Consider the following 71,573-nt stretch of genomic DNA (forward strand, 5'->3'; position numbering starts at 1 on the left):
GGGCAGCAGGCAGGTGGCTTTCGGCAGCGCACTTGTGGGAGGTCCGTCGGTCCCACGGCTTCGGCGGCTATTCGGCGGCGGGTACGCCAATGGCACGGCACTGCCAGAGCTCCTGCAGGCATGCCGCCAAATCCACGGGATCGGGTACCTCCCGCAGGCGCTCCGCCGAAAGCCGCCTGCCTGCCGTGCTTGGGGCGGAAAATCAGGAGGTGTTTCCAGGGAACTGTGCTAAATGACACTGTGATCTTTTTCCTGAGGTCTATTCTAGTTGGGATGTGCCTCCCGCCACATGTCTGGGCAAAGGTTTGCTTTTTGACTACACTCAGATTTTGAGCCACCGGGTGAATGCGGAATTCCCTACAACATGCACTTTCTAGTCTGGCTTTCATTGCATTAAGGAATAATAATGGATAACCAGGAGACATACTCATTTTTTCCTGCTGGTGCCTATTAATGTTTCCCACATCAGAACACATTATTGATACAAGGAGCAAAATAAAATATGGAATTGGCATTAGTGGGGTCATTTGTTCATAATTAATATCTCTGAATAATAACAATGTAATTTTTCAGTGTGTGAAAAGCGACCAATCTGCTTCACCCATGAGAACAGCCTCCAGTAGTGTCTCATATTAATATTGTCTCTCCATCCAGGCATTTGTACTGTGACCATCTCCCTTGACTCTGGGCACATACAGGAATTCAGTGAAACGTACGGTACATGCAGGAGGCACAGTTCAGCCTCAGAATTTTACACATTCTACTCTACTCCATGTCAGACTCCAACACAACCGACGTCACCAACCCCTCCACCTTCATCCTGATGGGCATTCCTGGCCTGGAGGCAGCCCATGCCTGGATCTCCATCCCCTTCTGTACCATGTACATCATAGCCATCTTGGGGAACTTCACCATCCTGTTCATCGTGAAGATGGAGCTGAGCCTCCATGGGCCCATGTACTATTTCCTCTGCATGCTGGCCATCACCGACCTGGTTATGTCTACATCCATCCTCCCCAAAATGCTGAGCATCTTCTGGTTCAATTCCAGGGAGATCAATTTCAATGCCTGCCTCACTCAGCTGTACTTCATTCACTGCTTCTCAGTGATAGAGTCTGGTATCTTAGTGGCCATGGCTTTGGATCGCTACGTGGCTATCTGTGATCCCCTGAGACATTCCACCATCCTGACAAACCCTGTGGTGGCTAAGATCGCCCTGGCCGTAGTGCTGCGTGGCAGCATGCTCGTATTGCCCTATCCCTTCCTGTTGAAGCAGTGGCCATATTGCAGAACAAACATCATCCCTCAGCCATACTGCACCCACATAGCTGTAGTGAAGCTGGCCTGTGCCGACATCCGTGTCAGTAGTTACTACGGACTCTTTGTGCAGTTCTGGGTGATGGGTCTGGATGTGATTTTTATTGTCATATCCTATACCCAGATCCTCAGGGCCATCTTCTGCCTCCCCACAAAGGACGCCCGGCTCAAGACTTTTGGGACTTGCATCTCCCACCTCTGTGCCATCTTAGTCGTTTACATCCCAGGTCTGTTCTTGTCTCTCACTTTCCGGTTTCACCAGAATGTGCCCCTGCATTTCCATGGTCTCATTGCCAACATGTACCTCTTGATGCCTCCCATGCTAAACCCCATCATCTACGGGGTGAGGACCAAACAGATCCGGGACAGGCTGCTTCGGCTCTTTACTCATAAAGAGGCCTAATTTTTTCTCCTGGTGCTCTGACTCTCTGAGCAAGTCCTTGAAGAGCTATCTGATGACATGGTGCTGGGCCTCTTCCCTGAAACACTGACTAGACAGTCAGAGAAACGCTAAACCCTTTCCTGACCTTACTGTGCATTGTCAGCTGGGGAGTCAGTCTGGGTACATCTCATTAGCTCATAGGGTTTTTCACCTTTCTTATATCTGGTAAGTGGATGCCTAAGGCTCCTGCTCCCTCTCTTGGCATTCCCTCAAGTCTCTGCCCCCTGCCTCCCCTTTTCCCCCAAGTCCCTTACCCCTGACCCACTGATTCCCCCAAGGTCCTGCTCACTTCTCTGATTCCCTTCCACCTACACTTTCTGGATCAGCTCTGCATCCATCCCTCACAACTAGGCTCCCACTGCTCCGGGGCTAGGACGGGATCTGCTACAGCCTGGCAAGGAGCTTGCAGTGAGTGCAGTGAGGACTCAGCTGTGGGGCCCACAGGCCACTCACGAGCATAGAGGGAAGCCCGGAAGCTACACAGAAGTAGCTGAGGCTTGGGAGCAGAATTGTGAGACAGGCAGGTAAGGCTGTGCATCATACAGCTCTTGAGTCCTAAAGCTCAACTACAAATTCCTGAGGGCAGAGACCTTTGTCTGGCTTCTTTCCTTAGTTTCAGCTCCCCAGTGTTTCTCACTGCTGGGGCCCTGTACCGGGCAGGATGCCTTCCATCGGTTTGGGCTGGGAGCTCCTTGCTATGCAAACTTTAGTGCACAGATGAGTCTGTAAAACCTATTGCTCTAAATAACCAAACCAGTGCATACTGCCTGATTCCATACCACGTGGTTAAGATGGTTTGGACAATAGCCCATTTCTCTCTGGACAGTCAATGAACTTATAATATAAAGAAACTTAACTGGACTAAGGCTGTACCGGAACCCACATGGATAACATGTCAACAACGCCAAACACAGGCCATAAAAGCCCAAGCCCTCCATGGAATGAATGCATTCCAACTAGCAACGAAACGGCCTGCAGATTGTACCTGGACTGATGTAGCCTGTGCCCTTCAAACAGGCCTAATAAACACTTCCTCGCTTCTCAGTCAGATTACCTATGCTGTAGGGGTATTATTTGTATTATTTGTATTATTAGTTGTATTCAAGGAATGTTTAAAGTTATGTGCTGCCCTAGCCTCTCCCCGTAAGCCATACTTGTAAATTCTGCAGCCTACCCATTCCAATGACCTGCCTTTCCTATCTCCCTGTAGCATGACTGGTGGACCAACGTATCGAGCTAACTGGAGCCAGAGCCTCCAGGCCGAGTGCCCCGCCAGCCAATGTGCGGGAAAGAGGTGTGCCTGGGCCCTTCTTTGAAGAGAGTGGGGGAGTGTTGGGGCATGGAAGGGTTAAGTAAAGACCTGGGTAACTGTTACTATGGTAATAGGGGAGTATGGCACAGGTGAGCAATATCCCTGGCTTGATGCATAAAGTTTGTTACCCACCCTTCCCGTTTTTACTTGTTCAGGATAGAGAAGTGTCCCAGCTACATAAATGTGTTCAGGGTCATGGCTCCTTCCCTCCCCCCGCCCCCGTAAATTGCTGATTAAAAGAAATTGTAGTTACAATTGTTGTAAAGAAACATGTGTTTAAGGTAAAAGCACCTGCACAACATGCTTAATGCTGTAAACAGTAAAGAGGGGAGGGTATAATTATATTTCTGATAAGGCTATTCATTATATGGGCGTTCATATTACTAAACAAGGGTTTGGAGTGTTGTAGCAAATGTGTGTATTTACATATTAACTTAGATAAAAGAGTGTGATGTGATTAATCTGATGCTCACTCGACAATTGGGTGGAGCGGAACAAGTACTGCAATAAAGGAGTCCATTGACTCAATCCGCCTCTGGGTCGTCCTGCTCCTTCTTTCCATCTCTAACATGATCATTGTGTGTGAAGTTATACAATGTTGCAATATATGTGTTACTGAAAGATGTTGTGAAGTGTCTGGGAAAATCTCAGCTTGATAAACAAAGGTTGTTGCATATCTTCCCCACATCGAGGTCGAGGTGGGGATGAGCAAACTGTATTAATGAACTTGTACAGTTCTGATTTCTGTGCCATACAAGGTTGTATAATTCTGGTTTTAGAGTAGCAGCCGTGTTAGTCTGTATCCGTAAAAAGAACAGGAGAATTTGTTAGTCTCTAAGGTGCCACAAGTTCTCCTATAATTCTGGGTTTCTACTGCAGCAGGGGTGCAAGACTAGGGGAGCTGGGAAATTGGCTGGTGCTCCAATGTAAATCGAAGCATTCCAGTAACTCACTATTAACACTCCCTGGAGAGGCTGGCTGTGTATCATCAGCCGAGCAGCATGAGAAAGGCCAACCCAGCTGGAGTGTTAGGGGGCACAGCAGTTCCAATGTCTCCCAGACTTAACCCCGGGTGACAACCAGTCACAACCGTTCCCATTTAGTAAAGGCCTATATGAAGCTCAGAATTTCCTTTCTTTCTAATATACTTAAAACTCTTCTTCTTTTCCTTAACCTGATAGCCATGGATTTGTCTCTGGTGTCTTTTGCTGCCTGTAGACATGCGCTTCGTCGCTCATGGTACAAATTAGCTGGAGACCACTCCTTGAAACACCAGTGCCCTTTTATTTCCCTGTCTTTTCCCACCACCACCTACATACAACTCTGTACAGTTCAGTATCAGTCAGGTAGCCCCTTGGGGAACAGCTTGCTCTTCCAGCTAGCTAGGAGCAACAGGCCCTCACTCCTCACTTTCCTGTTCCTCCCCTCCTACTTCCTTCCTGCTAGCTTTATAGGCCTTCCCCCACCAAGCTCACAGGTGTCTCTCTTTTAGGACTTTAATCAGCCCCAGCCTGTCAGCTCCAATCACTTCCCCTTACTGGGAGCTGAGCTAGCAGGCTGTGAGCTAACAGGGGCTGAGTCAGTGCCTTTTGGCCAGCACCCTGTTACCCTGCCCTGACCCATTTTCGATACTTCTATCCTCTCCCCCTGCTTTAGAGGCACCGATGTACCATCTCCTGTCAATGGATGGAGGGCAGACACCCATACTCAGCCTTCTGGATCTCTTTGCAGTATTTGAGCCTGTTGTCAATGAGATACTGCTGTCTCACTTAGGAGGCAGAAGCAGTCCAGAGGGATGTTCTAAATTGGTCTGATTCCTTCTTGGCAGGATGGACCAAGTAGCAGTTTCCAGAGCAGTAGCCGTGTTAGTCTGTATCAGCAAAAACAATGAGGAGTCCATGTGGCACCTTAGAGACTAACACATTTATTTGGATATAAATTTTCGTGGGCTAAAACCCACTTCATCAGATGCATGGGGTGGAAAATACAGGAGCAGGAAGAAATACATGAAAAGATGTGAATTGCCTTACCAAGTGTGAGATTAATCTAACAAGACAATTCAATTGACAGCAGGGTACCAAGGGAGGAAAAATTACTTTTGAAGTGGTAATGAGAGTGGCCCATTTCAGACAGTTGAAAAGAAGGTGAGAGTAACAGAAGGGGGAAATTAGTATCGGGGAAATTAGGTTTAGGTTATATAATGACCCAGCCATGATAGGAACCTGCACCTCCAGCACTAGACTCCTCCCTGGTGGAGTCCCACAGGGTCAATTCTCTCTCTAGGACTTTTCTACATCTCCATGCAGCCTGTGATAAATGCCGGGGGGGGGGAGCTTCCTTTTATGGACACCCAGCCAGCCAGTGAGCTATAAAGTCCCTCTTGGTGGCTGTTCTCTGCTTGCTTTGCCTGCAAAGGGTTAACAATGTTTCCCAGGTAAAGGAAGAGGAATGGGTACCTGACCAAAAGAGCCAATGGGAGGGCTAGAACTTTTTAAAATGGGGGAAAAAAACTTCCCTTTCTTTGTGTGTGCACCTCTCTGGAAAAGAGGGGAACAGAGGGCAGCAGGAATGCTGTGTAAGGCTTGAACCAGGTACAAAAATTCATCGTTAATACCTAGAAGAGGGAATGTTTAGTTAGACATGATCAATTTTATTTCTGTTTATTTTTTAAGGCTTGTGGATCTCCTCTGTGCTAAACCCAGATGCTTTTGTTTGGTTGTCACCTTTAAGCTGAACTCCCAAGAAAGCTATTTTGAGTGTTTAATGTTTGTAATTGTTTCTTTTAAGATCTAGCAAAAAAGCCTATGTTCAAGATGTATTTTTTTCCTTTTGGTTTTTAATAAAATTTACCATTTTTAAGAACAGGATTGGAGTTTTGGTGTCCTAAAAGTTTTGTGCATGTTGTTTGATTAGCTGATAGCCACCACTTATTTCCTTTGCTTTCTTTCTCAGCTCTTTCCTGGGGGGGGGGGGGGAAGGGATGAAAGGGCTTGAGGGTACCCCACAGGGAGGAATTCCCAAGTGCTCCTTCTTGGGTTCGAAGGGATTTTTAGCATTTGGGTATTGGCGGTGTTTACCAAGCCAAGGTCAGAGAGAAGCTGTAAACTTGGGAGCTTAATACAAGCCTGGAGTGGAAAGTATTAATTTTTTAAATCCTTGTGGCCCCCCACTTCCTGCACTCGAAACGTCAGAGTGGGGATTCAGCCTTAACATTGTGGCAGAATGGTGGGATAGTTTTGAACTAGAAACACAGACCTCAGGATTTTAAAAGGACACATTTTTCTTTTTGGCCACTTGAAAGCCAGGGAGGTTTTTTTTCCTCTCTCTTTCTTTTCTGCCTGAGGAGGAACAGGCCTGCAAAGGGATCGGCTGCAATGCCAGGGAGTCCAACAAGCCATTTATTTATTGTCTTTTCTATATTCATGGCAACATAATAGGTTGGCTAAAGTAGGGCAGTCCTGTGCATGAGGTTGAGGTCAGGCACCGAAACCAGTCTTCCCAAAGTGGCGCGTCACGGTGAAGACAGCCCCAGATGAAGCCCAGACAACCAGCTCCATGGTGGAAATACAGGGAGGGGATGGGGGACCATGGACTTCCCAGGAGGGAAGAGTCAGCCCTCCCCCACCCTAGATCCAGTGCCAGGACGGAGGGATGCCTTTAACTCAAGCCAAGTTCTAACTGAGGCAGAATGGAATTTCTACCCAGACATGAAGCGCTTGGAATCAGAGGACAAGCGCTTGGAAGCAGAGGTGAAGTGTGCAGAGGCAGAGGAGAGAAAAGAGGTGGAGCACATGGAGGCGGAAATGCAGGAGGGAAAAGGACTCAGGATTTAACAGAGCATGTTCGCTGGATATGACAGACTTCCCCAAGGTGCAACCTGAAACAGGGCTTCTGCTGACCCCTCTGGCATACCAACCTGGTCTCTCTCTCACATTGTGAGGCTGTGACAAACTGCAATCCTCTCCAGGTCATGCACTGACACAATCACACACAGCTGCAGTTACATGAATGTTTTCACTAGCCATGCATTAACCAACAATAGAAACGATCCTGCCACTTCCCCGCAGATCTCCCACTGAGAACCCCAGGGCTGTACCATCTTGCCCTGATCAGAAGCCTGACCTGTGTGGAGAGGAGAATGCACCAGCCCCTGTTCCTGAGAAGATTTCCCTTTTACATTTCTAACACCACACTCTTTTAGGTAAATAAATAGAAAGCAGATGTATTAAGTACAGAAGGATAGCTTTTAAGTGACTGTAAGTATTATTAGCTACACAAAGATGGATTGTAAGTGACTATAAGTAATAGCATACAGCTTAAAGTTTGTTACCTAAGAAATAAACAAAATTGCAATGGGAGTTCTATAAACTAGACTGGAATTGAATCAAGCCATGTCTGACCTTGATGGCAAAAGCAGTTCACCAATCATCCATACAACCCCTTCAGCCTGGGCCCACATCCCCAGTTCAGTCCTTGTTCCTAAGTATTTGCAGGAGTTGTGTTGTGGAGGGAGGGAGGCTAAATGATTATATCACTTCCACCTTTCGTATTCTCCAATGGGGAGGGAACTTCATTTTTCCAAACAAAAGTCCCCAGCACAGTTACTGGAAAAGTAAAGGCACAAGATGGAAGCCACTGTCCCATGAGCTGGTCACGTGCCCTTGCATGCTTTCATAACTTTAGGTACAGAAATGACACACACACACAAATAGGGAATCATATTCAGCAAATCATAACTTACCTTACATGGCATAGAGTGTATACATTACACAATAATCATATCACCATGGTAAATATGGGGGTGCCAGGGTGTTGCTTTGGGGTACAGGATGTCACACCTCCCCCCTTAGTTCACTGAAGGAGTAACTGATGCAGAAACAGTGTGTTCAAGGCTCTATTTAGTTTTTGACCATACAATTCCCAAGTGTTGCAAATAATGTAGTGCTATCCACAGGTGTTCTGGCAAAGTTCTGTGTACCTTTCAACACTTTGTAGATCAGCCTAGTGACATGAGAATCAATTTTTTGTCATAAAATTTACCATTAGCAACTAACTTTGCATTATGAGATTTAACAATAACAAAAAATCTTTTATCACTGGTGGGCATTTCCAAGTATTTTTTATTGTACCACGCCTTGTGTTTGGACAGTTTGGTTTGTTCAATACCCATTGTGTCTTTCACCTTCTTCCTGAACCTTAACATGTGTTTAACTACTGGTTTTCCTTTCCCCAAAGTGTCGCCGTCAGTAGGGATCTTAGTCTAAGATTGTCTTTGGGGTCTTGGTATGCCAGAGTCTGGTGAGATAAAGATGTAAGGGGACTTTCCTGGTTAGCTAGCCCCTATCGAGCTGCTTCCCAACGACAGGGTATGGCAATGCAAAAAATTCACCGCGTCTTCACCTTGGGCTTTCCCTGTGGTCCCCATTCCCAACACTGGGAGGTTCCCCACTCCCCTTTCTTAGGGATTTGTGATTGGTATTCTCTGGGCTAAGAGGTGTGTCTTCTGCAAGCAGCTCTTTCATAGTTTCTTACCAGTCCAACGTAACTCCTCCCCTCTCTGAGGTGGGTCATTAGCATTTTCACCGACAACCACTTCTTCAGCAGGGTCTATATCCTGTATTAAAGAGACAGAGATAGTTTTCACAAGGATTTTGGGATGGGTTGGGTCACAGAAACTCCCTTGGGACTGCCACCCTGTGTGCTGAGACTACCTCTGATCCCGTTTTCCCTGGCAGCTTGGGACTTCAGTACCCTGTCTTGTTGAGCCAGACACGCTAGCTTGTTGCAAACACAGACCCCGGTCTGAACCACATCCCCCAGAAGCTGCAGGCTTAACTGAAAACAGCTTAAGAAGTGCTCCTGTCTCCAGCACCCAGATACCCAGTTCCCAAAGGGATCCAAATCCCGAATAAATCTGCTTTAAACTGTATAAAGCTTATACAGGGTAAACTCATAAATTGTCCGCCCTCTATAACACTGATAGAGAGATATGCACAGCTGTTTGCTCCCCCAGGTATTAATACTTGCTCTGGGTTAATGAATAAGCAAAAAGTGATTTTATTAAATATAAAAAAGTAGGATGTAAGTGGTTCCAAGTAATAACAGACAGATTGTTCCATTTTCTTTCAGGCATCTCTTTGAGGTGGAGAATCTCTCTTTTGAGCCAGCTGAAGACAAAATGGAGGGGTTTCCAGTGTCTTATATAGTCTTTCCATTGTGGGTGGAAACCCCTTTGTTCTGCTGTGTAAAATCCCCACAACAAGATGGAGTTTGCAGTCACCTGGGCAAGTCACATGTCTATGAATGATTCAGCTTTTTGCAGGCCGACTCCATTGTATACATGTTAGTTTCAACATTCCCAGGAAAGCTCAGATGTAGATTGGCATCTCCCAAAGTCCATTGTTAATTAAATGTTTCATAATTGGGCACTTACTGAGAATAGTCCTTTCTCAAGAATCTGACCAAATGTTTCACTGAGGCTACTTAGAATCAAACAAGTAAATAGCCAATATTCATAAATTCAAATACAAACATTATACACACATACAGACAACATAATCAGCAAACTACAACCTTCCCATAGACACCCCACTTGACTTCCTGTGTACAAGACCTGGTGCAACCAGAGGAGCCTGGTTGCAACAATGATGTATGTGGTCACAATTTATGTCAATAACGTCACACCCTCCTCCTGAACTTACTGCCAGAATCTTGGACACTGTCCAGGATGGAGGTATTACATGTAAAATCCCTGTTTGTTTCCGGTCACTCACCCTCCCAGTACCTTTAAACCCTATGATGTCATTCATAAGTCTCCTAGCAAAGTTCTGGGTTCCTGGTCTCTGGGTGCCTGAAAACATGTTCATGTGCAGTATTGCTAACAGAGTGCAGATAGCAACATGGGTCAAAGTATAGGAGTCTTGGCATTTAGCCACCAATGCCATGTGGCAGTGTGCCTCAGTTTCCCTGCCACACAGCAAGGTAGGCCTGTTATGCTTTTGCTGATGTGCCAAGCTTCCAGCCTGTTTACAGGTATAAGCTGAAAAACACTTGTGGGGCTGTCTTGTCACCATCCTTAGCATGTACAAGTTTTTTTTCCCCACAAATCAGGTATGTCACACATCTTTAAAGGTCTTACCATCAGTATTAACTCCTTTGTCTTGACCCATGGATGAAGTAGCAAAAGACACAAGATTAACAGCAAATCTGTGTTGGACAGTCTTTGTTCACACAATTTAGCTTGTTTAGTGTTCACTGTATTTCCCAATTCCTTTGTGTACCATGGTAGGTGCTCTGATACAGATTCTTCTGCCTCTTTGGAGAAGGCTTTCAATTCAGGCATGTGCTTGAGGCTTTGGCAGGGAAAGGGTGCACTGCAACCATGCCTGCTCCTGGCCCCTCCCTCTGGAATTTGTTTTGGTTGGACCCCACCCCATTGTGAAGCTTCCCAAATGCAAAGTTTTTCTCCCCACAGCCTTGAAGAGACAGTGTTATCTTTTACAAGGGTAGCTGGGATAACATTATTTAATGGAGTGCTTTAGATCGATAAGATTCCCTTGGTTATCCCACTCTCTGCTCCCAACTGGTCAGCTGGGTAGACTTTCCCCTCCAGGAGATCTGACCCCCAGTCTTCCCTTAAAACCTGATCCACAGAAGAGCTTCTCACACAGACTAGACTTCTTCCTAGTCTGGGTCCAGCAAACACTCACACCCTCATAGTTACTGTCCTTTGTTCCAGTTTCTGTCAGGCATCTCTTTGGGGTGGAGAGGCTATATTTTGAGCCAGCTGAAGACAAAATTGAGGGGTTTCCAGGGTCTTATATAGTCTTTCCATTATGGGTGGAAATCCCTTTGTTCTCCTGAGTAAAATTCCCTGAACAAGATGGAGTTTGCAGTCACCTGGGCAAGTCACATGTCTATGAATGATTCAGCTTTTTGCAGGCTGTAGCCATTGTTTACATGTTAGTTTGAACGTTCCTAGAAAGCTCAGATGTAGATTGGCATCTCCCAAAGTCCGTTATCAGTTAAGTTTTTCTCAATTGGACATAAGAACATAAGAACGGCTGCACTGGGTCAGACCAAAGGTCCATCTAGCCCAGTATCCTGTCTACCAACAGTGGCCAATGCCAGGTGCCCCAGAGGGAGTGAACCTAACAGGTAATGATCAAGTGATCTCTCTCCTGCCATCCATCTCCACCCTCTGACAAACAGAGGCTAGGGACACCATTCCTTACCCATCCTGGCTAATAGCCATTAATGGACTTAACCTCCATGAATTTATCCAGTTCTCTTTTAAACACTCTTATAGTCCTAGCCTTCACAACCTCTTCAGGTAAAGAGTTCCACAAGTTGACTGTGCGCTGTGTGAAGAAGAACTTTCTTTTATTTGTTTTAAACCTGCTGCCTATTAATTTCATTTGGTGGCCCCTAGTTCTTGTATTATGGGAATAAGTAAATAACTTTTCCTTATCTACTTTCTCCACATCACTCATGATTTTATAGACCTCTATCATATCCCCCCTTAGTCTCCTCTTTTCCAAGCTGAAGAGTCCTAGCCTCTTTAATCTCTCCTCATATGGGACCCATTCCAAACCCCTAATCATTTTAGTTGCCCTTTTCTGAACCTTTTCTAGTGCCAGTATAACTTTTTTGAGATGAGGAGACCACATCTGTACGCAGTATTCGAGATGGGGGCGTACCATCAATTTATATAAGGGCAATAATATATTCTCTGTCTTATTCTCTATCCCCTTTTTAATGATTCCTAACATCCTGTTCCTGAGAATAGTCCTTTGTCAAGAATCTCACCAAATGCTTCACTGAGGCTGCTTAGAATCAAACAAGTACATAGCCAATATTCATAACGTTGAATACAAAAATGATACACACATCCCTTCTCTCCATGTGGCAGTATATAATGCCTGCATCTGTCACTTTCACTCTATGCATCTGAAGAAGTGAGGTTTTTACCCGTGAAAGCTTATGCCCAAATAAATATGTTAGTCTTTAAGGTGCCACCAGACTCCTTGTTGTTTTTATACAGACAGCATAATCATAATCAGCAAACTACAACCTTCCCTTAGAAACCCCACTTGGCCTCCTGTGTACAAGACCTGGTGCAACCATAGGAGCCTGGTTGCAACAATGATCTATATGGTCACGGTTTACATCAATAATGTCATGGATGTCATGAACAAAGTCCTGGAAAATCAGGACCTGGATGGAGATGCCTTCATCACCCCCTCTCTATCCCCGAGAGATCAGTTGAGTGATTCCTTCACTCCGGTTATTTACACAGTTCCCTCTCAAAGCATCAGTCACAGGTTGGGTATCTGGGTGCACAGATGCTAAACCAGCCATTCTGTCCTGGGCATCATCCCTCTAAGAGAGACTTAAAGAGCTTCAACTATTTATCTTATCAAAAAGACAATCCAGCAGAGACTTTCATGGGGAGAAAACAATTGGAAATAATGGGCTCTGTAATCCAGTGGAGAAAGGCAAAGATTAGCCCAATGACTGGAAGCTGAAGCCAGAGAAATTCCACCTAGAAATAAGGGCCAAATGTTTAGTATTGAGGGTGATTAAATGTTGGAACACATTGTGAAGGGAAGTGGTCGATTCTCCAAAACCCCATGTCTACAGATCTAGACTGGACAGCCCCCTAATCATTTCTGTTGCCCTCTGCTGGACTCGCCAATCTGTCCACAACTTTTCTGTAGTGGGGGGGCCCAAAACTGGGAACAGTACTCCAGATGTGCTCTCACCAGTGCCAAATGGAGGGGAATGATGCTTCCCTTGTTCTTCTGGCAGTGCGCCTTCTAATGCAGCCCAATACCAATATCGGGTTAGCTTTCTTGGCAATAAGGGCACACTGTTGACTCATATGCAGCTTCTTGTCCACTGTAATAGCCAGGTCCTTCCCTGCAAAACTGGTACTTAGCCAGTCGGTCCCCAGCCTGTAGCAGGGCATGGGATTTTTCACTTGTCCTTGTTGAACCTCATCAGATTTCCTAGGTCCCAATGCTCCAATTTCTCTAGGTCACTCTGGACCCTATCCCTACCCTCTAGCCTATCATCTGTGAACTTGCTGAGGGTGCAATCCATCTCATCATCCAGATCATTAATGAAGATGTTGAACAAAACCGGCCCCAGGACAGACACCTGGGACACCCCACTTAATACTGGCAGCTCATTAGTTAGAATGCTCCCCCAGTATATGTCCATAGTCCAGAGGTTAAAGCAGGAAAGAGGCTAAATGAAAATGTTTCCAGGGCCTTATATAGTGTTTGCCATATGGAGGGAAACCCATTGTTTGAAACAAAACCCTCAGCCCAGTTTGTGGGAAAACATAGGATAAGCCTCTTCTATGGTCCATTGTGAGTTAGGTGTTGTCTTAACACTTTAACATTGTGAGTTAAATGCTAAGATGTGCTGTCTAAAGACCTTGTTGCTGTTTATCACAGGAGCAAACACATCTGAAATATAGGTACACACTCAATATTCAGACACAAACATGATACAGGCGTACAAATAGGATAATCATATTCAGCAAACAATAACATTTCATACACACCTTTCATGAGCACAAGTCCATGGGGCCGGATGCACTGCATCCGAGTGTAAGGGGACGGTTGCCCCCTTACTAACACTCAGTGGGGGTGTTTTGGTTGCTAGCTCCCAGCACTAAAAGGGGAAGGGTCGACAGCAAATCAGGAGCCTGAGACTGACAGTCCCCAGGAACAATGGGGAGAGGCCAATGCTCCAGATCAGCCTGATTGACAGGGCGGGCAGCTAATCAGGGAGTCAGGAGGCTGGGGGGGTCCCGTCCTCCGTGTGAACTGGACTGGCCTGGGTCAGACAGAGTGGGGCCGAGCTAAGGAGAGAGCAGGGGCCCGAGCTGAGCTGCTGGGAGCAGAGCTGCAGCCCCAAAGCCAGAGCACAGCCCAGAGAGAGCAGAGCTGCAGCAACCGGAGCCGGAGAGGCCAGAGAAGCAGCCCAGGGAGCTGGAGGCAGAGCAGCAGCAGCAGCCGTGCTGAGGCCGAGTGGAGCTGGGGCTGGAGCTGGAGCTGGGGCTGGAGCTGGAGCTGGGGCTGGAGCCGTCCGGAGCCGGGTGCGGTGAGCAGCTGGGGAGAGTGAGGGGGACCCTGGGCAGTGGGGCCAGCGCAGGGAGACGCCTCAGCCAAGAGGCTCTGCAGGCCAGACTTGGAGGGGGATCATAACCCCGACCGGGCGGGGGCGACGCTGGGAAAAAGGGTCCTGCCACCTAGAGCCTGAGAGCGTGTGGCCACCGCCAGAGCAAGTGTCCAACCCGCAGCGTCTCTGCAGCACAGCCAGGGCCTGAGAAGGAGCCTGGGACCTACAAGGAACAGACTGAACTGCCCTGACGTTCCAGACACTGGTTGTGGTGTTCCCGGCCACAGAGCAGGGTGATGTGTTTCCTTCAACCTTTCCCATTTTTCTTATTCTTTTTTAAAATTAATTGTTAATTAAACAACTTGTATTTGCTTTAAATTGTATGAAATGATCAGTGGGTCAGGGAGGTGCCCAGTGCAGAGAGAGTACCCCGGAGTGGGGACACCCTAGCCCCTGTCCTGGGTGACCACAGCAGGGTTGGGGGTCGAGCCCCGCAGGAATCCTGGGCCCAGCCTTGTCGGGTTTTACGAGGACTCTGCCAGACAGGAGAGTGGAAGGGGAGTCCTCGAGGGCAGGGAGGCCTCTGGGTAAAGGAAGTGGGAGCGAGGACTGAGATCCTTTTGCTAGCCCCCTTCACCGGGGTAGTTCAGAAGCCAGGAAAGTTCATTGGTCATTCAATGGGGTTTTTTTCTCATGGTTCACAAAGGTCCTTAAGCACCTGACTCCCACTGACATATATCTCTATGGGCCTGTTTGGTGGGCTGGAGAAAGGAGTCTGTTGAACAGAACAGCTAATCATCAAGTGATCCATCCTCCATCACCCATTCACAGCTTCTAGCAAACAGAATTTGGGACATCACCCCTGTCCATCCGGTATAAGGACAGGAGAGCACGTAACTCCGCTCTATGGCAGGGAGCATCACAAACAGCCATCTCTGAAATGTAAGGGCCATTCACAGTCTGCTCCTCACATTTCCCAGGCCTCCTGCCCAGGCTCTGTCTGTGCTGCAAGGATGATGTAGGTCGGACACTTACTCTGGTGGTGGCCACATGCCTCAGGATCTAGGTGGCAGGGCCCTTCTCCCAGTGTCGGCTCCCCCATTGGGGTTATGATTCCTCTTTCTCTGTAGCCTGCAAGGTCTCTTAGCCTAGGGCATCTTCCTGGGCTGGACTCTCTGCCCAGGGTCCCCCTCGCTCTCCCAGCTGCTCAGAGCACCCAGCTCGAGACTGCTCCAGCCCCATCTCCAGCCCCAGCACTGCTGCTGCTCTTCCTCCAGCTCCCTGGGCTGCTTCTCTGACCCCTCTGGCTCTGGCTGCGGCTCTGCTCCCGGCTCAGCCTGGGCCCCTGCTCTCTCCTTAGCTCGGAGCTGCTCTGGCCCAGGCAGCCCCAGCCTCCGACTCCCTCATTGGCCTGCCTGCCCTGTCAATCAGCCTCACTTGGAGCATTGGCCTTTCCCCATTGCCCCTGGAGCCTTTCAGTCTCAGGGGCCTGGTTTCCCATCAAACCTTCATACTAGGAAAGGGCCAATCAAAAACTCTCACAACGTTTTTGTGAGGCGCCAACTGATCCTTTACTTTCCCCCCTGGCTAAAATTCTGAAACAGCCACAATGTTCCCACCAACACAGCAGGGCCCCATATTAACAGGATTTACCAGCATCGTGTTATATAAAACCATCCACAATCAATAAAAGGGCATTTAATATATTTAATATCCCATGTCCACTACTTTATACTATACACAACAATATTCATTAAAGCACTACATAGAGCCAATCACAAAATAATCTTTAAGTGTAACAGGCAGTGCACCACTAGTAGTTCTCTGAGACGTTCAAATCTGGTGGTTCATTACTCATATTTTCTATTCCCCTGTTCCTGGGTTGCACCAGGTCAATTTGAGGGACCTGTCAATGTTGATCAGGGTTTGGGTTTCCTGCTTTGATTTCAGTCTCCTCAGAACATGCTGCTCTGTGCCTCCTATGAGCCCTGGTCGGAATAAAAGTCCAGTGTTTTAGCAGGTCCCTATGTGTCAGGCTGGATAGTGTAAACCGACAGTTTGGGGTTGTTGTGAGTGACCACACTATGGGGATTTAACTCCCACTTGTCCTGTAGTTTATTGCATCTCCAACATCTATGGTAACGAACTGGTACATGGTCACCAGGTCTGATGAGAGCCCACTGCACTTGCAATCATAAGCCCTTTTCCTATTTTTGGCCGTGTCTCTAGTTGTACTGAAAGCAACTTCACCAGCTGTCTTGGGCCTGTCATGGGCACCTTTGCCGCAGCCATCGAAATTGATCACCTCATCCTTATAAAAGACCTCTTGATGCTTCTCTGGCAGCTACCTTAAGTTAGTCACCCGTTTAGGAACCAGCCATTGAGCCAGGGAATTAGGCCTGTGCTTCATTTGGCAATAAACCTGGCCGGGTGCCTTCGTACCTTATCAGAGTCTGTGATCATTGGGGGTTCTCTCGGGGTCTGCTGTGTCAGCTGTCTGTGCAGAGCCAGGGCAGCACACAGAGGGAACACACACACAGCTGACCGTTATCATCATTGGACAGAGAAGAGCACCACACCAATGTCATCAGCCTACCTAAAGAGCTTCTAGATGTAGTGGTTAAAAGCATCATGCAGAGTGTATGTTAGACTCAGCTTCACTATCCAGCTTCAGCCCCTGGGCAATGGGTGCCCTGTAGTTTCAGATAAGGTGCCATCTACATGTATAAATAGCCAGCTAATGGTAGATGTTCCGTTTATCTCCCTCCCTGTGAGCTATCGCAGCCACCCCGGCCTCTGCCCAGCATCCCGCCTTCCCAGCTAACACAGGGGCTTCTCCTTCCGCCTCTCTCAGCTGTTGTCCTCCTCGCTTCAACTTTATCCCTTGCCCTGCCCCCGAGGCCTGGCTCAGGGCAAAGGGCTCCCAGCCTGTTCCCATTGCAGGGACCCTGCCTGCTCCAAGCCCCCAGCCGGGAGGAACAAAAGGGAGCTGAATGTGAAGGAAATAAGCCACACAATGGTCTCTGCCCTCAGGACTTTGTAGCTGAGCTTCAAGGCCCACGAGCTGTATGGTGCACAATCTCGCCTGCCTGCCGCACGACCCGCTCACAATCAGCTGCTTTTATACGGCTTCCTGGATTCTGTCTCCGCTCCTGACTGCCCTGTCAGCCCCAGGGCTGCATCCTCACAGCACACACCCCAGGCACCTGGTCAGGCTGCAGCAGCTCCCGTCACAGCCCCGGAGCAGAGCGAGGTGGAGATCGTGGCACCCTGCACCCCTATATTCTCCACAGGCATATAATGATGGTATGTTGTGTACAAAGGATGCCTTGTGAGGTATCATTCTAAAAGTTGTGATCTATTGAACATTAATATCCTGTTAAGTTGCATGTGCTGTCACTCGATTTGAAGTTAAGGAGTTTGGCTTTGCATGTGCTTCTGAAACATGGGGTGAGGTTGAGAACCCCTCGAGCCACCTTTCAGGTACAACAAGACAAAGGCCAAAGACAGTCCATGGCGAAGTGAGGCAATACACACAAGCCCGAGGATTACCCCAGGACCTGCGCACAATAGAAACCTCTCTGAGATCGCACTGCACGATGGGAACTCTTTGACCCAGATCACATCAAAAGGGCTTTCCGGCAAGTTCAAAGAAGATATAAAAGGGGCAATACCATGATGACAGAGTTGTCATTCTCCCTATAACAACACACCTGGACGTACCAGAGGGAAAAGACAGAACTGGGGGAAAATGCTGGTCCCGGGCAGGAAAGAAGGAAGCCTGCTTGAAAAAGCTAATCTGCTTGTGCTAACTGGGTGGGACACTGCTTGATTCAATCCTCCCTAGTACATTAGGATTGGATCGTGATTTTGTTTTATTTCTTATGGTAATCTACTTGGATCTGTTTCCTTTCACCTATAATCACTTAAAAGCTCTCTTTCCATAGCTAAAATACCTATTTTATATTTTACCTAACATAATCTGTTGTTTGAAGTGCAAAGGGGAAAAATCTCAGCTCATGCACAAGAGTTGGTGCACATCCATTTTCCTTTGTAGAAGTGGCGGATGGGTAATAAATTCATACTGGTAAGGTTTTGACCAGGGTAGGACAGTAGAGGCCTGGAGTGTTAGACTGGGGAGCTGAGAGTCTTGTGGCTGTAGCATCTGTATGGTGGTTTCATGAGTGGCTGGCCACAGCAGTCATGAACACATCTGGGGGTGGTCCCTGCCCATGGCTGTTGATGAGAGGCAAGCTTGGAGGGGTTCAGCTTGTCACAATATTACAATGCAAGAGGGAACCCAGATTGGTGAGACAGATGGGTCAGCTCTATCTCAGTATCAGGTGGCAACCCAGGAGGGACCCATCACACAGATGATCCAGAGAGTGACGGGGGAATGGAGAGGAGTGAGAAACAGGGGCAGAGCCTTAGGGGGGAAAGGCCAAGAAGTGGGTGGAGCCTTGACAGAAGATGTGGAGCAGTGGTGGGGATTTTGGGGGGAAAGGTGGGACAAGGGCCAGGTCTCCAGGTGTAAGAGGTGTCCAGTTACAATTAGAATTACAATTTGAAAGGTGGCAACTCTATGTGTTAATGAGCTGTAGATAAACCAATTCCATAGTATGTCATGCTAAGAAAGCACAGTAAGGCCAGGAAAGGGTTTATTGTCTCTTTGACTCTCCAGTAAGTGATTCAGGGAAGACGGCCCAGGACCATGTGACCAGCCAGGTCTGCATGGAGCTTGGTCTGAGACCTAGAGCACCAGGAGAAAACTTTAGTCCCTTTATGAGTTAAGAGCTGGAGCAGCCTGTCCCGGATCTGTTTGGTCCTCACCCCGTAGATGATGGGGTTTAGCATGGGGGGCACAAGGAGGTACACGTTGCCAATAAAAACATGGAAATGAAGGGGTAAATTGTGCCCAAATCGGGATGTGAGGGAAGAGAAGAGAGTTGGGATGTAAAAGGCTAAAATGACACAGAGGTGCGAGCTGCAGGTCCCAAAAGTCTTGAGCCGGGCGTCCTTTGTGGGGAGGCTGAAGATGGCCCTGAGGATCTGGGTATAGGACACAACAATAAAAAACACATCTAGTCCAATTCTACAGATTAGCACAAATAGGCCATAGTAACTACTGACGCGGATGTCGGCACAGGCTAGTTTTACCACATACATGTGCTCACAGTGCGTATGGGGGATGATGTTGGTTCTGCAATATGGCCAATGCCTCGCCAGGAAGGGATAGGGCAGTGCGAGCATGCTTCCACGCACCACCACGGCCAGGCCAATCTTGACCACCATGCGATTTGTCAGGATGGTGGAATGTCTCAGGGGATAACAGATGGCCACGTACCGATCCACAGCCATGGCCACGAAGATTCCAGACTCTATTGCTGAGAAGCAGTGAATGAAGTACAGCTGGGCGAGGCAGGCACTGAAATCGATCTCCCTGGAATTGAACCAGAAGATGCTCAGTATTTTAGGCACGGTGGACGTGGACAGGACCAGGTCAGTGATGGCCAGCATGCAAAGGAAATAGTACATGGGCTCATGGAGGCTTAGCTCCCTCTTCACAATGAACAGGATGGTGAAGTTCCCCAAGATGACTATGATGTACATGGCGCAGAAGGGGATAGAGATCCAGATATGGGCTGCTTCCAGGCCAGGAATGCCCAGCAGGATGAAGGTGGAGGGGTTAGTGAATTCGGTTGTGTTGGAATCTGACATGGAGTAGGGGAGATGTTGTCCAACTCGAAGCAGAATGGTGTCTCCTACTTGTACCGTATGTTCCCCTGACTTTCTGTATATGCCTAGGGCGATGGTTGCAGCACAACTGCCTGGATGAAGAGACAATATGAATATCAGACATTTCATGCACTCCTGGAGGCTGTTCTCATGGGTGAAGCAGATTGACGGCTCTTCACACACTGAAAAGTGACATTTTCATTATTCAGAGAAATTAATTATCAACAACTGACCCCACTAATGCCAATGGGGCTCCCTGCATCAATAATTTGTACACATCATGGTGTGGGAAAAATTAATGGGCACTAGCTGGAAATACACCTCAGAGAAAGACCTTGTCGTCACTGATAGCAACACTATGGAAACAGCAGTTCATTCGAAGCACTGGGCAAAAAAGGCAATGTTCGGATGCATAAGGAAAGGACTGGAGAATAACCTGCTGTGGACACACACTCAGTTTTGGTCACCCAGTTTCTGTAAAGGATATAGCAGATAAAAAGAGGAATTCTTAGACAGACGTTGAGAATGGGGGAGGCGGACATGTGCAGAGTGACTGAAAAGTCTGGGACTGTTTAGAGAAGAGAACAACAAGGGAGCATATGATTGAGGAAAGGGAAAAAAAGAATGGAGCTGATTACATTACATTCAAATTGAGAAACAGAGAAGAGTCCCCAACCAGTAATATCTATAGACACTTAGTGCTTCAAAAGGACTAATTCCCCAAAGCTGAGGCAAATTATCAGAAAAAATGATTGGGAGGAAAAGTGGGATGGAAAAATGGGAATGAAAATTGGAAGTTCTTGAACAAGAGTTTTAGATAGCCAAAGTTGTCCACCTTCTTTTTCAGCTAAAAACCCACTTTAGTGTCAAAGTGAAGGCAGCAATTAGGCAGGGGAAAGCAACATATAACACATGGGAGAAAAAAAAAAAGAGATACCAAGGAATACAAATTGGAAGTTTTGAAAATTGACCAGGGAAGTTAAAGATATCAAAGAAAATCCATGCTTGGCAGAGTTAAGGATCACAAAAAGGACTTTATTAAGTATATTAAGAAAATAAGAAATCCCAGAAAATATTTAAGTGAGTTCCTAGAAGGGTAAAGGAATCTTTTTCATGTTTCAGAAAAGGCAGATGTATTCAAGAAATAGTTTTGTTCTGCATTTGGAAAAAAGCAGTGTGGTGTACTCATATCACCTCAGGTGATAAAACACTTTCCAAGCCATGAGTAGTCAAGCAGGGTGTTAAACAGCACCTACAGTAGAATCTTAGAGTTACAAACACCAGAATTATGGAGAGATTGATGAACCACAAATTTCATTCGGAAGCCGTACACAATAGGCAAAAGTAGAGCCCCCTCCCATCTCAAAAAGGAGGCAAATACAGGGCAGGCCTCTGTTAAATATTAAACTATTTTAAAAAAGGGAAATTTCAAAATACAAATATCTGAGAAGGTTAGAAAACAATGGAAAAGCTGGTATGGGATCACTGAAAAAAAACCATCTAGGATTATAATTAATGCCAGTCAACAACATGGTTTATGGAAAACTGGTCTTGTCAAATAATTCCAATTTCTTCATTTAATGAGAGTACATGTTTGGTTGATGAAGGGAACTGCACAGATGCACTGAACCTTAATTTCTCTGAGACATTAGATTTTGTGGGGGAAACTATTCAGATAAACAAAGAAACATTGTACAATATCAGTAGAGAACACGTAAAATGGGATAAAAACTAGCTAACTGACAGATCTCAGAAACCAGTTGTGAATTGACCATTGTTGGGGAATGGGGGTGTTTCTAGTGGGGATTCTGCAGGGATCAGTTCTAGGCTGGATGCTATTCAATATTTTCATCAATGATCTGGAAGCAAATAGAAAATCACTGCAGATAAAATTTGTGAACGACCCAAAGATTTGCAGAGTGGTTAAAATGAGGAGGCCGGGGCAGGCATACCAGTTGGTATGGAGCATTTGGTGAGCTGGGCCTATGCAAAATCAAATGTTTTAATACACTCAAATGCAAAGTTATCATCTTGGAACGGGGAATGCCGGCCTGATCCTCAGACTAGGGCATGGTATTATGGAACACAGGGACCCTGAAATGGATTTAGGGGTCACTTTGGACACCCAACTCATTGTGAGATCCCAGTGTGATGCTGTGGCCAAAAGGGCTGATGTGATCCTTGGATGCATAGACAGGGGAGTGGTGAGTTGAAGCAGGGGAAGGATTTTACCTCTGCACATGGCATTGGTGTAACTGACTGTGTCCAGTTCTGGGTTCCTCCTTTCAAAAGGGATGTTGAAAAATTGAACAGGTGGGAGAAAATGCCGGATAGAGAGACACTTAAAGTAATTGATGTATTTATCTTATATAGAAGTATTGGGCTCTTTAATATTGTGGAGAAAGGCAGAGCAAGGCCCAGTGGCTGGAAGCTGAAGTCAGATAAATTCCAGTTGGAAATAAGGGCCAACTGTTTAGTACTGAGGGAGATTAACCACTGGAGAACACTGCAAAGAGTCTGCAGACCCAGACTGGATGCTTACCTGGAAGATCTGCTTGAGGGTTTGTCTACACTTAAAATGCTACAAAGGCTCTGTCTTACTGCTTCAGTGTAGACACTGCTTACACCGACAGCAGGGGTTGTCTTGTCAGTGTCAATCCACCTCCCCAAGAGGTGATAGCTCGTTCAGTGGAAGAGTTCCTCCCTTGACCTCATGCTGTCTATAACAGGTTAGGTTGATGTAGCTTCATCTCTTAGGGGTGTGGATTTTTTTTTTTTTTTTTTGCTGTTTCAAAAAAAAAAGAGCAAGGTTAAGTTATATTAGCAGAGGCTTAGCATGCAAATAACAGTAGGTGATAGTACTGCCCTACCTGGTGCTGGTTAGACCTCAGTTGCAGTACTGTGTCCAATTTTGATCACCACTGTATAGAAGGGTGTAGGGAACCTGGAAAGGATCCAGAAGGAAGGCACAAAGATATTCCAAGAAATGGAATGCAAGCCGTATGAACAAGCTAAAGGAACTGGGTGTGTTTAATTTGGAAAAGAGGAGATTGAAGGCGGGACATAAAAGCGGTCTTCAGATACTTGAAAGGCTGCCTCAAAAAAGTGGAGGAAAGTTGATCTCTCTTGCCGCAGAGAGCAGGACCAGAGGCAATGGGTTCAAACTATCGCATAGCAGATTTACAGTAAATTTCAGGAAAAACCTCCTAACTGTAACAACAGGAGGAGAATGGAACAGACGACTCAGAAGGTTATGGAAGCTCCTTTGCTAGATGTATTCAAAAGGAGGAGGGACAGTCATCTGCCTCTGATGTTGTAGACTGAATACTTCCTGCATCTTGGCAGGGGGTCAGACTAGCTGACCCTGTGGTACCTTCTCACGCAGTGTCTCTATCATTCTTCAATGTAAAATCCTGGTGTGAACCAGGCCTTGGTGACACACAAGTGAAGGGGCTCAATACAGGGTAACTGGATGAAATTTAATGGCCTGGCTTCTCAGGTCTTTACTCAGTTCTTTTCCAGGGGAGTTTTGCCATAGCGGGGTCTGAACGAACTATGGGCCATGGGCCTCAGAATTTCACCTTGTATTGTACTTCTACCACATATCACCTTGAATGATCCCCTGGGCCACTGAAATACAGCCACATCCGCACTGAATGGCATCAGCTGGGACGGACAGGGATGCAAAGAAAAGAAGGACATTTTGGCCATTGCTATTGGCTATTAATGGTTGTGCAGAGCGGAAAGTACCGCATACTTACACTGTATCCCATGATGCACACGTTGCACTGAGTTTGTCGAGCAGGTGAGTGCCCCAGCAAGAGATGGTACATGTGAATTCTGAGTTGGAAGTGTCTTCCCTGGGAATCCCCCTCAGGTAGCCGTGCCCAAAGCCTCTCTCACCCCAGCATCTGCAGCAACATCCTACTCTGAAACCTGTCACACTAGTGTGCACCGTTTATAATATAATTCTGTGCAATCCCAATGGGGCTCACTCAGCCTCTAGCAGAGAAGTGGCACGTTAATGTAAACAGGCTGGAGAAAAGCCAGTCTGCACTTCTGTGTTATTTATCCAGCTTTCGGAGTAAACAGCAATTAAGGATCTTCCCTAAGGGAGATAAGAACTCTTGGACTCAGTGCAGAGTCTTAGAGGAATTGGCTGCTCCCTGTATTTGTGTATATTTACAAACTATAATTAATTAGGAAGAAAAGTAGGGATAATGCCTATGTCCTGATACCCTGTAAATTGCCAGGAGGGATGGGTAGATAGTAGACAAACAGATCTGGAGATGACTGAGGGGAGACACACACACTTTCTGCTAACACACGGGGCTGTTGCTAAAAGATCAGAGATCAGAAATTCTCATCAGTAACTATCATCATCCTGTGCAGCACCTTTCTTTGAAGGCTCTACAAAACACCTAACAAAGGAAAGGCTATACGAACGTATCCCCATTATTCAGATAGGTAAACTGAGACACTGTGAGACATAAATTGGCCAAGACCACACAGAGATTGATGGCAGGATGACAGACAGAACCCAGGAGTCCTGACTTCCCTGCCATAATCATGGTCTCTCCGTCATGCCAAGAGGGAAATGGACTCCCGTTCTGGCAGGGACTGTTCATTGGGTGGGATGCAGAGGGAAGGCAGGAAGAGGGAGGCTGAGTCTGCACCATCTTCTCAAGGTGAATCTGAGGTTTCCAGAAGTAGCTGGAGGTTGTGAGATCCCTCTCATGTGAGCTGTGAACTCCAAGACTCCACTTCATCTCCCAATCAGAAACTTGCCAACACATCACAGTCACTGGTGTTGCTTTGGGGGAAAGCGGTGAAATTAAATTACAAATCTTACTGGTATGGGGGCAGGTCTCCAGGCCCCCGGAAAGGGCAGAAGGACTGGAGCTGGGGCGCAAGCCTTCCTCATCCAGCCTTTCAGCACTGCCCAGCCTGCATCACCTGTGGCTGTGGGGCTGATTTAAATGGCCCGGGGCTATGGACGCTGCCACAGTAGCGAGGGTTGGGAGCCATGAGCCCTTTTAAATTGCAAGGCCCCACGACAGGTACCCTGTTTGCCTCCCCCTGCTGATCTTGCACTTACATAGATTCCCCTCCCTAGGTAAGCCATTCCAGTGCTTCACCACCCTCCTAGTGAAATTGTGTTTCCTAATATCCAACCTAGACCTCCCCCACTGCAACTTGAGACCATTGTTCCTTGTTCTGTCATCTGCCAGCACTGAGAACAGCCGAGCTCTATCCTCTTTGGAACCCCCTTTCAAGTAGTTGAAGGTTGCTATCAAATCCCCCCTCACTCTTCTCTTCTACAGACTAAATAACCCCAGTTCCCTCAGCCTCTCCTCATAAGACATGTGCCAAAACTCCCTAATCATTTTCATTGCCCTTCGCTGGACTCTCTTCAATTTGTCCACATCCTTTCTCCAGGAGACAGGAGGTGGGGAGAAAACTGGATGCAATACTTCAGATATGGCCTCACCAGTCCCAAATAGAGGGAAATAATCACTTCCCTCGATCTGCTGGCAATAATCCTCCCTATGAAGCCCAATCAGACATTACCCTTCTTGGCAACAAGGGCACACTGTTGACTCATATACAACTTTTTGTCCACTGTAATCCCCAGTTACTTTTCTGCAGAACTGCCACTTAGCCAGTCGGTCCCTATCTTGTAGCTGTGCATGGAATTATTCCATCCTAAGTGCAAGACTCTGCACTTGTCCTTGTTGAACCTCATCAGATTTCTTTTGGCCCAATCCTCCACTTTCTGTAGGTCACTCTGGACCTATCCCTACCCTTCAGTGTATCTACCTCTCCCACCCTCTTAGTGTCATCTGCAAACTTCTGAGGGTGAAATCCATCCCATCATCCAGATCATTAATGAAGATATTGAAAAAAATCAGGTCCAGGACTGATCCCTGGGGCACTTCCCTTGATACCAGCTGAAAACTAGACATCCAACTGTCCAATACCCTTTGAGGCCAATGATCTAGCCAGCTTTCTATCCACCTTTAGTCCGTTCATGCAATCCATGTTTTATAACTTGCTGGAAAGAATACAATGGAAGACCATATCAAAAGCTTTGCTAAAATCAAGGTATATCACGTCCACTGCTTTCCCTATGTCCACAGAGGCAGAGATCTCATCATGGAAGGCAATCAGGTTGGTCAGGCATGACTTGCACTTAGTGAACCATGTTTACTGTTCCAGATCATCCTCTTCTCCAAGTGCTTCAAAATGGATTCTTTGAGGACTTGCTCCATGATTTTTCCAGGGACTGAAGTGACTCTTCTGTTTTTACAGAAGATTTTCCCATGCTATCTTTCTGGGTTTTTTTATCAAAAACAATCAAGGATTTCTATGGCACCTTAAAGACTAACAAATGTATTAGAACATAAGCTTTCATGGACTTCCTCTGATGATTTTTTTTACAGATTCCACATTACTCATACCATCACCCCTACTAAGATTCCTCAGGATGGATTAACGGTGGTCCCTCCCCCCCAGATCAGTGGGAGGCCACTCCACTTCAGTGTGTTGCTGGGTGTCACCCACAGTTAGGAGTTAGCTGTGTACCCCACAGCCTGGGGCTCTGGCCAGTGGTCCAGGCAAAATGATAGTGAGTTCAGGTCTTTAGACTGCATCAGGGCAGGGCAGAAAAGAACCATTAGCCCAAAGGCCTTACTCAGTGTGGGTCAGTGTAGTGGTGCGGCTGCCCCATCCTGGAGAGGAAAGGGTTAAAACGGGCCAGAGAGGCCGTGCAGAGCAGCAGCCAATTAGAAAGGGCCTGTGGGAAGCCAATCAGGGCCGGACTTGCCCTAGAAAAAGGCTGCTGACCAGAGGATAGATCAGTCTCTCCCTGACCAGCAAGGGAGGGGGACTGGCTCCTAGGAGAGGAACTGACTTTCTACAGCATCCTGGACAGAGCAGTTCTGGGCAGGGTAGAAGGGCAGTGGGACTGCTGGCTGACCCTGACTGCTGACCCTGACACAAGGGCTGAGTGGGTGCAAGGGCTACGGGGAAGTGGCCCAGGGAAGGCAGGCAGTAGACCTGAGTGGAAGAAGGCAGAAAATGTCTGCCACTCAAAGGTCGATTAGCTGGGGCCCAGAGAAGTGGGCAGGCCCGGGTTCCCCCTCCCCCCCTTTTGCCACACTGGATGCTGGAGGGAGTGGTCAGATAAAGGACTGCAGCTTGCCACTGCAGCACAGGGCTGAATTGAGGACTGCTGATATCCTCGGAAGGGGAGAGAATGGAGTTGGGGCACGGATGGAGGGCTGTGTCCTAAAGAGGATGCCGTGGTCCAAAGAGTGATGTGGGTCCAGAGACGGTGGAGACAGCAGAGCAATGCCAGATGAGATATCACCTGCAGAGGGCGCTCCACAGCTCGACTGAGCTAATTCTCAGAGTAACCAGCAGGAGATGCCGTGGTGGTGAGTCTGCACTCCCATTACATGCTGGAAAAAGTCTCAGCTCAGGGCCCTAATAGTGGCAGAGAATTCAGCCCCTGGGTCAACATGGAATCCAGTCAAAACACACAATTGTTGTCTCTGTCTGCCATGCCGCCAGATTAGGTTCGGCTGCTCCTGGGCTACTTCCTTCTCTATCCTTGTGAGGTACCTGGATCCATAAGAGGTCCTCCAGTTTGTCTGTGCAGAAGGCCAGAGACAATTCTAGAGGCTCCTTGGTGCCTTGGGCCACTGGTGGGTCCAGGACTCTGGCTAGGCCTCAACTCAGTGGAGATCCACTGCAGTCTGCCAGCTCAGGAGTGAGCAGGGAAGTGTCTTTCTCTTTTTGCAGCTGCAGCCCAACTGAGCCCTAGGACTCGCCCTTTATACTTCATGTTTCATAGAATCATAGAATCTCAAGGTTGGAAGGGACCTCAGGAGGTCATCTAGTCCAACCCCCTGCTCAAAGCAGGACCAACTTCAACTAAATCATCCCAGCCTGGGCTTTGTCAAGCTCAGCCTTAAAAACTTCCACCACCTCCTTAGGTAACCCATTCCAGTGCTTCACCGCACTCCTAGTGAAAAAGAGTTTCCTAATATTCAACCTAAACCTCCCCCACTGCAACTTGAGACCATTACTCCTTGTTCCGTCATCTGCTACCATTGTGATCAGTCTAGATCCATGCTCTTTGGAACCCCCTTTCGGGTAGTTAAAAGCAGCTATCAAATCCCCCTTCATTCTTCTCTTCTGCAGACTAAATAATCCCAGATACCTCAGCCTCTCCTCATAAATCATGTGCTCTCCAGCCCCCTAATCATTTCTCTTGCCCTTCGCTGGACTCTTTTGAATGTTTCCACATCCTTCTTGTAGTGTGAGGCCCAAAACTGGATACAGTACTCCAGATGAGGCCTCACCAATGCCGAATAGAGGGGAATGATCATGTCCCTCGATCTGCTGGCAATGCCCCTACTTATACAGCCCAAAATGCTGTTAACCTTCTTGGCAATAAGGGCACACTGTTGACTCATATATATAGATATTCAGGCCTGTCTGCAAAGGCCTATCATTTAAGAATTTAGGTGTACTCTTATCCCCTAGCTAGTTATAGAGGTATAAAAAAAGAATCAAAATCACAGTATGCCTGTTTATAGGCCTTCTCTCACTATGACTGTCTCAGGCCTTGTTCTTAAGCTAAGACCTTTAGCTAAACTGCAGGGGCAACCATAAGCTGGAAAGTGTACGGTCACGTCCTCACCAGTCACACTGAAATAAGGTATGAAGAGTGTCACCAAGGCCATGGCCAATATGAACAGACAGATATGTGGGCTTCTGCCAGCCGGACTGGGCAGTGGGGCAGGAGTGCTGCCCATGGGGGAGCTACTGACTACTCCAGCCTGGCTTCTCCCATCATGGGGTACTGTAGGGCCAGTGCACTCGATTTCCCCAGGGCAGTGACTGTATATTCTCCTCCCCCTCCAGCTGAAGCTGCCCCAGATCCAGAAGATCATGATGGAGTTTGAGAAGCAGTTGGAGAGCATGGACATGAAGGAGGAGATGATGAATGATGCCATCGATGTTGCTATGCAGGACGAGGATGACGAGGAGGAGTGAACAGAGAGCAGCAATACCCAAAGTCCGAAGGTGCAAACAGTTCGATGTTTATTGGGGTGAACTTCCAGCAAGCTTAAATCCAAGTTCCTTTTTCCTTATTTTCAAATCCCAACTTACTTCCTGTTTGCCCCTAATTTATATAGCAATATTCTCAGCTATACCTTAACCAATCATTTTACAGAAATGTACCTAACCAATCCTAACATATTGTAACATGATTCTCTAACAAATTATATCCCACCACCTTCATTAGTTTACACCCAGCAAAATGAATTATACAGCAGCCAGAAACAATCACAGAACCAGACAGAGCCCATGCAAATAAACAATAGCAAAGTGGGAACTATAATGGCAAAACAATATAGAAGTGAGATTTTCACAACTACATCTATACAGACATAAGGGTTTCCCAGCTGTGTCTATTGATAAGTGAGTTCTTACCAGACCGAAAACTATCAAATGAAATTTCCTTTTACATGTTCTAGGCTCTTCCCTTTCTCTGGAGGTGATAGATCGGATCCCCTTCCTAACAGCCCCAGAGCCTTACTCGTTTGGGAGGTGAGGATGTGACCGTTCGCTTCCCAGCTCATGGCTGCCTCTGCTGCTTGGCCAAAGGCCTTATCCTAAGAGCAGGGCCTCAGACCGTCACAGGGAGAGATGGACCTTATACAGATTCTTTCTTTTCTACCTCTATAACTAGCTAAGTGATAAACATACACCTACATTCTTAAAGTATAGGCCTTTCAGATGGCCTGCATATCTGTATCGTAACAAGCTTCACTGTTCAGCTTCAGCCCCTGGGCAATGGCTGCCCTGTAGTTCCAGATAAGGTGCCGTGTAGGTGTGTAAATAGCCAGCTAATGGTAGATGTGCTGTTTATCTCCCTCCCTGTGAGCTATCACAGCCACCCCGGCCTCTGCCCAATATCCCACCTTCCAAGCTAACAGAGGGGCTGATCCTTCCTCCTCTCTCAGCTGTTGTCCTCCTAGCTTCAAAGCTGATCCCTATCCTGCATCCGGGGCCAGTCTCAGGGCAAAGGGCTACACGTTCCCAGGTGGGAAGAACAAAAGGGAGCTGAAAGTTAAGGAAATAAGCCACACAATGGTCTCTTCCTTCAGGACTTTGTAGCTGAGCTTTAGGGTCCACAAGATGTGTGATGCACAGCCTCACCCACCTGCCTCAGAACCCTTCTCCCAACCCTTAGCTGCTTTTATTCGGCTTCCTGGCTTCCTTCACCACTCCAGATTGGCTTGTTGGCCCCAGTGCTGTGTCTTGGCAGAACTCACCGTAGGCTCCTTGTCAGGCTGCAACGGCTCCCATTCCAGTCCTGGAGCAGAGGGAGCCCAGCTGGGAGGGGACGGAGGTGGAGATTGTGACATCCTGGCACCCCCATATTCACCACTGTCTTAAAATGATGGTATGTTGTGTACAAAGGATGCCTTGTGAGGTTTCATTCTAAAAGTCTTAATCTATTTTTACATTAATATCCTGTTAAGTTGTATGTCCTGTCATTGTCTATGAAGTTATGACATATAGTTATGTATGTGCTACTAAAATATATTGTGAAATTGAGAACACCCACAAGCAGCCTTCAGGTACAACAAAAAATAGGCCAAATGCTGTTAATGGCTTACTGAGGAAATGCACACAAGCACAAGAATTACCCCAGAAATGGCACTACATCAGGGGTACTCAAACTGGGGGTTGGGACTCCTGAGGAGGGTCACAAAGTTATTACATGGGGGGTCCTGGGCTGTCAGCCTCCGCCCCAAATCCCACTTTGTCCCAAGCATTTATACTGGTAAATATATTTAAAAGTGTTTTTAGTTTATAAGGGGATTGCACTCAGAGGCTTGCTGTGTGAAAGGGGGCACCGGTACAGAAGTTTAATATTTCTAACATGGTGCTACCAAAAGACCCTAATTCAGGCCGCAGACTCACATGCTGCACTGCGCAATGGGAACTGTTTGACCTGGGTTACAGCAAAAGGGCTTTCTAGCAATTTGGAAGAAGACATAAAAGGGAGAAGTCACATGGTGACAGAGTTATCACACCTGAAAGTACCGGAGGAAAAAGACAGAACTGGGGGGCAAATGCTCATCCTGCTTGTATGACCTAACTGGGTGAGACACTGCTGGATTCAAACACTAACTAGCACATTAAGCTCAGACTGTGGTTTTGTTTTATTTTTCATGGTAATCTACTTAGATCTGTTTCCTTTCACCTATAATCACTTAAAAGCTCTCTTTCTGTACCAAAAAACCCCTCTTTTGACTGTCCAGTAAGTGATTCAGGGAAGAGGGCCCAGCACCATGTCACCAGCCAGGTCTGCATGGAGCTTGGTCTGAGACCTAGAGCACCAGGAGAAAACTGTAGTCCCGTTATGAGTAAAGATCCGGAGCAGCCTGTCCCGGATCTGTTTGGTCCTCACCCCATAGATGATGGGGTTTAGCATGGGGGGCACCAGGAGGTACACGTTGGCAATAAAAACGTGGAAATGAATGGGCAAATTGTGTCCAAATCGGGATGTGAGAGAATAGAAGAGAGTAGGGATGTAAAAGGCTAAGATGACACAGAGGTGGGAGCCGCAGGTCCCAAAAGTCTTGAGCCGGGCATCCTTTGTGGGGAGACTGAAGATTGCCTTGAGGATCTGTGTATAGGACAGGGCAATAAAAAATACATCTAGACCAATCCTACATAATAGCACAAATAGGCCATAGTAACTACTGATGTGGATGTCGGCACAGGCCAGCTTCACCACAGCCATGTGCTCACAGTGCGTATGGGGGATGATGTTGGTTCTGCAATATGGCCAGTGCCTCACCAGGAAGGGATAGGGCAGTGCTAGCGTGCTGCCACGCAGCACCACAGCCAGGCCAATCTTGACCACCATGCGGTTTGTCAGGATGGTGGAATGTCTCAGGGGATAACAGATGGCTACGTACCGATCCACAGCCATGGCCACAAAGATTCCAGACTCTATCGCTGAGAAGCAGTGAATGGAGTACAGCTGGGTGAGGCAGGCACTGAAATCGATCTCCCTGGAATTGAACCAGAAGATGCTCAGCATTTTGGGCATGGTAGACGTGGACAGGACCAGGTCGGTGACAGCCAGCATGCAAAGGAAATAGTACATGGGCTCATGGAGGCTCGGCTCCCTCTTCACGATGAAGAGGATGGTGAAGTTCCCCAAGATGACTGCACAGAAGGGGATGGAGATCCAGACATGTGCTACCTCAAGGCCAGGAATGCCCAGCAGGATGAAGGTGGAGGGGTTGGTGAATTCGGTTGAGTTGGAATTTGACATGAAGCAGGAGAGAAGTTGTCCAACTCCGAGGCAGAACGATGTCTCCTACTTGTACCGTATGTTCCCCCGACTTTCTGTATATTCCCAGGGTCTAAGGTGATGGTTGCAGTGCAAATGCCTGGATGAAGAGACAATGTGAATATCAGACAGTTCATGCGTTACTGGAGGCCGTTCTCATGGGTGAAGCAGATTGATGCCTCTTCACACATTGAAAAATAACATTTTCATTATTTAGAGAAATGAATTATAAACAACTGACCATACTAATACCAATGGGGCTCCCTGTGTCAATAATTTGCATACATCGTGGTGTGGGAAACATTAATAGGCACTAGCAGGAAATACACCTCAGGGAAAAGACCTTGTCATCCCTGATAGCAACTCTGTGGAAACACCAGCTCATTCGCAGCAGTGGGCAAAACAAAGACAATGTTCCAATTCATAAGGAAATGGTTGGAGAATAACCTGCTGTGGACACACACTCAATTTTAGTCACCCAGTTTCTGTAAAGGATATAGCAGATAAAAAGGGGAATTCTGAGACAGGCTTTGAGAATGGGGGAGGCTGCCATATGCAAAGTAACTGAAAAGTCTGGGACTATTTAGAAATGAGACGAAAAAGTGGGCATATGATGGAGGAAAGGAAAACAAAGACCAGAACTGATTATATTACATTGTAATTGAGAAACAGAGATGAATTCCCAACCAGTAATATCTATAGACACTAAATGCTTCAAAAGGGCTAATTCCCCAAAGCTATCGCAAATTATAAAAAAAAAAAAAAAGATTGGGAGGAAAAGGTGGACAGAAAAATGGGATTGACAATTGGGAGTTCCTGAACAAGAGTTTTAGATAGCTTAAGAAGTCATTATTCCACAGTCAAGTAAGTCGACAACTTTGGCTAAAAAACCCACTTCAGTGGCAAAGTGAAGGCAGCAATTAGGCAGGGGAAAGCAACATATGGGAGAAAGGAAAAATAGATACCAAGGAATACAAATTGGAAGTTTTGAAAATTGTTCAGGGAAGTGAAATATATCAAGGAAAAAATCCATGCTTGGCAGGGTTAAGGATCACAAAAAGGAGGTTATTAAATATATTAAGAATAATAAATCCTAAAAGATATATAAGTGAGTTCCTAGTTCTGCATTTGGAAAGAAGCAGTGTAATGTACTCATACCACCTCAGGTGATAAAACACTTTCCAAGCCATGAGTAGTCAAGCAGGGTGTTAAACAGCACCTACAGTAGAATCTTAGAGTTACAAACACCAGAATTACGGAGAGATTGATGAACCAAAATTTCATTCGGAACTAATTCACAAAAGGCAAAAGCAGAGCCCCCTCCTACCTCAAAAAGGAGACAAATACAGTGGTCTCTGTTACACAAACTATTAAAAAGGAAGGGAAATTTCAAAATACAAATATCTGAGAAGGTTAGAAAACAATGGAAAAGCTGGAAAGGGAGTCTTTTAAAAAAAATATTTAGGAATATAATTAATGCAAGTCAACAACACGGTTTATGATGTCACAAGAAAATCCCCCCCATGGGGTCCCCTGGGTAAGCACCAGCATTGTATATAGCTAACATCTTTATATGCATTAAAAATATTTTGAAAAGGGTTAAAGGGGTAAGTGTCAAATAAAAAATTCCTTTGCAGGCTCTAGGAGGCCGAAGGGGGAGAAAGGGGGTAAAAAGGTTAACTTGACAATCGAATTGGGCCCAAAGATAAGAAATAAAACTTCAGCCCAAGGCCGGCGCACACAAACAAGCTCTCTGCTACCAAACATCTAGAAACCTGAATCTCAACCCCGGCCAGCCATTACAATAAAACAAACAAACACAAAAAACAAACAAAACAAAACAAAAAACCACTAAGCCAAACAAAACTAAAGGGATGGCAAAACCAGAGCCCAGCTCCAACAATATTTAACCCAACAAGTCCGTAGAATCCAAAAAAATGGGCTTGATAAAGCCTGGCCTGGGAAAATCCATTCCCATTCAAAAATTCCCCCAAAGCAATGGCCTTTTTGCTATTCCTAAAGGCTCAGTGCCCAGGCATAGCCTACTCCTTCATGGCCTTTGGTCCCAGAAAAAAAGTGTGGACCCCTGCTATAAAAATCCAACCAGGCCTTTAAAAAGGCTGCCTCTAAAACGGGGCAGTTCATCACGTGTAAAAGGTGGCTCCCCCAATAACATGGCTAAGCAATATGTGATAATTGCATCCCCTAACTAAAGGACACCACCTGGCAGCTATGGCCTATAAAGCCCCCTCAAATAATAGTGTAAAATAGGGCAATGCCAGGCTGCTTTGCAGCTTATAGGAGGCCGAAGCGGGAGAAAGAAAAAAAAATGGGTTAACTCAACAATCCAGCTGGGCCCCAAAATAAAAAAGACAAAACTGCAGCCCAGTGCCAGCGCACACAAAAAAGCTCTCAACTGCCAAACAGCCAAGAGCCTAAATCTCAACCCCGGGAGGACCAGAGGCTGGGTTAACTGGGTGGGGAATGTTACCAGAATTTTATCTGCTGGAAACCATGGAGATGGAACAACATGTTCAAGACATATGTTCTCCTAGCTTCACTCGAGTAGTCAGCTGAACTCTTATGCCTGAAAGTTTCAAAAAGCAATTCAAACGTAAGCAAACATCCAGCATGGGAAATTTCACTCCCAATGCTTGAAGACTGGAAAACGCCAGCTAGGTAGAAGGCACGATTACGTCATCCAGTCTGCCCTCCTGTATAACACAGGTCATTAAATTTCACCCAGTCACCCTGTATTGAGCTCCATAACTTGTGTGTCACCAAGGCCTGGTTCACACCAGGATTTGACGTTGTAGAATCATAGAGACACAGCGTGAGAAGGTACCACAAGGGTCAGCTAGTCTGACCCCCTGCCAAGATGCAGGAGGTGTTCAGTCTAAAACATCCCAGGCAGTCAGATGACTGTCCCTCCTCCTTTTGAATACATCCAGCAAAGGAGCTTCCATAACCTTCCGACTCGGCTGTTCCATTCTCCTCCTGTTGTTACAGTTAGGAGGTTTTTCCTGAAATTTACTGTAAATCTGCTATGCGGTAGTTTCAACCCATTGCCTCTGGTCCTGCTCTCTGCGGCAAGAGAGATCAACTTTCCTCCACTTTTTTAAGGCAGCCTTTCAAGTATCTGAAGACCGCTGTCATGTCCCGCCTTCAATCTCCTCTTTTCCAAACTAAACACACCCGGTTCCTTTAGCTTGTTCATACGGCTTGCATTCCATTTCTTGGAATATCTTTGTGCCTTCCTTCTGGATCCTTTCCAGGTTCCCTACACCCTTCTATACAGTGGTGATCAAAATTGGACACAGTACTGCAATTGAGGTCTAACCAGCACCAGGTAGGGCAGTACTATCACCTACTGTTATTTGCATGCTAAGCCTCTGCTAATATAACTTAACCTTGCTCTTCTTTTGAAACAGCAAAAAAAAAAATAATAATAATTCACACCCCTCAGAGATGAAGCTACATCAACCTAACCCTGGTAAAGACAGCATGAGGTCGAGGGAGGAATTCTTCCACTGAACTAGCTATCACCTCTTGGGGACGTGGATTACCTACACTGACAAGACAACCCCTGTTGTCAGTGTAAGTAGTGTCTACACTGAAGCAGTAAGACAGAGCCTTTGTAGCATTTTAAGTGTAATGAAGCCCTCAAACAGATCTTCTGGGAAAGCATCCACTCTGGGTCTGCAGACATGTGGAGTTGGAAAATCCAGCATTTCTCTTTGCAGAGTTCTCCAGTGGTTAATCTCCCTCAGTGCTAAACATTTGGCCCTTATTTCCAACTGGAATTTGTCTGACTTCAGCTTCCAGCCAACCCCCACCCAGTTAACACCCAGAGTCCTGACACTCAAGAGAAGGAGGTGACAGTCTCTGTGTATTAACACATATCTGTCTTCTTAGGTCTTTACTCAGTTCTTGGCCAGGGGAGTTTTCCCATAATGGGGCCTGAGCGAACTATGGGCCATGGCCTCAGAATTTGGCCTTGTATTGTACTTCTACAACTTTTCACCTTGAATGATCCCCTGGGCCATTGAAATACACCCACCTCTCTGCTGAATGGCATCAGCCTGGATGGGCAGAGATGCAAAGAAAAGAAGGACATTTTGGCCAGTGCTATTGGAGCAAACTCATCCCCTGTGGCAGGGGCCCTGGGATGTTTAATGGCTGTGCAGAGCGGAAAGGACCACAAACTTACACTTTATCCCATGACGCCCATGTTGCACTGAGTTTGTAGAGCAGGTGAGTTCCACAGCAAGAGATGGGGTAGCTGTGAATTCTGAGACAGAAGTGTCTTCCCTCTCAGGTAGCCATGTTCCACACTCTCTTACACCAGCATCTCCAGCAACATCACATGCTGAGACCCGACACACGAGTGTGCACCATTTATAATATAGGTCTGTGCAATCCCAGTGGGTTCATTTAGTCTCTAGTGGAGAAGCAGCACCTTAATGTAAGCAGGCTGGAGAAAAGCTGGTCTGCACTTCTGTGTTATTTATCCAGCTTTCGAGTAAACAGTAATTAAGGGACCTTCCCTAAGGGAGATGAGAACTCTTGGACTCTGTGCTGAACCACACAGGAATTGGCTACCTTGGGTATTTGTGTAAATTTAAAAACTATAATTGAGTAGGAAGAAAAAAGGGATAACACCTTCGTCCCCATAGGGAATGATACCTTGTAAATTGCCAGGAGAGATGGGTAGATAGTAGAAAAACAAATCTGGAGATGACTGAGGGGAGACACAAACCTTTTCTGCTAACACATAGGACAGTTGCCAGAAGATCACAGATCAGTAATTCTCATCAGTAACTATCATCATCCTGTGCAGCACCTTTCTTTGAAGGATCTATAAAACACCTAACAAAGAAAAGGCTCTACGAACGTATCCCCATTATTCAGATAGGTAAACTGAGACACTGTGAGACATAAATTGGCCAAGACCACACAGAGATTGATGGCAGGATGGCAAACAGAACCCAGGAGTCCTGACTTCCCTGCCATAATCATGGTCTCTCCATCACCCCAAGAGGGAAATGGACTCCCATTCTGGCAGGGACTGTTCGTTGGGTGGGATGCAGAGGGAAGGCAGGAAGAGGGAGGCTGATCCTGCACCATCTTCTCAAGGTGAATCTGAGGTTTCCAGAAGTAGCTGGAGGTTGTGAGATCCCTCTCATGTGAGCTGTGAACTCCAAGACTCCACTTCATCTCCCAATCAGAAACTTGCCAATGCATCATAGTCACTGGGGTTGCTTTGCGGGACAGGGGTGAAAGTAAATTAAAAATCTTACTGGTATGGAGGTGGGTGTCTGGGCCCCTGCAAAGGGCGGGGCCTCGGTCAGAAGGGGTGGGACTGTGGGGTCAGACTTCCTCGTACAGCCCTTCAGCACTGCCCGGCCCACAATGCCCGGGGCTCTGGCGCTGATTTAAATGGCCTGTGGCTCTAGCTACTGCCAGAATAGCAACAGGTTGGGAGCCCTCAGCCCTTCTAAATCACCAGGCCCCAGGGCAGCTACCCCATTTGCCTCCCCCTGTCGGCTTCCCTGCTGGTCTTGCATTTACAGAGATTCCCCTCCCTACATAACCCATTCCCGTGCTTCACCGTGAGGTCATCTAGTCCAACCCCCTGCTCAAAGCAGGACCAACCTCAACTAAATCATCCCAGCCAGGGCTTTGTCAAGCTCAGCCTTAAAAACCTCTAAGGATGGAAATGTCACCAATTCCCTAAGTAACCCATTGTTAAGGCTGTATTCCCACTTTGAACTTTAGGGTACAAATGTAGGGGCCTGCATGAAAACTTCTAAGATTAACTACCAGCTTAGCTCTGGTTCCGATGCCACCATCCCAATGGATTCCCTCCCTGGGAAGCCTTGAGAAACCTTCACTACTTCCCTGGTGAATACAGATCCAAACCCCTTGGATCTAAAACAAGGAGAAATTAACCATTCCCCTCCTTCCTCCCACCAACTCCTGGTGAATACAGATCCAACCCCCTTGGATCTAAAACAAGGAGAAATTAACCATCCCCCCTTTTTTTCCTCCCACCAACTTCTGGTGAATACAGATCCAACCCCCTTGGATCTAAAACAAGGAAAAAATCAATCAGGTTCTTAAAAAGAAGGCTTTTAATTAAAGAAAAAGGTAAAAATCATCTCTGTAAAATCAGGATGGAAAATAACTTTACAGGGTAATCAAACTTAAAGAGCTCAGAGGACTCCCCTTTAGTCTTAGGTTCAAAGTACAGCAAACAAAGATAAACACTCTAGTAAAAGGTACATTTACAAGTTGAGAAAACAAACAAACTAAGACGCCTTGCCTGGCTTTTTACTTACAAGATGAAATAGGAGAGACTTGTTTAGAAAGATGGGGAGAACCTGGATTGATGTCTGGTCCCTCTCAGTCCCTAGAGCAAACGAACAACCCAAAGAGCACAAACAAAAGCCTTCCCCCCCTCAAGATTTGAAATTATTTTGTCCCCTTATTGGTCCTTTGGGTCAGATGCCAGCCAGGTTACCTGAGCTTCTTACCCCTTTACAGGGAAAAGGATTTTGGAGTCTCTGGCCAGGAGGGATTTTATAGTACTGTACACAGGACAGCTGTTACCCTTCCCTTTATAGTTAGGACACGCCCCCCGAAACACAGATAGTGTTGGACGTTCGGTTCCACACTGACTGTGATTTTTTCCTGGAGTTCTAGGAGAAAACAGAGTTAATAAGACACGTACCTTTAGACGTACTACTGATTATATAAAAACTAACAATATGTTTTATTCCAAGAACAATTGTTAACCAGTTAATTCGGGGAAACTTTCCCGGGAGAGTGCATCAGTCAGTTTGTTAGAAGCTCCCGAAATGTGTTGTATTTTAAAATTAAAATCAGGAGTAAGCAGGAGGTGTCTGTCTCTTTCGGCAGCTGCAGCCCAACTTAGCCCCAGGACTCACCCTTTATACTTCCTCTTCCACTTTCTGATTTCCAGTGGGAGAGCATGGCCTGGCTCCACCATCAGCATTCACAGAGTGGTCCCTCTCCCTTTCGCTCACTGGATGACCACTCCCACTCCTTAAGTCCAGCCCCATGTCTCCTAGACTGGTATCTTGACACCCTTCCCCCTGAGGTGAGCCAGAAAATCTGCATTGGCATTATCCTTACGTGTCCTGTGTCAAATGGTAAAGACATATTGCTGGAGAGTGAAATACCATCCCATTAATCTGGCGTTGGTATTTTTCATGATATTTAGACAGTTTAATGATGCATGGTTGGTGATTAGCATGAAAGGGACCTGAGAAGAGAGTATCTGAATCTGTTGATAGCCTATTTAACAGCAAGGGCCTCCTTGTCTATAACCCTATAGTTATATTCTCAGGGGAAGTGCTTCCAACTGATATAATAATATATGGAGATATCCTACCTCCTAGAACTGGAAGGGACCCTGAAAAGTCATCAAGCCCAGGCCCCTGCCTTCACTAGCAGGACCAAGTATTGATTTTGCCCCAGATCCCTAGAGTGGCCCCCTCAAGGATTGAGCTCACAACTCTGGGTTTAGCAGGCCAATGTTCAAACCCCTGAGCTATCCCTCACCCATAAAGGATGGGAAACTCTTCCCCATCCACCTTCTGGGAAAGGACTACCCTGAGACCCACCTCCAAAGCATCCATTTTGTCAGGACCTCCTTGAGGGTTCAGAATGCATCTTCACACTCCATCGACCGGTGTGAGCTATCCTTGGTTTAGGGTGCCGTGAGAGGTGCTGGAATAGATGTAAAGTGGGGCACAAAGCATCGGTAATATCCAGCTAAGCCCAGAAAATGTCATACTTGTCTCTGCATAGTAGGTGCTGGAGAGGCCTGCAGAGTCTGGACCTTCCCTATGAGGGGACGCACAAGGCCTCACCCCAATGTGTATCCCAGGTACATAGTCTCCTTCCACCCAATATGGCATTATTTTGGGTTGTCAGTGAGCTCATCATTCCTCAGGGTCCGAAGAACAGCTGCTACCTGGTTTAAATGATCTTCTCAGAGCTGGCTGTAGATCACTACATCATCTAACGAGGCCACAGCATACTCCATGTAGGGACTTAGAAGGCGGACCATGAAGTGCTGAAAGATTGCCCACGCCCCATGGAGGCTGAATATTCAAGAGGATTTGCCCATAGCCTTTTGTGAGGTTGAGTGTTTTGCTATACCTGGCTGTTCTGAGACTGTTGAGGCGCTCATCGGTCCATGGCATTGGGTATGGGTCGAACGTTGAGATCACATTTACCTTTTGGTAGTCTATATAAAATCAGAGAATCCTATCAAGGTTCGAGACTAGCACAATGGGATTGTTTCATTACTCCATGATCACTCATGACCCCCAACTCACCCCTGGAATTCTTTCTTAACAGATTTCCCACATCTGTTGCAGGAGGTGTCAGGCGGTGTCTTGGAGTGCTTGCCCAAGGGTTGTCTGGATAGTGTGATACACAACCGTAATCTGGCCTGGGAGTGCAGTGAAAATTGTGTGGAAGGCCTTCATTAGACTCTGGGTTTATTTCTGTTGCTTGGCTGTTAGAGTGTCACCCAATTGTGGTTGATAAAACAATTCCTCTACTTGAGACAGAACAAGAGATCCTAAGATCCTGGTAAACACAATAGAACACCTGTACACTGTTCCCTGCCTGTGTGTCATCACCACCCCGGAACATTCATTGGGATTTTCCCAGAGCCCTCTAGGGTGTCCCGGGGCCACCTCCTGCCACTCCTGGCTTCTCCTCCAGCTGGAGTCTGTCTCTGCTGCAGCCAGAGCCCTGCAACCAAAGAGTCCCTTCTGCTGACTGTGTGCCTCTCTCCTGACCCAGCGTCTTCTGGCTCATCCTACCTCTGTGTTTTTAAAGGGCTGGAGCAATACCACCTCCCTCTTTTCCATCTTCTGGGGAGGGTTCCATTCCTTCCAGGCCCACCCCACTGCAGAGACCCTGGAGACCTTAGCTTCGAAAGTCAGGAGGAGTTAGATTCCCCCCCCCCCCCACACACACACACGCTCCCTAAATAATATACCTACCCAGCAGAGCTCCCTCTACTCCGGGGTTCAGAAAGGAGCCACTATAACTTGAGAAGAATCCTGCCTGCAGGTACAAGGCAGCCGGGGCTCAGCCGGGGCTGGCATGGGTTAATGACCTGGCATCTCCCCCATCCCTTCAATAACCATACACTGCCAGATCCCCTTTTGGAAAAGACATTCCAGCTAAAAGCCCAGTACCTGGCAACCCTAAATGGCACCCCAACAGAGAAACTAAAAAAATGGAGGGCACTTGGATTCCCATAGCTGAGCTCTCTCCCTGCTCATCTCCTTGATTGGGGGTAGTTCATAGAATCATAGAATATCAGGGTTTGAAGGGACCTCAGGAGGTATCTAGTCCAACCCCCTGCTCAAAACAGGACCAACCTCAACTAAATCACCTCAGCCAGGGTTCTGTCAAGCCTGATCTTAAAAACCTCTAAGGAAGCAGATTCCACCACCTCCCTAGGGAACCCATTCCAGTGCTTCATCACCCTCCTAGTAAAGAAGTTTTTCCTAATATCCAACCTAAACCTCCCCCACTGCAACTTGAGATCATTACTCTTTGTTCTGTCATCTGTTACCACTGAGGACCATCTAGATCCATGCTCTTTGAAACCCCCTTTCAGGTAGTTGAAAGCAGCTATCAAATCCCCCCTCATTCTTCTGTTCTGCAGACTAAACAATCCCAGTTCCCTCAGCCTCTCCTCATAAGTCATGTGCTCCAGCTCCCTAATCATTTTCGTTGTCCTCCGCTGGACTCCTGCAGGGTTAGGCAGCAGATGAGCCAGGTTTGAGAACGGCAGTGGTGCCTACATTCAGTATTTACCTGAGTGCCTTTGTAGATCTAGCCCTGGACACCTTTCTGGAAGATGCTTTAGTCAAACACAAGTTAAGGTTGTTCAAAGCCAAGGGGCTGGCTGGAAATGCTTGGAGAAAACAGCCAAGTTCACAGACACCTATCTGTCACTTTCAAAGAACTCTTTTCTCCTTTCTCTGTGCAAGGAGGAAGCTCCCTGCAGCAGAACAGGTTTATATCTGCTCTTCCCATCCTCCAGGGAAGGAGTCAGGAGTCAATGGGAAAGCCAACACCTACAAGATCTTCACCAAGCATTCTCAAAACTACGATACCCACACAAGGAAATAAAGAAACAAATTAACAGAGCCAGACGTGTGCCCAGAAGCCTCCTGCTACAAGACAGGCCCAAAAAAGAAACCAACAGAACTCCACTGGCCATCACCTACAGTCCTCAGCTTAAACCTCTCTAACGCATCATCAGTGATCTACAACCCATCCTGGACAATGATCCCTCACTCTCACAGACCCTGGGAGGCAGGCCAGTCCTCGCCCACAGACAACCCGCCAACCTTAAGCATATTCTCACCAGCAACCACACACCGCACAAGAACAACTCTAACTCAGGAACCAACCCATGCAACAAACCTCGATGCCAACTCTGCCCACATATCTACACCAGCAATACCATCACAGGACCTAACCAGATCAGCTACAACATCAACGGCTCATTCACCTGCACGTCCACCAATGTTATATATGCCATCATATGCCAGCAATGCCCCTCTGCTATGTACATTGGCCAAACTGGACAGTCACTACGCAAGAGGATAAATGGACACAAGTCAGATATCAGGAATGGCAATATACAAAAACCTGTAGGAGAACACTTCAACCTCCCTGGCCACACAATAGCAGATGTAAAGGTAGCCATCTTACAGCAAAAAAACTTCAGGACCAGACTCCAAAGAGAAACTGCTGAGCTCCAGTTCATTTGCAAATTTGACACCATCAGATCAGGATTAAACAAAGACTGTGAATGGCTTTCCAGCTACAGAAGCAGTTTCTCCTCCCTTGGTGTTCACACCTCAACTGCTAGCAGAGCACCTCACCCTCCCTGACTGAACTAACCTCGTTATCTCCATACTGATTTATACCTGCATCTGGAAATTTCCATTACTTGCATCTGAAGAAGTGAGGTTCTTACCCACGAAAGCTTATGCTCCCAATACTTCTGTTAGTCTCAAAGGTGCCACAGGACCCTCTGTTGCTGGGAAAGCTATGATTTGCTAAGTGTGATTATCCTGTTTATATGTATGTATCGTCGTTGTGTCTGAAGTTATGATTAATGGTGATGTACTGGTATTAGAGGAACAGTGCCAGTTCATAGCCATAGCAATGGTGCTGGGGGAAGGGGGTCAGGACTCCTTATTCTCAGCTCTGCCACTGACTCATTGTGTGGGCTTATGAAATCACTTTACCTCTGCTTAACTCAGTGCATCCATGACGCAGGGAGAATGCTGCCTAGCAGCTTAGCTAAAGAGCTTCTAGATGTAGTGATCAAAAGCATTGTGTATGTGTGTGAATAGTCGGCTAATGGCAGGTGTGCCATTTATCTCCCTCCCTGACAGCTACTGCAGCCACCCCGGCCTCTGCCCAGCATCCCACCTTCCCAGCTAATGCAGGGGCTGATCCTTCCACCTCTCTCAGCTGTTGTCCTCCTAGCTTCAAAGCTGATCCCTTGCCCTGACCCCGAGGCCAGTCTCAGAGCAAAGGGCTACACTAGGGGCAGGCATCTGCGGTACGCGTGCCAAAGGCAGCACGCGAGCTGATTTTCAGTGGCACTCACACTGCCTGGGACTGGCCACCGGTCCGGGGGCTCTGCATTTTAATTTAATTTTAAATGAAGCTTCTTAAACATTTTAAAAACCTTATTTACTTTACATACAACAATAGTTTAGTTCTATATTATAGACTTATAGAAAGAGACCTTCTAAAAACGTTAAAATGTATTACTGGAATTCATTAGAGTGAATAAATGAAGACTCGGCACACCTCTTCTGAAAGGTTGCCAGGCCCTGAGCTACACGTTCCCAGGTGGGAAGAACAAAAGGGAGCTGAAAGTTAAGGAAATAAGCCACACAATGGTCTCTTCCTTCAGGACTTTGTAGCTGAGCTTTAGGGTCCACAAGATGTGTGATGCACAGCCTCACCCACCTGCCTCAGAACCCTTCTCCCAACCCTTAGCTGCTTTTATTCGGCTTCCTGGCTTCCCTCACAACTCCAGATTGGTTTGTCGGCCCCAGTCCTGTGTCTTGGCTGCACTCACTGCAGGCTCCTTGTCAGGCTGCAGAAGCTCCCATCCCAGCCCCGGAGCAGAGGGAGCCCAGCTGGGGGGAGGGAGGTGGAGATTGTGATATCCTGGCACCCCCATATCCACCACTGTTTTATAATAATGGTATGTCGTGTACAATGGATGCCTTGTGAGGTTTCATTCTAAAAGTCTTTATCCGTTTAACATTAATATCCTGTTAAGTCGTATGTCCTGTCATTGTATATCACATTTAGTTATGTATGTGCTACTAAAATATGTTGTGAGATTGGGAAAACCCACAAGCAGCCTTCAGGTACAACAAGAAATAGGATAAATGATGTTAATGGCTTATTGAGGAAATGCACAAGGATTAACCCAGGAAATGTATATAATAGAAACCTCTCAGAAATGGCACTACACCAGGACAAATGACATCCTAGAAAAGGCATAGGGCAATTATGTGTTCAAGAAATAGTTTTGTTTCGCATTCGGACAGAAGCCGTATGAGGTACTCCTATCACATGAGGTGATGAAATACTTTCCAGTCCATTAGCTGTTAAGGAGGATGTAAAACAGCATCTCCTGTAGAACCTTAGAATTATTAACCACAGAATTATGAATGATTGATCAACCACACAAACATTTGGAATGAGAAAAATATTCAAACTGGGGTTGGGACCCCTGAGAGGGTCACAAAGTTATTACATGGGGGGTCCTGGGCAGTCAGTCTCCCCCCAAACTCCACTTTGCCCCTAGCATTTCTAATGGTAAATATATTAAAAAGCGTTTTTAGTTTAAAAGAGGGGTCACACTCAGAGGCTTGCTGTGTGAAAGGGGTCACTGGTACAGAAGTTTACTATTTCTAGTATGCTGCTACCAAAAGACCCTAATTCAGGCCGTAGACTCACATGCTGCACTGCACTATAGGAACTGTTTGTCCCAGGTCACAGCAAAAGGGTTTTCCAGCAATTTGGAAGAAGATATAAAAGGGAGAGATCACATGGTGACAGAGTTGTCACACCTGAAAGTACCGGAGGAAAAAGACAGAACTGGGGGGCAAATGCTCATCTTGCTTGTATGACCTAACTGGGTGAGACACTGCTGGATTCAAACACTAACTAGCACACTAAGCTCAGATTGTGGTTTTGTTTTATTTCTTATGATAATCTACTAGGATCTGTTTCCTTTCACCTACAATCACTTAAAAGCTCTCTTTCTCTCTAGCTAAAAAACCTATTTTATATTTTACCACACCGTGTTGTTTGAAGTGAAAAGGGGAAAAATCTCAGCCCATGCACAAAAGTCAGAGCACATTTGTTTTCCTTTGTAGAAATGGTGGACTGGGTAATAAATTTATACTGGTCAGGTTTTGACCAGGGAAGGACAGTAGAGGTCTGGGGTCTTAGGCTGGGGAGCTGGGAGTATTGTGGCCATAGGTTCTCTATTGCGGTTTCATGAGTGGCTGGCCAGGGCAGTCATGAACACATCTGGGGGTGGTCCCTGCCTGTAGATGTTGATGTGAGGAAAGCTTGGAGGGTTTCAACTTGTCACAATATTACAATGCAAGAGAGAACCCAGATTGGTGAGACAGAGAGTTCAGCTCTACCTCAGTTCCAGGTGGCACCCCAGGGGGGAACCCATCACATAGATGATCCACAGAATGACGGGAGAGTGGAGAGGAGTAGGAAACAGGGGTGGAACCCTGACAGAAGATGTGGAGCAGCGGTGCGGATTTGGGGGGAAAAGGTGGGGAAAGAGGCAGGTCTCCAGGTGTAACAGGCGTCCAGCTACAATTAGAATTAGAATTAGATAGGTGGCAACCCTATGTGTTAATGAACTGTACATAAACCAATTCCATAGTATGTCATTCTAAGAAAGCACAGTAAGGCCGGGAAAGGGTTTATTGTCTCTTTGACTGTCCAGTAAGTGATTCAGGGAAGACGGCCCAGCACCATGTCACCAGCCAGGTCTGCATGGAGCTTGGTCTCAGACTTAGAGCACCAGGAGAAAACTGTAGTCTCTTTTTGAGAAAAGAGCCTGAGCAGCCTGTCCCAGATCAGTTTGGTCCTCACCCCGTAGATGATGGGGTTTAGCATGGGGGGCACCAGGAGGTACACATTGGCAATAAAAATGTGAAAATGAAGGGGCAAATTGTGCCCAAATCGGGATGTGAGGGAAGAGAAGAGAGTTGGGATGTAAAAGGCTAAGATGACACAGAGGTGGGAGCCGCAGGTCCCAAAAGTCTTGAGACGGGCATCCTTTGTGGGGAGGCTGAAGATGACCCTGAGGATCTGGGTATAGGACAGGGCGATAAAAAACACATCCAGACCAATCCTACATAATAGCACAAATAGGCCATAGTAACTACTGATGCGAATGTCGGCACAGGCCAGCTTCACCACTTCCATGTGCTCACAGTGCGTATGGGGGATGATGTTGGTTCTGCAATATGGCCAATGCCTAGCCAGGAAGGGATAGGGTAGTGCGAGCATGCTGCCACGCAGCACCACGGCCAGGCAAATCTTGACCACCATGCGGTTTGTCAGGATGGTGGAATGTCTCAGGGGATAGCATATGGCTACGTACCGATCCACAGCCATGGCCACAAAGATTCCAGACTCGATCGCTGAGAAGCAGTGAACAAAGTACAGCTGGGCGAGGCAGGCACTGAAATTGATCTCCCTGGAATTGAACCAGAAGATTGCCAGAATTTTGGGTATGGTGGATGTGGACAAGACCAGGTCAGTGATGGCCAGCATGCAGAGGAAATAGTACATGGGCTCATGGAGGCTCGGCTCCCTCTTCACGATGAACAGGATGGTGAAGTTCCCCAAGATGACTATGATGTACATGGCGCAGAACGGGATTGAGATCCAGACATGGGCCACCTCAAGGCCAGGAATCCCCAGCAGGATGAACGTGGAGGGGTTGGTGAATTTGGTTGTGTTGGAATCTGACATGGAGGAAGGGAGAAGTTGTCCAACTCTGAGGCAGAACGGTGTCTCCTACTTGTACCGTATGTTCCACTGTGTTTCTGTATATTCCAAGGGTCTAGGGCGATGGTCTCATTGCAAATACCTGGATGGAGAAACACTGTGAATATCAGACATTTCTTGCACTACTGGGGTTTGTTCTCATGGGTGAAGCAGATTGATGACTCTTCACACACTGGGATAAATGACATTTTCATTATTCAGATAAATGAATTATAAATGATTGACTATACTAATACCAATGGGGCTCCCCTGTGTCAATAATTTGTATACATCGTGTTGTGGGAAACCTTAATAGACATTAGCAGGAAATACACTTCAGGGAAAAGACCTTGTTGTCCCTGATAACAACTCTATGGAAACACCAGCTTATTCGAAGCAGTGGGCAAAACAAAGAGAATGTTCGGATGCATAAGGAAAGGGTTGGATAATAACCTGCTGTGGACACACACTCAGTTTTTGTCATCCAGTTTCTGTAAAGGAAATAGCATATTAAAAAAAAGGGATTACTGAGACAGGCTTTGAGAATGGGGGCGGCTGCCATATGCAGAGTTACTGAAAAGTCTGGGACTGTTTAGAGAAGAGAAAATGAGGGGGCATATGATTGAGGAAAGGAAAATAAAGAATGGAACTGATTACATTACATTCACATTGAGAAATGGAGAAGAGTTCTGAACCAGTAATATCTAAAGACACTTAGTGCTTCAAAAGGTCTAATTACCCAAAGCTGAAGCAAATTATGAGAAAAACTGGTTGGGTGGAAAAGTTGGAAGAAAAATTGGATTGAAAATTAGGAGGTCTTGGAGAAGATCTTTTGATGGCTAAAACATCTTGATTCCACAGTCAAGAAAGTGGACAACTTTGGCTAAAAACCCGCTTCAGTGGCAAAGTGAAGGCAGCAATTAGGGGAAAGCAACACATAAGAACGGCCCTACTGGGTCAGACCAATGTTCCATCCAGCCCAGTATCCTATCTGCCATCAGTGGCCAATGCCAGGTGCCCCAGAGGGAGTGAAAATAACAGGTAATGATAAAGTGATCTCTGTCCTGCCATCCATCTCCACCCTCTGACAAACAGAGGCTAGGGACACCATTCCTTACCCATCCTGGCTAATAGCCATTAATGGACTTAACCTCCATGAATTTATCTAGTTCTCTTTTAAACGCTGTTATAGTCCTAGCCTTCACAACATCTTCAGGCAAGGAGTTCCACAAGTTGACTGTGTGCTGTGTGACTTCCTTTTATTTGTTTTAAACCTGCTGCCCATTAATTTAATTTGGTGGCCCCTAGTTCTTGAATAAGTAAATAACTATTCCATAGTCACTTTCTCCACATCACTCATGATTTTATATACCTCTATCATATCCCCCCTAACACATGGAAGAAAAGCAAAATAGATACCAAAAAATACAAAGTTGAAGTTTTGAAAATTGATCAGGGAAGTTAAAGATATCAAGGAAAAATCCATGCTTGGCAGGGTTAAGGATCACAAAAAGGGGGTTATTAAGTATATTAAGAAAATAAGAAATCCCAGAAAATATTTAAGTGACTTCCTAGAAGGGGAAAGGAACTTTTAATGTTGCAGAAAAGGCAGATATGTTCAAGAAATAGTTTTGTTCTGCATTTGGAAATAAGCAGTGTGATGTACTCTGCTTTTGGGACCGGCTCTGTTCAATATCTTCATCAACGACTTAGATATTGGCATAGAAAGTACGCTTATTAAGTTTGCGGATGATACCAAACTGGGAGGGATTGCAACTACTTTGGAGGACAGGGTCATAATTCAAAATGATCTGGACAAATTGGAGAAATGGTCTCAGTTAAACAGGATGAAGTTTAACAAAGACAAATGCAAAGTGCTCCACTTAGGAAGGAAAAATCAATTTCACACATACAGAATGGGAAAAGACTGTCTAGGAAGGAGTACGGCAGAAAGGGATCTAGGGGTTATAGTGGACCACAAGCTAAATATGAGTCAACAGTGTGATGCTGTTGCAAAAAAAGCAAACATGATTCTGGGATGCATTAACAGGTGTGTTGTGAGCAAGACACGAGAAGTCATTCTTCCGCTCTACTCTGCTCTGGTTAGGCCTCAGCTGGAGTATTGTGTCCAGTTCTGGGCGCCGCATTTTAAAAAAGATGTGGAGAAACTGGAAAGGGTCCAAAGAAGAGCAACAAGAATGATTAAAGGTCTTGAGAACATGACCTATGAAGGAAGGCTGAAAGAATTGGGTTTGTTTAGTTTGGAAAAGAGAAGACTGAGAGGGGACATGATAGCAGTTTTCAGGTATCTAAAAGGGTGTCATAAGGAGGAGGGAGAGAACTTGTTCACCTTAGCCTCTAAGGATAGAACCAGAAACAATGGGTTTAAACTGCAGCAAGGGAGGTCTAGATTGGACATTAGGAAAAAGTTCCTAACTGTCAGGGTGGTTAAACACTGGAACAAATTGCCTAGGGAGGTTGTGGAATCTCCGTCTCTGGAGATATTTAAGAGTAGGTTAGATAAATGTCTATTAGGGATGGTCTAGGCAGTATTTGGTCCTGCCATGCGGGCAGGGGACTGGACTCGATGACCTCTCGAGGTCCCTTCCAGTCCTAGAATCTATGAATCTATGAATCTATGAATCACCTCAGGTGAAGGAACACTTTTCAGACCATTAGTAGTCAAGGAGGGTGTTAAACAGCATCTACAGTAGAATCTTAGAGTTACAAACACCAGAGTTATGTAGTGACTGATAAACCATAAATCTCATTTGGAACCAGTACACAATAGGCAAAAGCAGAGCCCCCTCCCACCTCAAAAAGGAGGCAAATACAGCGCAGGTCTCTGTTAAATATTAAACTATTAAAAATAAAGGGAAATTTAAAAATAAAAAGATTTGTCAATGTTAGAAAACAATAGAAAAGCTGATATGGGATTTTTTAAAAAAAAAGTCTAGGAATATAATTAATGCCAGTCAACAACATGGTTTATGGAAAACTGGTCTCGTCAAATAATCCCAACTTCTTCATTTTATAAGAGTACATGTTTGGTTGATCAAGGGAACTGTGCAGATGCAATGAACCTTAATTTCTCTGAGACATTAGATTTAATAAAGGAAAATATTCAGATAAATAAATAAACACTCTACACTTCAGTAGAGAACACATAAAATGGAATAAAAACTAGCTGACAAATCTCAGAAACCAGTTGTGAATTGACCATTGTCAGGGAATGGGAGTGTTTCTAGTAGGGTTCTGCAGGGATCACTTCTAGGCCCGATGCTATTCAATATTTTCATCCATGATCTGAAAGAAAATGGATAATCTCTGCAACTAAAATTTGTGCACAACCCAAAGATTGGCAGAGTGGTTAAAATGAGGAGGCCGGGGCAGCCATACTGATTGACCTGGAGCTTCTGGTGAGCTGGGCCCATGAAAATAAAATGTTTTAATACACTCAAATGCAAAGTTATCATCTTGGAAGGGGGAATGTCAGGGTTCAGCCTCAGACAAGGGCACTGTATTATGGAAGGCAGGGACCCTGAAATGGATTTAGGGGTCACTGTGGACACCCAACTCATCGTGAGCTCCCAGTGTGATGCTGTGGGCAAAAGGGCTGATGTGATCCTTGGATGAATAAACAGGAGAGTGGGGAGTTGGAGCAGAGGAAGGATTTTATCTCTGCAAATGTCACTGGTGTAATCAACTGTGTCCAGTTCTGGGGCCTCATTTCAAAAGGGATGTTGAAAAATTGGAGAGGGTGCAGAAAAGACCCACAAAAATGATTTGATGTGGTAGAAAATGCCGGTCAGAGAGAGAGAGAGAGACTTAAAGAACTTGATGTAGTTATCTTATATAGAAGTATTGGGCTCTTTAATCTTGCAGACAAAGGCAGAGCAAGGCCCAATAGCCGGAAGCTGAAGTCAGACAAATTCCAGTTGGAAATAAGGGCCAAATGTTTAGCACTGAGGGAGATTAACCACTGGAGAACACTGCAAAGAGAAATGGCCTGTGGAACTGCTTGCCACAGACATAATTGAAGTGAAGACCTTAGCTGAATGGGATTCAAAAATGGATTGGCCCTGGTAGGTGGCTTTGGTTGTACCACCTTTAATTAAGGGTGTCTGATATCTTCAAGGAAAGGAACTCAATGTCAGCTGAAGTTTTCCAGTATTCAAGCATTGGGAGTGAAATTTCCCTTGCTAGATGGCTGCTTACAGCTGATTTTTTTTTTTTTGAAACTGTCAGGCATAACAGTTCAGCCGACTACTCAAATGAAGCTAAGAGATCATATGTCTTGATGGCGTTGTTCCCATGAGGAGCCCTTCCACCTCCATGGTTTCCAGCAGATAAAAGTCAGGTAACAGCCCCCACCCGCCCAGTTAACAGCCAGACACCTGAGATTCAAGAGAAGGAGGTGACAGTCTCTGTGTATTAATACACATCTGTCTTCTCAGGTCTTTACTCAGTTCTTATCCAGGGGAGTTTTCCCATAATGGGGCCTAAGCGAGGTATGGGCCATAGCGTCAGACTTTGGACTTGTATTGTACTTCTACCACCTTTAATCCTGAATGATTCCCTGTGCCTCATAAATACACCCACCTCCATGATGAATGGCATCAGCCGGGATGGGCAGAGATGCAAAGAAAAGAAGGACATTTTGCCCAGTGCTATTGGAGCAAACTCATCCCCTGTGGCAAGGGCCCTGGGATGTTTAATGGCTGTGCAGAGCAGAAAGGACCACACACTTACACTGTATCCCATGACACCTATGTTGCACTGGGTTTGTAAAGCAGGTGAGTGCCTCAGGAAGAGATGGTACCTTTGAATTCTGAGACAGAAATGTCTTCTCAGGGAATCTCTCTCAGGCAGCTGTGTTCCACACCTCGCTCATTGCAGCATCTCCAGCAACATCCCACGCTGAAACGCGACACACGAGTGTGCCCCATTTATAACATAGCTCTGTGCAATCCCAGTGGGGTTCACTCAGCGTCTAGCAGAGAGGTGTCATGTTAATGTAAGCAGGCTGGAGAAAAGTCAGTTTGCACTTCTGTGTTATTTATTCAGATTTTGGAGTAAACAGTTAATTAAGAGACCTTCCCTAAGGGAGATGAGAACTCTTGGACTCTGTGCTGAATCACAGAGGAATTGGCTGCTCTGTGTGTTTGTGTAAATTTAAAAGCTATCATTGATTAGGAAGAAAATTAGGGATAACACCTACGTCCCCATAGGGAATGATACGTGGTACATTGCCAGGAGGGATGGGTAGATAGTAGACAAACAGATCTGGAGATGACTGAGGGGAGACACAAACACTTTCTGCTAACACACAGGACTGTCGCTAAGGGATCAGAGATCAGTAATTCTCATCAGTAACTATCATACTGTGCAGCATCTGTCTTTGAGGGATTAACAGAACACCTAACAAAGGAAAGTCTCTAAGAATGTACCCTATTATTGAGATATGAAAACTAAGGCACAGTGAGACATAAATTGGTAAGGGTCACACAGAGATTGTGTGGGAGGATGACAGACAGAACCCAGGAGTCCTGACTTGTTACCTGGGGTTCTTTGAATGCAAAGCTCCTGGTAACTTTTACTCTGTGCGAGGTAGTGTCAGGAAATAAATCAGGGGAGACACGACCGTCCGACAGATAGATGGCTGGCACAAACAGGACAACACAAGAGTGCTTTCACTTAAAGCTAAACTTTACTTAGTCTCAAACACTTACACACATTCACAACAAGTTAGTAAAACACTCCCAACCCTTGGTAATTACCAAAGCTGAGAGTGGCTCTCGAGTGACACAGCGACAGGCTTCCGGTGGCCAAATCTTCCATCTGCCGGTGGAGACCGCAGAGGAGGAGTCCAAACAAATCCCAAAAGAGTCCAACTACCTCGAACTTTTCCCCCTTATTTATACATTAGTAATAGAATGACATGTCTCTTTAAAAAAACTTGTTAAGTAAGCAGTTTCAATGGTCAAGCAAGAGGTACCTTCTGATTATTGTTTAACCAGGTATGGGTTTGCAGCCTTGAGACGCCAATAGACATTCCTGGGGCATATCCTGCTTTTCTAAAATGCATGTAACAGCAACTTCAAAAACAATTCTTATCAGGAGGGATGCGGGGTCAAGCTGCCCTTTCTGTGGCACCCAAAACTACCTCCCCTCCTGCCTTGGTCAAGCTGAGACTGCTGACTAGGCTGTTTTTAGCAATAAGCCATAGTGGTTTCAGACACTTTACTGGTTTGCTAAAATCTCCCCATACAGTCTCCCCTTCCATAATCATGGTCTCTCCATCACCCCAAGAGGGAAATGGACTCCCGTTCTGGCAGGGACTGTTCGTTGGGTGGGATGCAGAGGGAAGGCAGGAAGAGGGAGGCTGATCCTGCACCATCTTCTCAAGGTGAATCTGACGTTTCCAGAAGTAGCTGGAGGTTGTGAGATCCCTCTCATGTGAGCTGTGAACTCTGAGACTCCACATCATATCCCAGTCAGAAACTTGCCAACGCACCACAGTCGCTTTGCGGGACAGGGGTGAAAGTAAATTAAAAATCTTACTGGTATAGAGGTGGGTTGACCAGAAGGGGCGGGACTGTGGGGCCAAACTGCCTCATAGATTCCTGTAGCACTGCCCGGCCTGCACCACCCAGGGCTCTGGCACTGATTTAAATGGCCCAGGGCTCTGGCTGAAGCCAAAGTAGCGATGGTTGGGAGCTCTAAGCCCTTCTAAATTGCCAGGCCCCAGGTCAGGTACCCTGTTTGCCTCCCCCTATCAGCGTCCCTGCAGGTCTTGCATTTACAGAGATTCCGCTCCCTATATAACCCGTTCCCGTGCTTCACCACCTTCCCAGAATCAGAGAATCATAGAACATTAGAGTTGGAAGAGACCTCAGGAGGTCATCTAGTCCAACCCCCTGCTCAAAGCAGGACCAATTCCCAACTAAATCATCCCAGCCAGGGCTTTGTCAAGCCGGGCCTTAAAAACCTCTAAGGAAGGAGATTCCACCACCTCCCTAGGTAACCCATTCCAGTGCTCCACCACCCTCCTAGTGAAATAGTGTTTCCTAATATCCAACCTAAACCTCCCCACTGCAACTTGAGACCATTACTCCTTGTTCTGTCATCTTCCACCACTGAGAACAGCTGAGCTCCATCCTGTTTGGAACGCCCCTTCAGGTAGTTGAAGGCTGCTATCAAATCCCCCCTCACTCTTCTCTTCTGCAAGCTAAAGAAGGCCCATTCTCTCAGCCTCTCCTCATAACTCGTGCTGGAACTCCCTAATCATTTTCATTGCCCTCCGCTGGACTCTCTCCAACTTGTGCACATCCTTTCTCTGTGGGAGGGGTGGGAGAAGGGGGAGGCAAAACTAGATGCAATATGCAAGATGTGTCCTCACCAGTGCCGAATAGAGGGGAATAATAACTTCCCTCGATCTGCTGGCAGTGCTCCTACCTGTGCAGCCAAATCAGACATTAGCCTACTTGGCAACAAGGGCACCCTGTTGACTCATAAACAGCTTTTTGTCCACTTTAATCCCCAGATATTTTCTGCAGAACTGCCACTTAGCCAGTCGGTCCCCAGCCTGTAGCTGTGCATGGGATTATTCCATCCTAAATTCATATCTCTACACTTGTCATTGTTGAACCTGATCAGATTTCCTTTGGCCCAATCCTCTAATTTGTCAAAGTCACTCTGGACCTATCCCTACCCTCCACTGTATCTACCTCTCCTCCAAGCTTAGTGTCATCTGGGAACTTGCTGAGGATGCAGTCCATCCCATCATCCAGATCATTAATGAAGATGTTGAACAAAACCGGCCCCAGGACTGATTCCTGGGTCACTCCGCTTGATATCAGCTGCCAACTACACATCCAGCCATTGATCATAGAATCATAAAATTATAGAATATCAGTGTTGGAAGGGACCTCAGGAGGTCATCTAGTCCAACCCCTGCTCAAAGCAGGGCTTAATCCCCAACTAAATCATCCCAGCCAGGACTTTGTCAAGCCTGACCTTAAAAACCTCTAAGGAAGGAGATGCCACCACCTCTATAGGTAACTCTTTCCAGTGCTTTGCCACACTCCTAGTGAAAAAGTTTTCCATAATATGCAACCTAAACCTTCTCCACTGCAACTCGAGACCATTACTCCTTTTTCTCTCATCTGGTACCACTAGGAAAAGTCTAAATTCATCCCCTTTGGAACCCCCTTTCAGGTAGTTGAAAGCAGCTATCAAATCCCCCCTCATTCTTCTCTTCTGCAGAATAAACAATCACAGTTCCCTCAGCCTCTCATCATAAGTCATTTGCTCCAGCCCCCTAATCATTTTTGTTGCCCTCCACTGGACTCTTTCCAATTTTTCCACATCCTTCTTGTAGTGTGGGGCCCAAAGCTGGACACAGTACTCCAGATGAGGCCTCAACAATGTCAAATAGAGGGGAATGATCACATCCCTTGATCTGCTAGCAATGCTCCTTCTTATATAGCCCAAAATGCTGTTAGCCTTCTTGGCAGCAAGGGCACACTTTCAACTCATATCCAGCTTCTCGTCCACTGTAACCCCTAGGTCCTTTTCTGCAGAACTGCTCCCTAGCCACCCGTCCCTAGTCTGTAGCTGTGCATGGGATTCTTCCATCCTAAGTGCAGGACTCTGCACTTGTCCTTGTTGAACCTCATCAGATTTATTTTGGCCCAATCCTCTAATTTATCTAGGTCCCTCTGTATCCTATCCCTACCCTCCAGAGTATCTACGACTCCTCCCAGTTTAGTGTCATGTGCAAACTTGCTGCAGATGGGTGCTATCCAAACCATCCTCCAGATCATTAATGAGGACATTGAACAAAACTGGCCCCAGGAGCAACCCTTGGAGCACTCTGCTTGATACTGGCTGCCAACTAGTCATGGAGCCATTGATCACTACCTGTTGAGCCCGACGATCTAGCCACTTTTCTATCCACCTTACAGTCCATTCATCCAGCCCATACTTCTTTAACTTGGTGGCAAGAATACTGTGGGAGACAGTATCAAAGGCTTTCCTAAAATCAAAGAATAACATGGCCACTGCTTTCTCCCCATCCACGGAGCCAGTTATCTTAACATAGAAGGCAATTAGGTTAGTGAGGCATGACTTGCCCTTGGTGAATCCATGCTGACTGTTTCAATACACCTTCCTCTCCTTGAAGTACTTCAAAATTGATTCCTTGAGGACCTGCTCCATGATTTTTCCAGGGACTGAGTTGAGGCTGACTGGCTTATTGAGCCTGACAATCTAGCCAGCTTTCTATCCACCTTATAGTCCATTCATCCACCCATACTTCTTTAACTTGCTGGCAATAATACCATGGGAGACTGTATCAAAAGCTTTGCTAAAGTCAAGATACATCACACCCACCACTTTCTCCATATCTCATCATACAAGGCAATCAGGTTGGTCAGGCATGACTTGCCCTTGGTGAATCCATGCTGCCTGTTCCAATTCACTTTCCTTTCCTCCTTGTGCTTCAAAATGGATTAATTGAGGACCTGATCCATGATTTTCCTGGGGACTGAAGTGACTCTTCTGTTTTTACAAGAGAGTTTCCTATCATAGCTTTTTTTTTTTTTTTTTTTTTTCTTTACAAAAACAATTAGGAGTCCTGTGGCACCTTAAAGACTAACAAATATATTTGTGATAAGCTTTCATGGGCTGGAGCCCACTGCCTTGATTGAATTTTTTTACAAATTCCACATTACTCATACCAGCACCCCTATTAAGATTCCTTATGGTGGACTAGCATTGGTCCCTCCCCAAGGCAGGGCAGCAAAGAGTCTCTGGCTTGGGTCTGTAGTTGGGGCTCAGCAGCAAACAATCAGTCATTAGCTCCTAGCACTTACTCAGTGTCGGTCAGTGTAGTCAGGTGGCTGTCCTACTGTGGAGAAGAGAGGGTTAAAACAGACCAGATAGGTTGTTCAGGCTAGCAGCCAATTAGAAAGTTCATGTGGGCAGCCAATCAGGGCCGGACTGTGCCCTATAAAAAGGCTGCTGACGAGAGGAGAGATCAGTCTCTCCCTAACCAGCAGGGGAGGGGGACTGGCTCCTAGCAGAGGGACTGACTTATTAACAGCACCCTGGACAGAGCAGAGCTGGGCAGTGTAGCAGGGCAGCAGGACCCATGGCTGACCACTGCCAGAATGCTGACCCTGACACAAAGGCTGAGTGGGTGCAAGGGCTATGGGGAAGTGTCCCAGAGAAGGCAGTAGGGCAGAGTGGAAGAAGGCAGCAACTGGCTGCCACTCAAGGGTCACTTAGCGAGGGCCCAGAGAAGTGGGCGGGACAGAATTTCCCCCCTTTTGCCCCACTGTATGCTGGAGGGAGTGCCAGGATTGCAGCTGGATTGAGGACTGATGATACCCTCGGAACGGGGGAGAACAGAGTTGGGGGCATGGCCAGAAGGCTGTGTCCTGAATAGGACGAAATGGTGCAGAAAGCGACATGGGACCAGAGAAGGTGGAGACAGCAGAGAGACAGTGGATGAGCCACCACCCACAGAAGGTGTTCCACAGCTGGACTGAGCTAATTCCCAGAGCGACGTGCAGGAGGTACCATGGTGGGGAGTCTGCACTCCCATTACATGCAAAGAAAAGTCTATCGCTTAGGCCTCTACACAGGGCTGAGCAGCAAACCAACAATGAGTATGCCCAAGCCCTTAGTCAGGGCAGGGCAGCAAAAAGTCTATGGCTCAGGACTGTATTTTTGGATCATCTACAAATTTTATCTGCAGTTATTTTCCATTTACTTCCAGGTCATTGATGAAAATATTGAATAGCATTGGGCGTAGAACTGATCTCTTCCAAACCTCACTAGAAACAGTCACCGAGCAGCTCAGTCTTGGCTGACCACCAATGAGGAAGGAAGTGTGCTGCTGATTCCAGGACACGGAGGCCAGACAGCAGGAGACAGAGCCCTACACACAAGCTTGAAATGCCACAGAGAGGGGAGAGACCATAGAGACCCAGAGATGGCAAACTGCAGAGAATTAGTTAGGAGGTGACCTAGGGAAACTTGGAGGGGAAGTGGCTGCAGAACTGGAGATAGGCTTGGTGTGTTTCACTAGGCTTCCTGCCAATCAGGTGGTGGACAACCCTGCCACAATCAGGGCCCTAGGTTCAGACCTGATGGAGAGGGAGGCACTGGTTCCCCCTATCTTGGCCACCACCCACTCTGTGGTGATGGCCCAGCTCACTAGCACTATTAATTCTAGCTGCTAAGCTGCACTGCCCTGATATCAGGGGGCCGTTATTGACTCTGGCCACTAGGCCTCACTGCTCTGATGGCAAGGGTTGTATCACTGAATAGGGCAATAGGCTAATGCTACCATGAGCCTGGGGACAAGCCTACAGATGCAATCCAGGACCCGTAATGTTGCCCACCTCCGGCCCCCCAAAAGGAGACAGATGTATCAAACCCACGGCACACCATCTCCTCGAAAGTGGGAGACCCAGATTCAAATCCCTGCTTCATTAAATGTTCATTTGTACAAGAGAACCAGCTGGAGGGTTGAGAGCCCCAGCCAGAATAGTCATTTGCCTGTTGTCCAGGGCACTCATGAGGAACGTGTTTATGTCTCTGCTGCAAATCACGCAGAACAGAGATGTTGGATTTTGGTTTCCCACATCTCTCTTGGGCGTCTCACGAGAAAGCGCTGACCTGCCCAAGGCCCCTCCCTCCAGGAGAGGTCTCACAGCTGACAATCCCACATGGAAATAGGCATCTCTCTCCAGCACATCAGCAAGGCCCCTGAGGCCCAAATCAAGCCCCCATTGGATGATTCCCCATGGACATCTCCTTGCTGAGCTCTGATAGTGGTTCACTCAGGCCTGGTCCCCACTAAGTCCCCACTTCGGACTAAGGTATGCAAATTCAGCTACGTTAATAACGTAGCTGAATTCGAAGTACCTTAGTCCGAACTTACCGCAGTCCAGACGCGGCAGGAAGACTCCCCCGTCGATGCCGCGTACTCCTCTCGGCGAGCTGGAGTACCGGCGCCGACTGCGAGCACTTCCGGGATCGATCCGGGATCGATTTATCGCATCTTAACCAGACGCGATAAATCGATCCCAGAACATCGATTGCGTGCCGCCGGACCCTCCGGTAAGTGAAGACAAGGCCTCAGAATCCCACTATTGTTGGGTGTGTCGAGCCCACACACAGGAACACATGGAGACTGGAGTTCACTTTGTAGTTTTCTGTTTGCTTATTTTGGGAAAGAGAAGTAGGGACTGAAAAGCAGCAAGATGAGTGAACCCAGTGAAACAATTGTGAAATTGGAGCTGTTCAGATTGCAGGCAGTAGAAAAAGAAAAATAATGTATGAGAATTTTGGAGCTAAAGCAGGCAGAAGCTGCCAGAGAAGACATTGAACACCGAAGGTCTATGGAACTAAATAAACAAGAATTTGAGGAGAACAAGGGAGAGTGGAAATATCAATTGGACTTGCTGGAAAAGCAGAATGGGAACCCTCCCGCTCCTCCGATTCCCACCTCTCCAAAAATCCCAAAAGGGGAACAGTTGTATCTTGCATACAATGAGGTAGGTAATATTGTTGAATCCTTCAGTTCCTCTGAGAAGCTGGGTGTGATTCATAAGATTCCTGATGACCAGAAGATGCCTATGTGATGGGTTTGGTCACAGAGACCCCATTGGGACTGTCACTTGATGTGCTGAAATTACCTCTGAGCTCATTTTCCCTGCCAGTGTGGGCACCCAGAAACCTGTCTTGTTGAACCAAATACACTACCCTACCACAACACAGACCCAGGGTCTGGGCCACAACCCCAAAGCTGCAGATCTCAACTGAAACCAGTTCAGCAGGATACTTGTCTCCAGACCTCAGGCACCCAGCCCCAATGAAATCTAAACCCCAGATAATTTATATTACACTGTATAAAATGTTATACACTATAAGGAGCGCACAATCAACTTGTGGAACTCCTTGCCTGAGGAGGTTGTGAAGGCTAGGACTATAACAGCATTTAAAAGAGAACTGGATAAATTCATGGAGGTTAAGTTCATTAATGGCTACTAGCCAGGATGGGTAAGGAATGGTGTCCCTAGCCTCTGTTTGTCAGAGGGTGGAAATGGATGGTAGGACAGAGATCACTTGATCACCTGTTACTTTCACTCCCTCTGGGGCACCTGGCATTGGCCACTGTTGGTAGACAGGATACTGGGCTAGATGGACCTTTGGTCTGACCCCGTACGGCCGTTCTTATAAGTTCATATTGTTCACCCTCTTTATCACTGAAAGAGAGATATGCACAAACTGTTTGCCTCCCCAGGTAACAATTACATACCCTGGGTTTATTAATAAACAAAAGTGTTTTTATTAAGTATAAAAAGTAGGATTTAAGTGTTTTTAAGTAATAACAGACAGAAAAAAAGTAAGTTACTAAGCAAAAGAAAACGAACATGCAAGGCAAGCTTGTTACAGTAAGAAACTGATTACATGTACCTGTACGGGAAGATTTTGGCAAACCAGTAAAGCACCTAAAACCACTATTGCTTATTGCTAACAGTAGCCAAGTCAGCAGGTCGTAAATTGGTCATGCAGCCTTAGTGTAACCAAGGCAGGAGGGGAGGGGGGGTTGGGTTCCAGAAACAGAGCAGCTTGATCCCACGCTCTTCCTGCTAAGAATGTTAAAATTGCTGATGTATGCATTTTAGAAAAATAAGAAGTCTGTTTATATGTGCCCCTGGGAATGTTTGTCAGGCCCCAAGGCATGAACACTCTGAAAAAAAAACACACATATCTGGTTAAATAGATGATCAGAAGGAAACGTCCTGCTTGACCTTTAAAAAAACTGCTTGCTTAGTTTTCTTTAAGGGGTATGTCATTGTATTACTAATGTATAAATAAGGGGGGAAGGTTTGAGGTAGCAGGACTTCTCAGAAGAGGCTCTTCAGGGACTCTCCCTGTGGATGCATCTTGTGTTCCTCACAGGCAGATGGGCTGCTGCTGTGCCACTCGAGGGCCACACTCAGCTTCAGTAATTATCGAGGGTTGGGGGTGTGTTACTAACCTGTTGCGGACGTGTGTAACTGCTTGAGACTAAGTAAAGTTTAGCTTTAAGTGAAAGCACTCTTGTGTTGTCCTGTTTGTGCCAGCCAGCCATCGGTCGGATGGCTGTGTCTCCCCTGATTTATTTCCTGACACCACCTCACACAGAGTAGAAATTACCAAGAGCTTTGGGTTGAAAAACCCCCGGATAACATAATATCTCACCCTTCAAGATGTTCCAGTAATTTTCTTTACAGACTGGACTCATTCCTAGTCTGGGCCCAATTCTTCCCCTGATTCAGTCTTTGTTAGTTCCAGCAGACATCTGAGGTGGTAAGCGGGGGTTTCCTCACAATTGACATATATAGATTTGGCAAAAGGCAGGAGTCCTTTGTCTCAGTTCAACCCCCTCACCAGCTTCCCATGGAAAAGTACACGGTTTAAGATGGATTCCAGTATCAGGTGACATGGTCACATGTCCTTGCAAGACCCCAGTCTCCATTACCCATCGGCTGGCTCACATATACACAGGAAGGCTTGCAGGTAAACAAGGTCATCTGCAGCCAGTTGTCCTGGTAAGTGAGAGCCATCAAGTGCCTAATGCACCATTGACAGCCTTCATCTGGTATGACTACATCAGTAATACAAGTTATTACTTCATATTTCTAACTTCAGATGTAAGAACGATACATGCATACAAATAGCAAAATCAAATTCAGTACATATCAACTGTTTCAATGATATGTTACAAGAGGTATTTCACATAAAGCATATTCCAGTTATGTCATATTCATATTCATAAGCATTTTTTCATAAAGCATATGGGGTGCAACATCACAGTCCACTTTTGGTATTCACAACTTCTCCTCAACAGTTAGTAATGGGCCACACCCCCCCCAATTGTATTCACCTCGTTAGCGCTGGTTCTCTGCATAGTAATACTACTTCACACCCAGCTCTATAAGTATATATGTATTCACTTGCCAAACTCCAGCTTGCCCTTTTGTATCCGAAGAAGTAGGCTGAAGCCCACGAAAGCTTATGCTCGAATACATTGGTTAATCTTTAAGGTGCCACAAGGTTCCTTGTTGTTTTTGCTGAAACAGACAAAAACGGCTACCCATTGGAAACTTGTCTAAAAGTATAAGATTGAGCAATATTTAAAGGAAATAGGTGTTAGATATAAGTCAGACAAGCTGAAATGCTGCTGGGAGAAGAAAGAGCACAACCCTCCAGGTGAAAATTTCAGTGCAGGGAGTGGGGATCACCAGGAAAGCCCAGTCTGGGGAGGTAGATTTTTGGCATGGGCATAACCCTACCTTGGAGTTGGGAAGCAGCTCCACAGGGGGCTAGCCAACATGCAAAGTGCCCCTACATCCTTACCTCACCAGACCCTGGCATACCGAGACCTCAAAGATGACCTTAGACTGAGATCCCTATTGAAGGGGTGTCACGAAGTGTGTGTGGGAGTCAGGGCCCTGAACCCCTAATTCCTGCGATTCACCATGACTCTCAGCCAGCCAGTAAAACAGAAGGTTTATTAGATGACAGGAACACAGTCCCAAACAGAGCTCGTAGGTACAACCAGGACCCCTCAATCAGGTCCCCAGGGGTCAGGAGCTTATCCCTCAGCTTTGGGGCTCCCTCCGCTTCCCCAGCCAGCTCTAAACTGAAACTCCTCTAGCGGTCTCCTCCAGCCAGCACTCCCGGCTCTTCCCCCAGCCTTTGTCCAGTTTCCCAGGCAAAAGGTGTCACCTGGCTCCAATCCCCCTCCTGGGCTCAGGTTACATGCTCAGGTATCGTCACCCTGGTATCCCATCACCAATGCAGACAATCTTAATAAAACTCCCACGCAACATTTCCAGGTCAATCCGCCCCACACCCTACTCTGTCACAAGGGGACACTGAGGGGAAAGGAAAACCAGTAACTAAACACATGGGAAGGTTCAGGGAGTAGTTGAAAGACACAATGGGTATTTAACAAAGTAAACTGTTCAAACAGTAGATGTGGTATAATGAAAATAATTGGAAACGCCCACCTGTGAAAAAGATTATGTGTTATTGTTCATTCTCATGATGCAAAATTTGTTGGTAAAGGTAAACATTATCAGAAAGAGTTTGGTATTGATGGTAAATCCTATGAAAAGGGGTAACATGCATGATTTTGGGGGAAAGCTTTTGCACACGCTAGGAGTAGTATTGAGTTATCACCAGCTGGAAAAGCACAATGATTAACAGTGCTGCACAGATACAGAGGGATGTTTTCTATTGATATGAAGAAGGCACACTTGCTGACTTTTGAGATCACTAGGCTGACCTACAATGTTAAACTACAATGGGTAACACTACAATGTTTGGAACACTTTTGAGTTTACGGTCAAAATCTGAAAACTGCTTGGGCACACTGCCTCTGCATTAGGCAGTGACCAATAATCTGGCAGTAAACTAAGGGGTGAGGTTTGACACGGTATGTCCCAAAGCTACACCTTGGCACCACCATATTTACCATAGTGATATCATTATGATATTTTTTTTTATTCCAAGTGTGTCATGTAAGGCACAGGTTTTCCATTTGTAATTTCTGAATATGATTAGCCTATTTGTGTGCATGTATCACTGTTATACCTAAAGTTATGAAAACATGCACAGACATGTGACCAGCTCATGGGACAGTGGACTCCATCTTGTGCCTTTACTTTTCCAGTTACAGTGCTGGGGATTTTTGCTTGGAAAAATCAAGTTCCCTCCAAATGGCAGAACTATGAAAGGTGGAAGTGAGAAGATCACTTGGCCTCACTCCCCTCACAACTCAACTCCTGGAAACACCTTAGGAAGAAGGACTAAACTGGGGATGTGGTCCCAGGCTGACGGGGTTACTTACCTGTGTATGGATGATTGGTGGACTGCTTGTACCATCAGGGTAAGATATGGCTTGAGTCACATCCTCTCTAGTTTATAGAACTTACTTTGTAGTTTTCTTTATTTCTTTGGTAACCAATTTTGATTTATTAATATAATCACTTAAAATCTGCTCAGGAAGAGGGGCTGGTGCATTGTCGTCTCCACACTGAGGGAGCGGCAGACTGGGTAATAAACTTACACTGGTCAGGCTTCTGATCACAGCAAGATGATACATCTCCCAAGTCCTAGGCTGGGGAGTTCCGGGGAATTGGCTGGCATTGTTCTATTGTGGTTCATGCTTGGCTAGTGAAAGCATTCATGTAACTGCAACTGGGTCTGACCCTGTCTGTGTATGGCTGAGTAAGTGCAAGGCCTGGAGAGGATTGCAGCTTGTCACAGACACACAGTGTGAGAGATGGCCCAGATTGGCATGCCAGATGGTTCAGTGGTACCCAAGTTCCTGGCTGTGCTCCAGGTAAGTCCATCACAGCCACGCAACAAATAGGCCCATGTCCCTCTTGTCATACAGACAGTTACTAATGGAGAGACTGTAGTTATGGCAGGGAAGCCAGGACTCCTGGGTTCTGTCTGTCACTCTCTGTATGACCTTGGCCAAGTCACATATCCCTAGACCTCAGTCTCTATAATGGAGATATGTTCATAAGGACTTTCCTTTGCTAAGTGTTTTGAAGATCCTTCAATGAAAGATACTTCACATTATGATGATAGTTACTGATAAGGAATACTGATCTCTGATCCCTTAGAGACAGCCCCATGTGCCTGAAGAAAGTGTTCGTGTTTCCCCTTAGACAGTAGACAGACAGATCTGGAGGAAAATGGCTACCAATCCATCCTAGGCATTTAACCCTATGGAGATCTAGGCATTATCTCTAGTTTTCTTACTAATCAACTATAGTTATTAAATATACACAAATGCACAGAGCAGCCAATTCCTCTCTGACTCAGCACAGAGCCCATGAGTTCTCATCTCCCTTTGGGAAGGTCCCTTAATTACTGTTTACTCCTAAAGCTGGATAAACAGCAGAGAAGCACCGGGATGGAAAGAGAAACATTGGCTAGAGTGTCTCCAGTGTCCAGCCTGTTTAAATCCAGATGCTGCTTTGCCCCGAGAGGCTGAGCGAACCCCACTGGGATTGCACTGAGTTGTATTATATATGGTGCACACCCCTGTGTCGACTCTCGGCGTGGGATGTTGCTGCAGACGCTGGGGTGAGAGAGGTGTGGGACACGGCTACCTAAGGGGGATTCCCTGGGAGGACACTTTCCTCTCAGAATTCACAGGTACCCATCTCTTCTGAGGAGATCACCTGCTTGACAACCCAGTGCGACATAGGCGTGATGGGACAGAGAGTAAGTCTGTGGTCCTTTTCATTCTTCACATTCCTCCCAGGCTGCAGGCCACAGGTGATGAGTTTGTACCAGTGACATAAGCCAAAATGTCCATCTTTATTGTGCCCCCCAGCTGATGGCCTCAAGCCTGGAGGTGGCTGCATTTCAGTGGCATGGGGGATCTCTCAGGATGAAAGGTGTTAGTAAGTGTACAATAGAAAACCAATTTTTGAAGCCATAGCACATAGTTTACTCAGACCCCACTCAGGCAAACTGCCCTTGTAGTATGAACTGAGTAAAGATCTCAGGACTCAGCTATGCAGCATTTCAGTGCTCTCACTGTTAAAGGGGGCGGGGGGTGGCTGTTACCTGACTTTTATCTGCTAGAAACTTGAACAATTATAAGGATTTTTAAACATGAGCAAGACAGCATATCTCCTAGCTTCATTCCAGAAGTTGGCTGAACTGTTATGCCTTAAACTTTCACAAACACAAATCAGCTGGAAGCAGACACCCCCCATGGGAAATTTCACTCCAAACATTGAAAGTTTGGTAAAGTTATAAGCAACTGAAAATGAGTGCTTCTAATTGAAGGTGTCAGACCACCTTAAATAAAGGTGGTGCCACCTAAAAGGCCAATCCATTTGTGAGCCCCATGCAGCTAAGCAGTTTGTTTCAATAATGTATTGGCAGGAGTTCCTCAGGTCAAATAGGGATTATGCAAAAAAAATTATTTTATCAGTATTATATGTTCAGACTTCCAATGTAATTGAATGTTCCCTTGTTCAAGTGTTGTGAGAGACAGTAAATATACATGCCTGATCAACTTTCTCTTTCAATGGATTCATGGGGCTTATGATCAGAAGGGACCATTACATCTTCCAGTCTGATCTGTATAACACTAGCTATTAAATGTCATGCAGTTACCCCTGTATTGAGCTCTATAACTTGTGTGATTAAGGCCTGGTCTTCTGTAGTAATTTATCTAATATAATTTTAGAGCCAGAGAGTGTGAAGGCACCGCAATGGTCATCTAATCTAACCCCTTGGGGGACCTGCAGGTAGGGGATCTGCATGAGATGCTCTAAGCTCAATTAACAGCTTAGATCTGGTCTGGCTGCCACCACTAATTCCCAAGCACTAATTCCCTTCTCTGGGTAGCCTTGAGAGACTCTTCACCAATTCCCTGGTGAACAGGGCTGGCTCCAGGCACCAGCTTAACAAGCAGGTGCTTGGGGCGGTCAAGGGAGAGGGGCGGCACCTGTGGCAATTCGGGGGTGGCAGGTCCCTCACTCCCTTTAGGAGCGAAGGACCTGCCGCTGAACTGCCGCCGCCGATCGCGGCTTTTTTTTTTCCCCAATTGCCGCCGCCAATCGCAATCGCGGCTTTTTTTTTTTTTGCTTTGGACAGCAGAAATGCTGGAGCCGGCCCTGCTGGTGAACGCAGATCCAACCCCTTTGATCTTAAAAACAAGGAGAAATTAACCATCCCCTCTCCTTTCTCCCACCAACTCCTGGTGGACCCAGATCCAACCCCCTTGGATCTTAAAACAAGGAAAAATCAATCAGGTATTAAGAAAAAGGCTTTTAATTAAAGAAAAGAAACGTAAAAGAAAACCCTCTGGGTGAGATTAGCATACCAGCTACTCTCACAGACAACAGATTCCAAACACAGAGGATATTCCCCTGGGCAAAAACTTAGTTCCACAAAGAATACCCAAATATCCAATTTGATGATTCCTCTATTTGCACAAGACAGGTTACAAAGAAATAAACATAAACCTATCTATTTCCTTCACTAATAATCACTACTTAATAAGAGGCTGAATTCTGGAGCTTTCCCACTCAGGTCCAAAGTGAAACTCTCTTAGACAAAGGGAACTTCCCTCCTTTCCTTTGAACCAGCTTGTCCTACCATTGGTTCTTCTGGTCAGGTCTCAGCTAGGCTAGGTTTTATAGATTCATAGATTATAGGACTGGAAGGGACCTCGAGAGGTCATCAAGTCCAGTCCCCTGCCCGCATGGCAGGACCAAATACTGTCTAGACCATCCCTGATAGACATTTATCTAACCTACTCTTAAATATCTCCAGAGACGGAGATTCCACAACCTCCCTAGGCAATTTGTTCCAGTGTTTAACCACCCTGACAGTTAGGAACTTTTTCCTAATGTCCAATCTAGACCTCCCTTGCTGCAGTTTAAACCCATTGTTTCTGGTTCTATCCTTAGAGGCTAAGGTGAACAAGTTCTCTCCCTCCTCCTTATGACACCCTTTTAGATACCTGAAAACTGCTATCATGTCCCCTCTCAGTCTTCTCTTTTCCAAACTAAACAAACCCAGTTCTTTCAGCCTTCCTTCATAGGTCATGTTCTCAAGACCTTTAATCATTCTTGTTGCTCTTCTTTGGACCCTTTCCAATTTCTCCACATCTTTTTTAAAATGCGGCGCCCAGAACTGGACACAATACTCCAGCTGAGGCCTAACCAGAGCAGAGTAGAGCGGAAGAATGACTTCTCGTGTCTTGCTCACAACACACCTGTTAATGCATCCCAGAATCATGTTTGCTTTTTTTGCAACAGCATCACACTGTTGACTCATATTTAGCTTGTGGTCCACTATAACCCCTAGATCCCTTTCTGCCGTACTCCTTCCTAGACAGTCTTTTCCCATTCTGTATGTGTGAAATTGATTTTTCCTTCCTAAGTGGAGCACTTTGCATTTGTCTTTGTTAAACTTCATCCTGTTTAACTCAGACCATTTCTCCAATTTGTCCAGATCATTTTGAATTATGACCCTGTCCTCCAAAGTAGTTGCAATCCCTCCCAGTTTGGTATCATCCGCAAACTTAATAAGTGTACTTTCTATGCCAATATCTAAGTCGTTGATGAAGATATTGAACAGAGCCGGTCCCAAAACAGACCCCTGCGGTACCCCACTCGTTACGCCTTTCCAGCAGGATTGGGAACCATTAATAACAACTCTCTGAGTACGGTTATCCAGCCAGTTATGCACCCACCTTATAGTAGCCCCATCTAATTTGTATTTGCCTAGTTTATCAATAAGAATATCATGCGAGACCGTATCAAATGCCTTACTAAAGTCTAGGTATACCACATCCACCGCTTCACTCTTATCCACAAGGCTCGTTATCCTATCAAAGAAAGCTATCAGATTGGTTTGACATGATTTGTTCTTCACAAATCCATGCTGGCTGTTCCCTATCACCTTACCACCTTCCAAGTGTTTGCAGATGATTTCCTTAATTACTTGCTCCATTATCTTCCCTGGCACAGAAGTTAAACTAACTGGTCTGTAGTTACCTGGGTTGTTTTTATTTCCCTTTTTATAGATGGGCACTATATTTGCCCTTTTCCAGTCTTCTGGAATCTCTCCCGTCTCCCATGACTTTCCAAAGATAATAGCTAGAGGCTCAGATACCTCCTCTATTAGCTCCTTGAGTATTCTCGGATGCATTTCATCAGGCCCGGGTGACTTGCAGGCATCTAACTTTTCTAAGTGATTTTTAACTTGTTCTTTTTTTATTTTATCCGCTAAACCTACCCCCTTCCCATTAGCATTCACTATGTTAGGCATTCCTTCAGACTTCTCGGTGAAGACCGAAACAAAGAAGTCATTAAGCATCTCTGCCATTTCCAAGTTTCCTGTTACTGTTTCTCCCTCTTCACTAAGCAGTGGGCCTACCCTGTCTTTGGTCTTCCTCTTGCTTCTAATGTATTGATAAAAAGTCTTCTTGTTTCCTTTTATTCCCGTAGCTAGTTTGAGCTCATTTTGTGCCTTTGCCTTTCTAATCTTGCCCCTGCATTCCTGCAGGTGATCTTCTTAATCCTTAACTATCTGTTTATGACAAGCTGATTGCCCTACTTTCTCAGTATGAATCAAGAGGCTTCCCATCTTGTACACTCCTCCTTGTGATTCCTCCCTGTATCCCTCTTCTACACTTACCTCAGGGCTGAGGTCACTGTTCCCCGGGAAAACTAGTTTAATGCCCTCCTCACTAGGTTAGCAAGCCTGTCCGAAAAGATGCTCTTCCCTCTCTTCGTTAGGTGGATCCCATCTCTTCCTAGCTATCCTTTTCCTGGAACAATATACCATGGTTGAGGAATCCAAAGCCCTCTCTCCAACACCACCTGCATAACGACACATTCACCTCCATAATTCGACGGTCCCTACCTGGGCCTTCTCCTTTTCCTTTTTCTTCAACAGACAGGATGGACGAGGACATGACTTGCACCTCAAACTCCTTTATCCTTCTTCCCAGAGCCACGTAGTCTGCAGTGATCCGCTCAAGGTAATTCTTGGCAGTTTCATCACACGGAGAAGTAGGAAGGGATAGCGGTCCAAGTTCTTGATCAGTCTCAGCAAACACTCTGTCACATCCTGGATTATAGCTCCAGGCAAGCAGTACACTTCTCTAGTCTCTCTGTCTGGTCAGCAGACGAATGACTCTGTCCCCCTTAGGATGGAGTCACCGACCACCATCACCCACCTTCTCTTCTTTGGAGTGATGGTCATGGAACCTCCATCCCTAGGACAATGCATCCCATGGCTTCAGGACAATGGGGTCTCCTTCTGATCCCTTCACTCAGATGGCTCTTCCAAATATTTCTACGCAGTAATACCTGTGCAGAGAGCCTGAAAAAGGTTTCACACCTCTGTCTACATTGGGGGTACATAGGTTCTCCTCTTCCTTCTTCTGGAGGTCACATGCTGCCAATATTCTTCCCCGTTCTGTGCTACACTCTGATTCTTTGGCATGTTGTGCTTCCAGAACCAAACACTGACTTCTATCCAGAAAATCTTCATTTTCTCTGATGGAATGCAGGGTTGATACTTGGTTCACTAGTCCTTTAACCTTTTCTTCCAATATGGAGACCAGCTTGCTCTTCATGCATACAAAACAAGTATCCCCACTCCTATTTACTGCTGCTGCCTATTAACATTTTCCCCTCCACAATATGTGGGAACTATTGATGCATGGAGCATCACAAAATATAGAATTGCTATTAGTAGGGTCAGTTCATAATTTATTTCACTGAATAAGAAAAATGTCATTTTTCAATGTGTGAAGCACAACCAATCTGTTTAACTCATGAACTCCCCCCCCCACATAGTGCATGTAATGTCTAATATTATTATTGTCTCTCCATACAGGCATTTGCACTGCGATCATAACCCTTGATCCTGGGCGCATAAACAAAGCGAGGGAAACATACGGTACATACAGGAGACACCATTCTGCCTCAGAGCTGAACACACTCTCCCCTACTTCATGTCAAATTCCAACACAACCAACTTCACCAACCCCTCTATCTTCATCCTGGTGGGCATTCCTGGCCTGGAGGCGGCTCACGTATGGATCTCCATCCCCTTCAGCATCATGTATGTCATAGCCATCTTGGGGAACTTCAGCATTCTCTTCATTGTGAAGATGGAGCAGAGCCTCCATAAGCCCATGTACTATTTCCTCTGCATGCTGGCCATCACCGACCTGGTCCTGTCCACATCCACTCTGCCAAAAATGCTGAGCATCTTCTGGCTCAATTCCAGAGAGATCGATTTCAGTGCCTGCCTCACCCAGATGTACTTCCTTCATTGCTTCTTAGTAACTGAGTCTGGGATCTTTGTGGCCATGGCTTTTGATCGCTATGTGGCCATCTGTGATCCCCTGAGACATTCAATCATCCTGACAAACTCCATGGTGGCCAAGATCGGCCTGGGCATGGTGCTGCGTGGTGGTATGCTCGTGCTCCCCTTTATTTTAGTGGCAAGGCAGTGGCCATATTGCAGAACAAACATCATAC

General features: G+C 46.3%; 5 protein-coding genes across 5 annotated transcripts in view; 2 read left to right on the plus strand and 3 right to left on the minus strand.

Moving 5' to 3' along the window:
- The first annotated feature begins 721 nt into the window (after window positions 1-721).
- On the plus strand, window positions 722-1,720 carry LOC128833732 (olfactory receptor 52R1-like). Its single transcript, XM_054021829.1, has one exon. The coding sequence runs from the start codon at window positions 722-724 to the stop codon at window positions 1,718-1,720; it is 999 nt and encodes a 332-aa protein (XP_053877804.1).
- Window positions 1,721-18,893: 17,173 nt separating this feature from the next.
- LOC128847895 (olfactory receptor 52R1-like) lies at window positions 18,894-19,940 on the minus strand. Its single transcript, XM_054047657.1, has one exon. The coding sequence runs from the start codon at window positions 19,920-19,922 to the stop codon at window positions 18,894-18,896; it is 1,029 nt and encodes a 342-aa protein (XP_053903632.1). The 5' UTR covers window positions 19,923-19,940.
- An 11,356-nt stretch (window positions 19,941-31,296) lies between these two features.
- LOC128847996 (olfactory receptor 52R1-like) lies at window positions 31,297-32,313 on the minus strand. The gene has a single exon (XM_054047740.1). The coding sequence runs from the start codon at window positions 32,311-32,313 to the stop codon at window positions 31,297-31,299; it is 1,017 nt and encodes a 338-aa protein (XP_053903715.1).
- Window positions 32,314-46,416: 14,103 nt separating this feature from the next.
- LOC128848069 (olfactory receptor 52R1-like) lies at window positions 46,417-47,463 on the minus strand. The gene has a single exon (XM_054047858.1). The coding sequence runs from the start codon at window positions 47,443-47,445 to the stop codon at window positions 46,417-46,419; it is 1,029 nt and encodes a 342-aa protein (XP_053903833.1). The 5' UTR covers window positions 47,446-47,463.
- A 23,578-nt stretch (window positions 47,464-71,041) lies between these two features.
- The window catches only part of LOC128830304 (olfactory receptor 52M1-like), a 948-nt gene continuing 416 nt past the window's right edge, over window positions 71,042-71,573 (plus strand). The window contains exon 1 of the mRNA XM_054016120.1: window positions 71,042-71,573. This exon is cut by the window's right edge and continues 416 nt beyond it. Within this exon, the coding sequence (XP_053872095.1) occupies window positions 71,042-71,573 (532 nt within the window).

Source organism: Malaclemys terrapin, chromosome 1 (genome assembly GCF_027887155.1).
Source record: "Malaclemys terrapin pileata isolate rMalTer1 chromosome 1, rMalTer1.hap1, whole genome shotgun sequence".
Classification (NCBI taxonomy): Eukaryota; Metazoa; Chordata; order Testudines; family Emydidae; genus Malaclemys; species Malaclemys terrapin.

Excerpts from the sequence above, each read along its gene's own strand:
- LOC128833732 (XM_054021829.1), top strand. The coding sequence starts at position 722 with ATGCAGGAGGCACAGTTCAGCCTCAGAATTTTACACATTCTACTCTAC.
- LOC128847996 (XM_054047740.1), bottom strand. The coding sequence starts at position 32,313 with ATGTCAAATTCCAACTCAACCGAATTCACCAACCCCTCCACCTTCATC.
- LOC128847895 (XM_054047657.1), bottom strand. The coding sequence starts at position 19,922 with ATGTCAGATTCCAACACAACCGAATTCACTAACCCCTCCACCTTCATC.
- LOC128848069 (XM_054047858.1), bottom strand. The coding sequence starts at position 47,445 with ATGTCAGATTCCAACACAACCAAATTCACCAACCCCTCCACGTTCATC.